Below are 63,883 nucleotides of genomic sequence, written 5' to 3' on the forward strand. Positions count from 1 at the left end.
CGAAGAGCCTGTTTCTATTTTGTACAGTTCTATGTTGTAGGTTTTAATGGCAAAATTGATCCTGGGCTGCTGGTGCTATAAAGTATTACGCTACCGTGCCACCATGTGGTGGAGACTGTCCTCTCCGCCAGGGGAAACTGTTGTACCACATGAAACTTGCCCTGTAATTATCAGCCTTCTCAGCTGGACGAACCCAGGATTACTGTCAGGATGAGGGGCCGTGAGGAGAGCTGGCCTCTGCTTCACAGTTCCAGGTACTGAGACACTGGACTTAACGAGGTTGCGATAACCCTGTGAAGGGCCAGTGTAAGAAGACAGGTTCATTCTCCTGCCTCATCACTGGTAGTGTGCTGACCAGACTGCACACAATATTCCAAGTGTGGCTAATCAGCTGCAAAATGACATTCCCAACCCTCATACTCAAATCCCCCGTCTGTGAAGGCAAGTAAGCCAGTCACCTTATTCACATCCCTATCCGTGTCACCATTTCAAACCTCTACCTCCAATCACCTGCCAGTTGCTCAAAGCACCTTCAATCCCACATGACCCGTGTGACCTGTTTACCGTACTGCATCTAGTCAAATGCTTTGCTAAGGTCCATATAAACCAAGTATCTTGTCTCGTTGCCATCAAATCAGTTTCTTAGCAACCTCCTCAAGAAGGCAGAATTTCCCGTGCACAAAGCCACCTTACTGCCCCTATGGTTCACCTCCTCTGGTGCCCCTCCTTCTTCCCTTTCTCCCATGGTCCACTCTCGTCTCCTAACAGATTCTTTCACCTCCAGCTCTGTACCTTTTCCACCTCACCCACCTGGCTTCACCTATCACCCTCTAGCTCTCCCCCTTCACCTCCCCCCACCTTTTTATTCGGGCACTTCCCCCTTCCTTTCCACCTGAGAAAGGGTCTCACCCTGAAATGTTGACCATTTATTCTCCTCTGTAGACGCTGCCTGACCTGCTGGGTTCCTCAAGCTTTTTGTGTGTCCCTGCCTTTAAACCGATTATTGATCTTTAAATATTTTTCCCTACCAAGGCTCAGCATCCTACGATTTCCTGGCTTAACCCCACTGCCCTTCCTGAACATAGGAACAACATTCTCTTCCCTCCAATCTTCGAGTACCTCACCCCATGGCTAAAAGTGACATAAAATCTCTTCAGAGACCCCGCATTTGCCTCCCTTGCTTCCCATGGGATCTATTTCAGCAGGCCTTGAGGATTTGTCACCTTAATGTACATCAATATTTTCAATTCTCCCTCTTTGCTGATATTAAGAAGCCCAGAGACCTCAGCCTTCACTCTGCCTTGTGCAGCTGGATCCTGGACTTCCTGTCAGATCACTGGCAGGTGGTAAGAGTGGACTCCCTCACCTCAAACCCTCTGACCCTCAACACAGGTGCCCCTGTGTCGCCACCCACAGCTCCAATCTGCTAATTAAATTTGCTGATGACACTACATTGATTGGCCTAATCTCAAATAATAATGAGGCAGCCTACAGAGAAGAAGTCATCACCCTGTGATGACCTCTCCCTCAATGTTGCAAAAACAAAGGAGCTGGCTGTGGATTACAGGGGGAATGGAGATGGGGTAGCCCCTTTTGACATCAATGGATCTGGGGTAGAGAAGGTGAACAGCTTTAAGTTCCTCAACATACACATCACCGAGGATCTCACGTGGTCTGTACATATCGTCTGTGTGGTGAAAAAGGCACAATAGCGCCTCGTTCACCTCAGACGATTGAGGAAATTTGGTATGAGCCCCCAGATCCTAAGGACTTTCTACAGGGGCACAATTGTGAGCATCCAGATTAGCTGTATCACTGCCTGGTATGGGAACTGTACTTCCCTCAATCACAGGACTCTGCAGAGAGTGGTGTGGACAGCCCAGCACATCTGAAGATATGAACTTCCCACTATTTAGGACAGTTACAAAGACTGGTGTGTAAAAAGGGCCCGAAGGATCACTGGGGACCTGAGTCACCCCAACCACAAACTGTTCCAGCTGCTACCAGCCAGGAAACGGTACCACAGCATAAAAGCCAGGACCAACAGGCTCTGGGACAGCTTCTTCTACCAGGCCATCAGACTGATTAATTCACGCTGACACAATTGTATTTCTATGTTATATTGACTGTCCTGTTGTACATACTATTTATTACAAATTACTATAAATTGCATATTGCACATTTAGATGGAGACATAACGTAAAGATTTTTACTCCTCATGTATGTGAAGGATGTAAGTAATAAAGTCAATTCAATTCAATTCAGTGTACAGTACACAGGTTCCAGACCATCAGCAGACAACACCCCAGCTCTCCAAAGCATCCTAAATGGATGCATCCTAGTTTTGTTCGTTAATTCTTTGCCCAAGGCTGAAAGAAACTGCAGAATTGTGGGTACAGCTCAGAGCATAACAGAAACCAGCCTCTGTCTAAACTTCTCGCTGCTTCAGTAAAGCAGTCAGTATAATCAAAGATCCTACCTACCCCAGATATTCTCTCTTCTCCCCTCTTCCATTGGGCATGTACCAGCTGGCTGAAGGACAGCTTCTATCTTGCTGTTTTAAGACTATTGTCCCTACTGTATCTTCCTCCACTGCCACCCTGGCAGCCCATTCCATGAACCCATCACTCTCTGTTTAAAAAAAATACCTCTGACATCCCTCCTACACTTCCCTCAAAAATCCTTAAGATCATGCTCCCTTGTGTTACTCACTTCTGCCCTGGGAAAAAGCCACTGGCTGTTAACTCTATCCATGCCTCTTGTATGTCTCTACCAAAGGAGGTGTAGGTGCTGCTCCCCTCCACTAGCCTGCAGGTCACCCTTGGGAAAGGTGTAGCACCTGCTTAGCCCCCGATCAGGGTCACATGAAGCCATGGGAGCAGGTGGTGGATGGTCATATGAACAGCCGGTGCAAATCACAAGTCCTGGTTGTGTGACCACTGACGCCAGGCAGACAATCTCTGAAGAATATTGATAATGGCTGGGGTCACTCATCTTGTAAAGACACTGCCCAGAAGTCAATGGCAAACCACTTCCGTTGAAAAATTTGCCAAGAACAATCATGATCATGAGACCATGATCACCCAGGTCATCGTCACGGCACATAATGGTGATGTTATATGACATGGTGCATAATGATGATGATGACACTTATATAGTTTCCTCTTTACTTTGTTTTTCTGACAGACACACACAAGCTTTGTACTCTCAGAATTTCACTTTTGAAGGCCTCCCACTTACCAAGTACACTTTTGTCAGAAGACAGCCTTTCCCAATCCACACTTGACAGATCCTTTCTGATACCATCAAAATTGTGCTTTCTCCAATTTAGAATCTCAACCCATGGACCAGACCTTTTTTTTTGCAAAACAACCTATCTTTTTGCATCCTCCCTCACTCCAAAGAGAACAACCCTCACTTTCTCAACCTTTCCTCATGAGACATGCTCTGTAATCCAGGCAGCATCCTGGTGAATCTCTGTACCTTCTCTAAAGCTTCCACATCCTTCTGATAATGAAGCCATCAGAACTGAGCACAATATTCCAAGCATGGTCTCACCAAGGTTTCATAAAGCTGTAATTGAGCTCTTGAACTCAATTATCCACTCACTTGGTAAGTCTCTTATACCTGACTTCCTTCTTTGTCCTGAATAACCCCTCGGTTTTCTGTGTTATACAAGGTTCCCTACTCCTAACCTCTTTACCTCTTACCTGTACAGGGACATGCTGATGCGAGCTCACACTGTTTTACTTTGTTAAGCACGAGAGGAAGTGGTTTTAGCGGGTTCTTTGCACAGAAGGGGTTGATCTCTGCCGCTTGCTGCCAGAGAAGGTGGTGGATTCAAATTGCAAAGTTCAAAGTAAAATTTATTATAGAGTACGTACAACCCTGAGATTATTTTTCTGCGGGCATACTCAGCTAATCTGTAGAACAGTAACTGTCTTCTGCCCACAACCTTGGGCACCCTGACTAATTGAGAACCTGTCAACCTCCACTTTAAATGCACATTATGACTTAGCTTCCACAGCCATCTGTGGCAATGAATTCCATGGATTCACCATCCTCTGCGTGGTGAACTACGTGTGCCTGTCTGGACACGCCCCCTGCTGACTGCTCCTGTGGCTCCTCCCACAGACCCCTGTATAAAGGCGATCTTAGCCTGGGCCAGGCCTCTCAGTCTCCAGGATGTAGTATGGTGGTCACTCACTGCTTGTTCCTTCTTCCAGTCAATAAAAGCTGATATCTCGCCTTTACATCTCAGAGTGAGTTATTGATGGTGCATCACTCTGGCTAAAGAAATTCCTCCTCATTTTTGTTTGAAAAGGATGTCCTGTAGTGGTGTACTACACGCAGCGCTAAAATTACGACATGGAGTTGGTAACTGTAGTCGAAGGAAAAAAACTTTATTCGAAATCCTCAGCCTCACTTTTAAGCCTCCCTCAACCTGCCCCTCCCCCCCCCCCCCATGGCGCAGAGGCTCCAAAGCTCTGTGCTCGCAAACCCCCATGGGCTATCTAATTGTGAGCCGGTTCGGATGTGCCAGGAAATGGGTCGCCACATAACCCCCCCCCCCCCCAGAACCGGCGATACACCCCCAATGTCCACAGTCTGGGCCGGAACCTGCTTGAGAGGTTGGCCTCTGCGCCGAGGTGCCGGAAACTCGGCCGGTTGTGCCAGGTCCACATGGGCCGGTTTGAGGCGGTCCACCGTGAAAACCTCCTCTTTCCCCCCAACGTCTAGCACGAACGTGGACCCGTTGTTCCGGAGCACCATAAACGGCCCCTCGTATGGCCGCTGCAGTGTCCTTCCGATGTCAATCCATCCCAATAAATAAACCTCTCATTCTCCTAAGCTCCAGAAAGTACAGGTCTAGTGTGTTTAAGCTCACCTCATAGGACAACCATACTTGCTTCCACTCCTCCTATTGCATCTCTGCACTCAGCGGCCACTTTGTTAAATACCTCCTGTTCCTAATAAAGTGGCCACTTTGCATTTTTGTATGTTCATGGTCTTCTGCTGCTGTAACCCACCCACTTCAAGGTTCAATATGTTGTGCATTCAGAGATTCTCTTCTTCACACCACTGTTGTAATCAAGGTTATTTGAATTACTGCTACCTTCCTGACAGCCTGAACCAGTCTGACCATTCCCCTCTGACCTCTCTCATTCACAAGGCACTTTTGCCCACAGAACTGCTGCTCACTGGATTTATTTTTTGTTTTTCACTCTATTTCCTGAGGAGACTGAGGTCCTTTAACATCTACTGGACGATGCTGAGGATGTTCTATGAGGCTGTGGTGGCCAGTGCTATCATGTTTGCTGTTGTGTGCTGGGGCAGCAGGCTGAGGGTAGCAGACACCAACAGAATCAACAAACTCATTCCTAAGGCCAGTGATGTTGTGGGGGTGGAACTGGACTCTCTGATAGTGGTATCTGAAAAGAGGATGCTGTCCAAGTTGCATGCTATCTTGGACAATGACTCCCATCCACTCCATAATGTACTGGTTAGGCACAGGAGTACATTCAGCCAGAGACTCATTCCACTGAGATGTAACACTGAGCATCATAGGAAGTCATTCCTGCCTGTGGCCATCAAACTTTACAACTCCTCCCTCGGAGTGTCAGACACCCTGAGCCAATAAGCTGGTCCTGGACTTATTTCCACTTGGCATGATTAACTTATTATTATTTAATTATTTATGGTTTTATATTGCTATATTTCTTTACTATTCTTGGTTGGTGCGGCTGTAATGAAACCCAATTTCCCCTCAGGATCAATAAAGTATGTCTGTCTGTCTGTCTGTCATTCTCCGTAAACTCTAGAGATTGCTATGTGTGAAAATCCCAGGAGATCATCAGTTTCTGAGATACTCAATCCACCCCATCTGGCACCAACAATCATTTAATGGACAAAGTCATTTAGATCACATTTCTTCCCCATTCTGATGTTTGGTCTGAACAGCAACTGAACCTTTTGACCATGTCTGCATGCTTCTATACATTGAGTTGTTGCCACACGATTGGCTGATCAGATATTTGCATGAACAAGCAGGTGTACTTAATAAAATGCAAACTGAGTGTATTTAGTCTAAACAGGAAGACTAGATCTGAATGTAATATTACCAGTGTGTTCTTACCAGAACTCTGTACAAACAGGAGAAACATATTGTATTCAAATCCTTTTGCAATCAAGCTCAACATATCATATTCTTTAATTTCCTGATTGCTTGCACTTAACATCAATGGAATTGAACTTCACTTCCATCAGTCCCACTCCCATCAGGGAGGAGACTATGTAGCATCCACATCAGGACCACCAGATTCAGAGAAAGTTACTTTCCCCAAGCAGTAAGGATGATCAACACCTCCACCCACTAACCCACGCCTTCCATACCACTAACCACCTCAACACCTCCACCCACCAACTCACTACTTCATCATTTCCTGTCACCTTTTGTACAGATACTCCTGTGCCGAGCATCACTTTATGGACAGACACCTGGAATGAGGCCTCCATCCTTCAGGGTTGACCATGGATATTGTGTCCTAGCTGTCCAGGTACCCAAGTCAGGGCAGTATGATATGGAGGGCAAGCTGATGCCCATGTAATAAGTTCCCCATCTCCACGCAGCTGATGAATTCAAAGGAATGGCAGAGACTGATACAGTTTGGCACCAACAGCACTGCAGGAGTTGCCTGTCAGTGTCAAGCTCAATGTAGGACTGCCTTAGAGACATACAAATAATTTATGTATCTCAATTATCTATGCATTTATATTTGTTGTGTTTTTAGTGTGCTGCATTGGATCTGGAGTAACAATTGTTCTCCTTTACACTCGTGTACTGGAAGTGACATTAAACTATCTTGAATCTTGAAGTACTGTAGAGTCTGTCTCACACATTGTTGTGTCCCTGGGGCCGAGTTTAAATGTTTTGTTTAATGATCTTGATGGAGCAATAAATATTGGCTGCAACATCATGAAGAACTCCCCTGTAAATTAAAAAATTGTCTTGGGATCTTTTCAATCCATCGGAGAGGGCAGGTTTAATTTTCCAACCAAAATGTGTTGGAGTCAGCTCGAACTGGTTTACGTGCTCACGATTCAGGAGTGCATCTTGAGTCCATAAACGTCTGACCAGAGGCAGGAGTGATGTCAGCTGATTCATCCATCCAGCCTCCTCTTTGAGTTTCTACCATCAGGCAGGAGATTCTGAAGCATAAAAACAACAGTCAGGTTGGGAAAAGGTTTCTTCCCCCAGGCCATTAGGCTTCTGAACTTCCTGCCGCAGTGGTTAATCTGTTCTGTACCCTACAATGTTTAATGCCTGCACATTTCTTTGTTTATTTATGCGTAATCCTTCTGTAGGTTTTATCCTTACTTCCCTAAATTATTGTGAGTTGCATGTACTGCAGTGCTTTACACCGTAGTCTAGAACAGTCATGGTCAAGACCATGATCACCCATATCAAACGTCACAGCACATGATGATGAATGAATAAATTATAATTTGCAGTAATTTTTTAATACCTAGCACTGTACTGCTGCTACAAGACAACAAATTTCTTGATGCATCAGTGATGATGAACCTGATTCAGTATCTAACTTTTGGCCAATCGTCACAAATCCCATTTTCCCACATTAGGGCCACCTCCTTCTATGCCTTGTCTATTTAAACGTCTGTCTAAAATCCTCCTAAACCCAGTGACTATTTTTGGCTGCAGCAATTCGGCATCACATCTAAGACTTTGACAAACTTCTATAGATGTGTGATGGAGAGTATATTGACTGGCTGCATTCCGTAATGCAGGACGTAATGCTGAGGCTTTGTAAGGCACTGGTGAGGCCTACGAGGGAACGTGCAATCTTGGATCTGGTCCTGAGCAATGAGGCAGGTAAAATTAGCAATTGTAGTCAGGGATCCTCTTGGAAAAAGTGATCACAGTGTGACTGAGTTCCTGATACAAATGGAGGGTGCAATAGTTCAATCTAAAACCAGTGTATTATGCCTAAACAATGGAGACTACAATGGGATGAGGGATGATTTGGTCAGTGTAAACTGGGAACACAGGCTGTATGGTGGAACAGTTGAGGAACCCTGGAAGATTTTCAAAGAGATTTTCACAGTGCTCAGCAACAGTATATTCCAGTTAAAAGCAAGGACAGTGAGGGTGGGGAGAGCCAGCCTTGGATAACGAAGGAAATTAAAGAAAGCAAACTACAAAGTCACCAGGAGTAGTGGGAAGCTGGAAGATTGGAAATTTTTTGAAAAGCAATGAAGAACTACAAAGCAAGCAATAAAAGAAGGAAAGATAAATAATGAAAATAAACTAGCACAAAATAAAAAATTGATAATGAAAGTTTTTATAATTATCTAAAGTAAAAAAGGGTGGTTAAAGTGAATGTAGGTCCCTTGGAGGATGAGAAGGAGGAATTCATGCTAGGTAATGAGGAAATGGCAGAGGCTTTGAATGACTATCTTGTGTCAGCCTTCATGGTGGAGGACACATCTAACATGCCAAGAAGAGATGATGTGGATGTGATGGGAGGTGAGGACCTCAATACAATAGCTATCACTAAAGAGGTGAAAGCTTGATGGCCTAAAAATAGACAAGTTCCCTGGTCCTGATGGAATGTATCCCAGGGTACTGAAAGAAATGGCAGGAGTTATAGTAGAGGCTTTGGTGATAATTTACCAAAATTCTCCAGCAGATTGGAGGAAGGTGAATGTCATGCCACTGTTCAAAAAAGGATGTAGGCAAAAGGCAGGTAACTATAAACCAGTTAGTTTAACATCTGTAGTTGGGGAAATGCTTGAAGCCACCATTAAAGAAGAAATAGCAAGGCATCTGGAAAGAAATGGATCCACCAGGCACACACAGCAAGGATTCAGCAAAGGCAGGTCCTGTTTGACAAACTTACTGGAGTTCTTTGAGGATAGAATGAATGCAGTGGATAGAGGGGAACAGATGGACATTATTTACTTCGGTTTCCAGAAGGTGTTCGATAAGGTACTACATAAAAGACTTGTCCATAAGATAAGGATGTATAGAGTTGGGGGTAATGTATTAGCTTGGATAGAGGATTGATTAACTAATAAAAAGCGGAGTATTGGGATACATGGGTGTTTCTCTGGTTGGCAATCAGTGGTGATTGGTGTGCTGCGGGTTCAGTGCTGGGCCTGCAACTGTTCACGATATACATTAACGATCTGGAAGAAGGGACCGAGTGTAGTGTATCTAAGTTTGCTGATGACACTAAATTGAGTGGAGAAGCAATTTGTGCAGAAGATATGGAGACTACAGAGAGATATAGATAGTTCAAGTGAGTGGGCAAGGGTCTGGCAGATGGAGTACAATGTTGGTAAATGTAAGGTCATCCACTTTGGAAAGAAAAATGAAAGAGCAGATTATTAAATGGTAAAATATTACAGCATGCTGCTGTGCAGAGGGACTTGGGAGTGTTTCTGCATGAATCACAGAAGTTTGATTTGCAGGTGCAGCAGGCCGTCAGGAAGGGAAATGGAATGCTGGCCTTCATTGCTAGAGGGATTGAATTCAAGAGCAGGGAGGTTATGCTGCAACTGTACAGGGCTCTGGTGAGGCCACACCTGGAGTACTGTGTGCAGTTCTGGTCTCCTTACTCAAGGAAGGATATACTGGCTTTGGAGGCGGTGCAGAGGAGGTTCACCAGGTTGAATCCAGAGATGAGGGGGTGAGACTATGAGGAGAGATTGAGTCACCTGGGACTGTACTCTCTGGAATTCAGAAGAATGAGAGGAGATCTGATTGAAACATATAAAAGTATGAAAGGGATAGATAAGATAGAGGCAAGAAAGTTGTTTCCACTGGTAGGTGAGAATAGAACTAGGGGACATAGCCTCAAGATTCAGGGGAGTAGATTTGGGATGGAGATGAGGAGGAACTGCTTTTCCCAGGGAGTGGTGAATCTGTGGAATTCTCTGCCCAATGAAGCAGTGGAGGCTGCTTCAGTAAATATAGTTAAGACAAGGTTGGATAGATTTTTGCATAGTAGGGGAATTAAGGGTTACGGAGAAAAGGCAGGTAAGTGGAGATGAGTCTATGGCTAGATCAGCCATGATCTTAATGAATGGCGGAGCAGGCTCAATGAGCCAGATGGCTTACTCCTGTTCCTTTTTCTTATGTTCTCACTTGGAGTACTGTGAGCAGTTTTGCGCCCCTTATCTAAGAAAATTAAGTATCTTCACCCACCAGAGATAAGTCTCTACTAAAGGAGGTGTAAGGCACAACCTCTCTGCTAGCCTGCAGGTCACCCTGGGCAAGGTGTGGCACCTGTTTAGCCCCCTGATCAGGGTCACGTGAAGCCATGGGAGCAGGTGGTGGAGATCACAAGTTCTGGTTATGTGACCACTGACACCAGGCAGACAATCTCTGAAGAGCAAAGACGAGAAGATCTGCAAATGCTGGAGACCCAAAGCAATGCCCACAAAACCAGCAGGCCAGGTAGAGTAAACAGTCAACATTTCAGATTGAGACCCTTCATTAGGAATCTCTGAAGAGCTGGGGTCACCTATATTGTACGGACAGTACTGAAAAGAAGTGGCAGACCACTTGTGTAGAAAAATTTGCCAAGAACAATCCATGGTCATGGATAGAGAAGATGGAAGACCATAAATACCCACATCATTCGATGTGGCTCACAATAGAGACAGAGAAAAGTACAGCACAGAAACAGGCCCTTCCACACTCACACAAACACACTCACTCACACATACACAAAACACACTCACACATACACAAACACACTCACACATGCACAAACACACTCACACATGCACAAACACACTCACACATACACAAAACACACTCACACATACACAAACACACTCACACATACGCATAGCACACACACATACACAAACACATTCACACCATAAGCACATTCACACATACATTATGAACACATTGTTCACATACACCCCAGTTTATTGCCTGGGGTGTATGTGAAGAATATACAAATATTGCCACAAAACTTGCATTTTTTGGCATATTTAACACTTACTCAAATATACACAACATGCTGACAATGGTATTAATAAATTCAGACACAAATGCTGAAACTTATATTCAGATACACACCCCAGTAATTTACACAGTATTGTGGAAATTTTTTGTATTGTATTGTACTGCTGCCACACAAAAAAACATTTCATGACACAAACCTGATTCTGATCTGGGTCACTATTGTGCATTGAGGGTGGGAAGGGGAATCATGGTTGGGAAAAGGGGAAGGGAGAGTGAAGTTGAGTGAAAAGCACCAGAGAGACATGATAGAAATGATCAATAAACCAATAGTTTGGAATCAAATAACCTTGCCTGGTGTCTTAGGGCTGGGTGTGTCTGGATCCAGGTCACCCCTCTCCTGCTCCTGGGCTCCATCTGTACCACCTATCCCACACCCCTCCCGCAGCACTCCACCATCACCATAATTTTAAAGGAGTTTGGAGGGAAGTTTGGTGGGGGGGGTGTCAGACGTAGGTGGGTGGGTGAACACCCTGCCAGGGGTGGCAGTAGAGGTAGATACATCTGGGACGTTTAAACAGACAGAAAAACCATCAAGAGGATCACTGGGATCTTCCTCCAAAATTTGTGACATTTACCGGAGTGTTGTAGATGAGGGCCTGAGGCATTGCTGAGGATCCCTACCACCCATCCCACGATCTCTTTGACCCACTACCATTGGGAAAGAGGTACAGGAGCATGAGGACTAGGACTACAAACTGGGTAACAGCTTCTTCCCTCAGTGCACCCAGCATCACTGAGGTCTCGTCACTAGGACAGCCAGTTGTTTATTGTTTACCTGTGCTACACACTACGTGCATTTTTGAATTATGTTTTATTAAGTTATTTGTGGCAATATTTTGTTTCCTATGCTGTGTGTGAGATATGTTGTGTGAGTGCACTGTGGTCCAGAGGTACACTGTCTCGTTTGGTTGTTTATATGTACAGTCTGATAACAATAAACTTGAACTTTAGAGACTCTTTAGACAGGCACATGGATTATAGAAGAATGGAGGGCTATGCAGGAGGGAAGGGTTTGACTGATCTTAGAGTAGTTTAAAAGGTCAGCACAACATTGTGGGCCGAAGAGCCTGTACAGTGCTGTGGTGTTCTGTGTTCATTAATAACACAGTAGATGCACTAATCTCTTTCAGCCCTTTGATCAAAATACATAAAACTATCCAGAATTGCTAAATTACAGAATTAGCTTCTACCCAACTATGGAACAAATTCCATCGTTCTCCTCCACAGCTTCACCCCCTCACAGGGAGAAAAGTGCACTGTAATCTTGGTTTCCTGCAGGGAGTTTCCTTCCCTTACTGATCCAAAACAATGCACAGCAAGTGCAACATTCCAGCAGGAGGCAACGCCCTCTCACTCCATCTGCTGCATAGTTTCTAAACTCAGAACATGGAACAGTACATATGCTGTTCGGCCCACAATGCTGTGCTGACCCTTGAACCTACTCCTAAATCGATCTAACCTTCCCTCAACTTTCCTACTCAGAGTTTCTTTAATATCCCAAATGTATCTGCCTCTACCACATACCAACCACTCTCCATGTATAAAACCTCTGACATCCCCCTATACTTCCCTCCAATCACCTTAAAATTATGCCCCCTTGTATTAGCCCAGGGAAATGGCACTGACTGTCCACTCTGCCTGTGCCTCTTATCATCCTACACACCTCCATCAATTCCCCTCTCATCCTTCTTCAGTCTAGAAAGAAAAGCAATAGCCTGCTCACCTATCTTCATAAGACATGCTCTCTAATCCAGGCAGCATCCTGGTGAATCTCCTCTGCACCCTCTCTAATCCAGGCAGCATCCTGGTGAATCTCCTTTGCACCCTCTCTAATCCAGACAGCATCCTGGTGAATCTCCTCTGCACCCTCTCTAATCCAGGCAGCATCCTGGTGAATCTCCTTTGCACCCTCTCTAATCCAGACAGCATCCTGGTGAATCTCCTCTGCACCCTCTCTAATCCAGGCAGCATCCTGGTGAATCTCCTCTGCACCCTCTCTAATCCAGGCAGCATCCTGGTAAATCTCCTCTGCACCCTCTCTAATCCAGGCAGCATCCTGGTGAATCTCCTTTGCACCCTCTCTAATCCAGACAGCATCCTGGTGAATCTCCTCTGCACCCTCTCGAATCCAGGCAGCATCCTGGTGAATCTCCTCTGCACCCTCTCTAATCCAGGCAGCATCCTGGTGAATCTCCTCTGCACCCTCTCGAATCCAGGCAGCTTCCTGGTGAATCTCCTCTGCACCCTCTCTAATCCAGGCAGCATCCTGGTGAATCTCCTCTGCACCCTCTCGAATCCAGGCAGCATCCTGGTGAATCTCCTCTGCACCCTCTCGAATCCAGGCAGCATCCTGGTGAATCTCCTCTGCACCCTCTCGAATCCAGGCAGCATCCTGGTGAATCTCCTCTGCACCCTCTCTAATCCAGGCAGCATCCTGGTGAATCTCCTCTGCACCCTCTCTAATCCAGGCAGCATCCTGGTGAATCTGCTCTGCACCCTCTCTAATCCAAGCAGCATCCTGGTGAATCTCCTCTGCACCCTCTCTAATCCAGACAGCATCCTAGTGAATCTCCTCTGCACCCTCTCTAATCCAGGCAGCATCCTGGTGAATCTCCTCTGCACCCTCTCGAATCCAGGCAGCATCCTGGTGAATCTCCTCTGCACCCTCTCTAATCCAGGCAGCTTCCTGGTGAATCTGCTCTGCACCCTCTCTAATCCAGGCAGCATCCTGGTGAATCTCCTCTGCACCCTCTCTAATCCAGACAGCATCCTGGTGAATCTCCTCTGCACCCTCTCTAATCCAGGCAGCATCCTGGTGAATCTCCTCTGCACCCTGTCTAATCCAGGCAGCATCCTGGTGAATCTCCTCTGCACCCTCTCTATAGCTTCCATCCTCATCCTTCCTGAGGCATCCAGAACTGAACACAAACTTTACAGGGATTTCCACACTGTTGAGAAGGTTTTTGAGGAGACCTCCAAAGTCCACCAAATTTGATCAAAGCTCCAATAAAACACAGAATGTATTTGCTTAGGGAACTTTCAGCTGAGATTCTGAGAGTCCCAGGAGCTTGAGTTTTGAGTATACCAAGATCAAGTGGGTCACTGATTTCCACCTATTTATATTACTAATTGCCCATTTTATCTCTGCACTGTCATTCCACATCTGTTTAAAGCTTTTCTACACCTGGTTCAAGACCTTTTCTGTCCATATATTCCAGCGTTGAGTGAAGACCCAATGAAATGCTCTTGTTGTGGATTTGTTGTGCCAGTAGGCAAACTGGAGTCTCTTATGCAGGAGATGACATGTTTCATCACCAACCTCTCAAAACCCTTTACCACAGTGGATATAAGTGCTACTGGATGAGGTAGGTTACAATGGTCTTCTGAGACTCCAGTGTAATTGAAGCCTGCTTGAAGCATGTGACTACCTCAGACTGCCGAAGCAAGATGTATGTATTTGTTATACATAAAGACTGACAGACAACCAATATGTGGAAGAAAACAAATAGTGCACATGAGAAAGATACTACTGAGAATATAACCATATAACAATCACAGCACGGAAACAGGCCATCTTGGCCCTCCTAGTCCATGCCGAACCCTTAATCTCACCTAGTCCCACCTACCTGCACTCAGCCCATAACCCTCCACTCCTTTCCTGTCCATATACCTATCCAATTTTACCTTAAATGACACAACTGAACTGGCCTCTACTACTTCTACAGGAAGCTCATTCCACACAGCTATCACTCTTTGAGTAAAGAAATACCCCCTCGTGTTTCCCTTAAACTTCTGCCCCCTAACTCTCAAATCATGTCCTCTAGTTTGAATCTCCCCTACTCTCAATGGAAACAGCCTGTTCACGTCAACTCTATCTATCCCTCTCAAAATTTTAAATACCTCGATCAAATCCCCCCTCAACCTTCTATGCTCCAATGAATAGAGACCTAACTTGTTCAACCTTTCTCTGTAACTTAATTGCTGAAACCCAGGTAACATCCTAGTAAATCGTCTCTGCACTCTCTCTAATTTATTGATATCTTTCCTATAATTCGGTGACCAGAACTGCACACAATATTCCAAATTTGGCCTTACCAATGCCTTGTACAACTTTAGCATTACATCCCAACTTCTGTACTCAATGCTTTGATTTATAAAGGCCAGCGTTCCAAAAGCCCTCTTCACCACCCTATCTACATGAGACTCCACTTTCAGGGAACTATGCACAGTTATTCCTAGATCTCTCTGTTCCTCTGCATTCCTCAATGCCCTACCATTTACTCTGTATGTTCTATTTGGATTATTCCTGCCAAAATGTAGAACCTCACACTTCTCAGCATTAAACTCCATCTGCCATCTGCCCATTCTTCTAACTGGCATAAATCTCCCTGCAAGCTTTGAAAATCCACCTCATTATCCACAACACCTCCTACCTTAGTATCATCAGCATACTTACTAATCCAATTTACCACCCCATCATCCAGATCATTTATGTATATTACAAACAACATTGGGCCCAAAACAGATCCCTGAGGCACCCCGCTAGTCACCGGCCTCCATCCCGATAAACAATTATCCATCACTACTCTCTGGCATCTCCCATCTAGCCACTGTTGAATCCATTTTATTACTCCAGCATTAATACCTAACGACTGAACCTTCTTAACTAACCTTCCATGTGGAACTTTGTCAAAGACTTTGCTGAAGTCCATATAGACTACATCCACTGCCTTACCCTCGTCAACATTCCTCGTAACTTCTTCAAAAAATTCAATAAGGTTTGTCAAACATGACCTTCCACGCACAAATCCATGCTGGCTACTTCTAATCAGATCCCGTCTATCCAGATAATTATAAATACTATCTCTAAGAATACTTTCCATTAATTTACCCACCACTGATGTCAAACTGACAGGTCTATAATTGCTAGGCTTCCTTCTAAAACCCTTTTTAAACAATGGAACCACATGAGCAATACGCCAATCCTCCGGCACAATCCCCGTTTCTAATGACATATTAAAGATCTCCGTCAGAGCGCCTGCTATTTCTACACAAACTTCCCTCAAGGTCCTGGGGAATATCCTGTCAGGACCCGGAGATTTATCCACTTTAAAATGTCTTAAAAGCGCCAGTACCTCCACCTCTTTAATTGTCATAGGTTCCATAACTTCCTTACTTGTTTCCCACACCTTAGACAATTCAATATCCTTCTCCTTAGTGAATACCGAAGAGAAGAAATCATTCAAAATCTCTCCCATCTCCTTCGGTTCCACACATAGCTGACCACTCTGATTCTCTAAGGGGCCAATTTTATCCCTCACTATCCTCTTGCTTTTAATATAACTGTAGAAACCTTTCAGATTTACTTTCACCTTATTTGCCAAACCAACCTCGTATCTTCTTTTAGCTTTTCTAATCTCTTTCTTAAGATTCCTTTTACATTCTTTATATTCCTCGAGCAATTCCTTTACTCCATGCTGCCTATATCTATTGTAGACATCCCTCTTTTTCTGAACCAAATTTCTAATATCCCTTGAAAACCATGGTGCTCTCAAACCTTTAACCTTTCCTTTCACCCTAACAGGAACATAAAGATTCTGTACCCTCATAATTTCACCCTTAAATGACCTCCATTTCTCTATTACATCCTTCCCATAAAACAACTTGACTCAATCCACTCTCTCTAAATCCCTTCGCATCCCCTCAAAGTTAGCCTTTCTCCAATCAAAAATCTCAACTCTAGGTCCAGTCCTGTCCTTCTCCATAATTATATTGAAGCTAATGCTATTGTGATCACTGGACCCGAAGTGCTCCCCAACACATACATCTGTCAGCTGACCTATCACATTCCCTAACAGGAGATCCAACACTGCCCCATCTCTAGTCGGTACTTCTATGTATTGTTGCAAAAAACTATCCTGCACACATTTCACAAACTCTAAACCATCCAGCCCTTTTACAGAATGAGCTTCCCAGTCTACGTGTGGAAAATTAAAATCTCCCACAATCACCACCTTGTGTTTACTACAAATATCTGCTATCTCCTTACACATTTGCTCTTCCAACTCACACGCCCCATTAGGTGTCCTATAATACACTCCTATCAGTGTTACTACACCTTTCCCATTCCTCAACTCCACCCAAATAGTCTCCCTAGAGGAGCTCTCTAATCTATCCTTCCAAAGCACCGCCATAAGATTTTCTCGGACAAGCAATGCAACACCTCCTCCTTTGGCCCCTCCTACTCTATCACACCTGAAGCAACTAAATCCAGGAATATTTAGTTGCCAATCACACCCTTCCTGCAACCATGTTTCACTAATAGCTACAACATCATAATTCCAGGTATCAATCCACGCTTTAAGCTCATCCACCTTTCTTACAATGCTCCTAGCATTAAAATAGATACATTTAAGATACTCTCCATCTCCTCCTCTCTTTCCATCCCTAACAATGCATTCAAATTTATTATCCTTTTCTTTCTTCTCCCCTACATCTTCGGGCTGAGCGCATCCCTTCTCCATCACCTGCCTTTCCTCCCTCACACATTGTCTATTTACTTGCTCCACTGGTGAACTAACCTCCTCTCCCATAGTCTCCTCAAATCGTCTCCCGCCCCCCCCATCTTACTAGTTTAAAGTCCGCCCTGTAGCCCTAGCAAACCTCCCCGCTAGGATATTGGTCCCCCCACGATTCAAGTGTAACCCGTCCTTCTTGAACAGGTCACTCCTGCCCCAGAAGAGGTCCCAATGATCCAGAAACTTGAATCCCTGCCCCCTGCTCCAATCCCACAGCCACACATTCATCCTCCACCTAATTCTATTCCTACTCTCACTGTCGCGTGGCACAGGCAGTAATATGAATGGTAAAAAGTCCTTGAAAGTGAGCCTGTAGGTTGTGGAATCAGTTCAGAGTTGAGGTGAGTAAAGTTATCCACACTGGTTCAGGAGCCTGATGGTTGTAGGGTAATCACTATTCCTAAACCTGGTGGAATGGGACCTAAGGATTCTAAGAATCAACCCTGGAAATATCCCCTGCCTTCTTGGAACACCAGGATTGCACAGCGAACCTTATAATCGCCACCCTTCTACTGCATCATGATTGCTGTGAACTGTTCACAGCCCTCTCCTGCTTCACTCTTATCTGCGACTTTCACCAACACTCAATCTTTGAACTACACACACAAATTACTGGAGGAGCTCAGCCATTGTTGGCGGTATCTACATGGTGATGAGAGGGTGTACAGGAACAAGGTATGCCAACTAGTTGAGTGGTGTAGCAGCAACAACCTTGCACTCAATGTCAGTAAGACCAAAGAATTGATTGTGGACTTCAGAAATGGTAAAGATGAGGGTAGCCCTCCACAGCAGTCCTCATAAATGGATCGGAACTGGAAAAAGTGCATGATTTCAAGTTCCTCTGAGGACCCAACATATTGATGCAGCTATAAAGAAAGCAAGACAGCAGCTACAGTAGATTTCATTAGGAATTTGAGGAGATTTAGTATGTCATCAAAAACACACACAAATTTTTGTTGTAAAATCAGTCAGCTCCATCATGGACACTAGCCTCCATAGTATCTATGACATCTTCAAGGAGCGATGCCTCAGAAAGGTGGTGTATATCATTAAGGACCCCCAGGGCATGCCCCCTTCTCACTGTTACCGTCAGGTAGGAGGTACAGAAGCCTGAAGGCACACACTCAGTGATTCAGGAACAGCTTCTTCCTCTCTGCCATCTGATTTCTGAATGGACAATGAACCCATGGACACTATCTCACCACTCTGTTAGTTCTGATTTTTCGGCACTACAGGTATTTATTTAACTATTACGTATATACTTACTATAATTAATTTTTTCCCTACTATCATTGAACTGGTGCCACAAAGTTGACTAATTTCACGGCATATGCTGGTTATACTAAACCTGATTCTGATTCAGGTCAGGCAGCATCTATGGAGGGGGGGATAAGCAGTTGATACTTCAGGTCAGAACCCTTGGATTCCTCTTCTCCTCACCTGCCCTTCTGGTGCCCCTCCTTCTTCTCTTTGTCCCATGGTCCACTGACCCTTTCTGTCAGAATCCTACATTTTCAGCTGTTTTACCTCTTCCACCCACCCTCTCAGCTCCTTACTTCAAACCCCCTCCTCCACCCTCACGCGGTTTCACTATCGTCTGCCAACTTGTACTCCTTCTCCTCCCACCTTCCTGTGTTTGGCCTAGAGGCTTTTAAACCTCTCCTATCCATGTACGTCTCTGCATGGGTTTTAAACGCTGCTGATGTGCTCACCTCAACCACCATTTCTGGCAAGTACGCTCCACTATTTGCTGCCATGAAGCTGCCTCTGATGTCCCCTTTAAATTGCACACCCTTCCCTGTGTAAAAAGACGATGTGCTTTCACCTTGTCAATGTCACTTATGATATTACATACAGGTATATAAATCTCAATCTCTTGTGTTCCAGGGAATGAAGTCCTAGTCTATGCAACCCCTCCTTGCGATTCCGACCGCAAAGTCCAGGCGACATCTTGGTAAATGATTCCTGACAACAACACACACAAAATGCTGGTGGAACACAGCAGGCCAGGCAGCATCTATAGGGAGAAGCGCTGTCGACGTTTCGGGCTGAGACCCTGAATGATTCCTGAACTCTTTTCTAGTTTAATGACCCAAAATGTACACAGTACTCACACTGCGACCTAATGTCCCAGCTCCACTCCTGGACTCCCCGACTGATCAACACCAGCGTGATAAGTACCTTGTTCACCGTCCTGTCTACCTGTGACTCTGCTCCTCCTTCCATTGCAAGCTCCCAGGTCCTATCATTAACTGTGTGACTCCTCTGCTGAGCCTGTCAGTTTCATCTTCATGCACCCATACTGAGCCTTCGAGCTATCCTCCTTCCCCTACCTTTTTATTCTGGCATCTTCCCCCTTCCTTTCCAGTCCTGAAGAAGGGTCTTGGCCTGAAACATAAACCTTTCATTTCCATGGATGCTGCCTGACCTGCTGAGTTTTGTATGTGTTACTGTGTACTAAGTCCTGCCTGACATCACAAACATTAATTAATAGTTTCTATTTTACAGCTGATGATGAGGCCACAGTAAGTTTTCTGTTTCATGTTATAAACCATGAGTTTGTACACTTGTGTCAGCTCCTTCCTGAGTAATCTGCCGTTTCTCGAGAGTGTATCAGAGGAAGTTAGTAAACAAATTTACTAACCTTACTAAATTTACACAAAGGAAGGTAGTAAACAAATTTAGTGCATGGAAACTGAGGGGTGGATTGAGAATCAGACAATAGAAACCAAAGAGCATCAGAATCAGAACCAGCTTTATTATTACTGACATACAATACTGAGCACCCTAGATTTTTTAAATATGGTTTCAGATGATATGGGCTCCACAGAAGCCCCGTGAGAAGACAGGGATCTTTGGAATTCTGGTCTAGGGGCCAGTGGAGATCCAGTCACCGAGTTCTGGACAACTGAGGAAGCAAGGGATGCCGGGGTAGGCATAGGCTTGTACAATGGGGTAGTAAAGTTGAGAGGCCCAGAGGCTTAATCCTGCCCTGGTCTGTGCTTTGCCAGTACAATCCATACAATAATATCATCACAACCCCGATTGTAGACTGCCCTCCAAACACACTGATCTTCACCGGATGGTCAGGAGGAACTTTGTGGGCTTCATAAGAGATGTTGATCTTAGACAGAATTGGAGACCAGAAATCCAACAAAACAAACATTTTCTACGGTCATCAGCTGGTGATTCAAGCCTTTACCCCCTCTCCCCCTTTTTTGACTGTGAACTTGAGTCCTAGTAATTCAGACATGTTGACCACTTTGATGCTCAGGGGAAGCCTGAATATCATCAAATGGAGATTCTGTGAATAATTGTGGATGTCATTACATTGCGATGACATCTTGTCCTGCAAAATGAATGAAATCTCACCAGCCTGTGCGTAATGACAAAACAAAACATAAAACAAGTGCCAAGTCTTGAAGGCAGAGCTATGCCAATACCAAAGCCTGCCGAATCCAGTGCCCAGCAGCTGCATCCTCTGTAACCTGGCCTATCCAGTGCCCACATCCCTGTAACCCTTCCAATCCAGTGCCCACATACTCTGTAACCTTTCCCCATCCAGTGCCCAGCAATTGCAGTCCCTGTAACCCTTTCCAATCCAGTGCCCAGAGCCGGTATTCTCTGTAACCTGCCCCATCCAGTGACTGCACACTCTGTGGCCCTTTCCCATCCCGTGACCACATCCCCGTAACCTTTCCCCATCCAGTGACCACACATTCTGTGACCCTTCCCCATCCAGTGACCACACATTCTGTGACCCTTCCCCATCCAGTAACCACACATTCTGTGACCCTTCCCCATCCAGTGACCACACATTCTGTGACCCTTCCCCATCCAGTGACCACACATTCTGTGACCCTTCCCCATCCAGTGACCACACATTCTGTGACCCTTCCCCATCCAGTGACCACACATTCTGTGACCCTTCCCCACCCAGTGCCCAGCCTTTGCAACCCTCTCCCATCCAGTGCCTAGTGGTGGCACATAGTGTAACCTTCCCCATCCAGACCTGCAGTTGCATTCTCCACGAACCCCCTCCATCCAGTGCCCACATACTCTGTAACCTGACCCATCCAGTGCCCAGCGCCTGCAGCCCCATCCAGTGTTCAGTGCTGGCATACTCTGTTTAAAAAAAAACAAAAGAAAAGAAAAAGAAAAACCCATCCCACCAGTGCCTAGCGCCTGCATTCTCTGTAACCTTCCCCATCCAAGCCCTACAGTTGAATTCTCCGCAACCACCCCATCCAGTGTCCAAATTCCCTGCAACCTTCCCATCCAGTGACAAAGTGACCACAGTCTCTGTAACCTTCCCCATCCAGTGCCCCAGCATCTGCATGCTCGGTGACCTTCTCCAGCCAGTGCCCAGCGGCTGCATGCACAGAAACTTTCCCATCCAGTGCCCAGAGGTGTCAGACTCTGTAACCTCCCCCAGCCAGTGACCCCCCCACAGTTGCATTCTCTGCAGCCCTCCCCATCCGGTCCCCACCCAAGCTGCATTCTCTGTAAGCCTCCCCATCCAGTGCCCAGAAATGGCACTCTTTGTAACTCTCCCCATCCAGTCCCCCACCTTCCGCAGCTGCATTCTCTGTAACCTTCCCCATCCAGCCCCCCCCACCTTCCGCAGCTGCATTCTCTGTAACCGTCCCCATCCAGTGCCGGCATCCTCTGTAACCTTCCCCATCCAGTGCCGGCATCCTCTGTAACCTTCCCCATCCAGTGCCAGCATGCTCTGTAACCTGTCCCATCCAGTGCCTGCATCCTCTGTAACCTTTCCCACCCAGTGTCGGCATCCTCTGTAACCTTTCCCACCCAGTGTCGGCATGCTCTGTAACCTGTCCCATCTAGTGCCGACATGCTCTGTAACCTTTCCCACCCAGTGTCGGCATTCTCTGTAACCTTTCCCATCTAGTGCCGACATGCTCTGTAACCTTTCCCACCCAGTGTCGGCATTCTCTGTAACCTTTCCCATCTAGTGCCGACATGCTCTGTAACCTGTCCCACCCAGTGTCGGCATTCTCTGTTATCTTTCCCATCTAGTGCCGACATGCTCTGTAACCTGTCCCACCCAGTGTCGGCATTCTCTGTTATCTTTCCCATCTAGTGCCGACATGCTCTGTAACCTGTCCCACCCAGTGCCGGCATGCTCTGTAACCTGTCCCACCCAGTGCCGGCATGCTCTGTAACCTGTCCCACCCAGTGCCGGCATGCTCTGAAACCTGTCCCACCCAGTGTCAGCATTCTCTGTAACCTTCCCCACCCAGTGTCGGCATTCTCTGTAACCTGTCCCACCCAGTGTCGGCATTCTCTGTAACCTGTCCTACCCAGTGCCGGCATGCTCTGTAACCTGTCCCACCCAGTGCCGGCATGCTCTGTAACCTGTCCCACCCAGTGTCGGCATTCTCTGTAACCTGTCCTACCCAGTGCCGGCATGCTCTGTAACCTTCCCCACCCAGTGTCGGCATTCTCTGTAACCTGTCCCACCCAGTGTCGGCATTCTCTGTAACCTGTCCTACCCAGTGCCGGCATGCTCTGTAACCTGTCCCACCCAGTGCCGGCATGCTCTGTAACCTGTCCCACCCAGTGTCGGCATTCTCTGTAACCTTCCCCACCCAGTGTCGGCATTCTCTGAAACCTGTCCCACCCAGTGTCGGCATTCTCTGTAACCTTCCCCACCCAGTGTCGGCATTCTCTGTAACCTGTCCTACCCAGTGCCGGCATGCTCTGAAACCTGTCCCACCCAGTGCCGGCATTCTCTGTAACCTTCCCCACCCAGTGTCGGCATGCTCTGTAACCTGTCCCACCCAGTGTCGGCATGCTCTGTAACCTGTCCCACCCAGTGCCGGCATGCTCTGTAACCTGTCCCACCCAGTGCCGGCATGCTCTGTAACCTTTCCCATCCATGCCCAGCAGTTGTATTCTCTGCAACTTTCCCCATCTCTGGCGATCTCCCTACTAATTGACAGCGCCACCCGCAGCCAGCACAGGAGCCATGGAGAGAGGGGACGCGGGCAGGCAGCCTGGCAGGAAAATAAACATGACATCAACACATGAAATGTTTGAAGCTATTCCTGCAGATATTACTACTACTAATTTGTAGATGATGGAGGTGGAAAGGCTGGCGGGTAGGCCGTAGATAAGGATGGCGACGAGTTGCTGCGGACACTCTCCCCATCCGCTGCGCCGGTGGTAGAGTCCCCGGGCGCGGTCACGTGAGCGCCCGCGCCGCCATTTTGTCGGAGTCGGTATTTAGGGCGCAGCCGGAACGGAGCTAGCGAGTGCGAGAGCGGCGTCCATACCGCAGGGAGCCTTCGCAGCGACTCGGTCGGCAGCCACCAGCCCGCTTTGTGCCCTCCTCCTGTAGCAGGTCGTACTTAGGCCTCCCTACGCCCGCTGCGAAAGCCGCTGACAAGATGTCCACTCCTGAATCCCCCGAGTACTCTCCCTTCTTCGGCGTGATCGGCGCCTCGGCCGCCATGGTGTTCAGTGGTGAGTCAAGGAGGGTGAGGGTACATGGTGTTCAGTGGTGAGTCAGGGAGGGTGAGGGTACATGGTGTTCAGTGGTGAGTCAGGGAGGGTGAGGGTGGGGGTACCTGGTGCTGAGAAGTGTCGGAGGGTGAGGGTGGGGGTACCTGGTGCTGAGAAGTGTCGGAGGGTGAGGGTGGGGGTACATGGTGTTCAGTGGTGAGTCAGGGAGGGTGAGGGTGGGGGTACCTGGTGCTGAGAAGTGTCGGGGGGTGAGGGTACATGGTGTTCAGTGGTGAGTCAGGGAGGGTGAGGGTATATATGTGCTCAGTCCTGAGTGAGTGTGAGGGTATATGGTATTCAAGGGGTCGGGATGGGGGCAGGTGTAACCTGGACCAGTGTGCTTTGTGGGGGGGGGGGTAACTGGTGGTGAGTGGCGTTGGGGAGGGTAAGGCTGGGCTGGGAGAGCGTGTGGGGATGAATACCGAGGGGTTTTGGGTGGAGGTTACTGAGAAGGGAATGGGGGGGGGGGGAAGACCTGGACCAGGGGGTGAGTGAGGAGCAGACATGGTACTCGGTGGTGGTGGGGGGTAACCTGAGGGTGGACGGCGGTAGTAGTGTTTTTTGGGGCATGTTCCGCGGTGTTCGGTGGTTTGGCACCCCGGGTACGCCTGGTTTGATATTGGTGAGGACACCCCCAGCTCTAGGGGTTCAAATGGGGTAAAATGTTTCCGCACTCCGATCCGTCTTGTCGGCGTCTCCGTGGACATGTTACCCGTTCCTTCAGCTCCCGGCGCCGGGCCTGCGGCGAACTCTCGCTCGGCCGCCAGACGACGGCGGACGGTTCGGCACTTTCCGTGACCGGCAACGGGGCGCTCGGGTGTTTCCGCCGGGTATCTCGGTGCTGCAGAGCGGAGGCGGGGAACGCTCGGCAATTTCCGGAGCGGCTGTCCCAAGACGGTCATATGACTCGGTGCGTATGAGCGTTCTCGCTTACGTGGACTGCAACATTTTACTTTCTGATTCGAAAATATCCCTGCATTTTCAAAGATTAATTCTGTCCCTCTGCCATCGCAGAATGAAAGGGTCACGTGTCTGACTTGATGACATTGACATTGTAATTTTATTGGGATGTTGAAATCAGAATCTTTAAAGCGTGGCTATTTTCCAGCAGAGATCATTTGTCCTGTTGCTGGTAACTGCAGAAGAGCTGTGACTGGCATGTAATTTAGGAGCTCGTTACCTTTTGAATAAATCCCTTTTCGTTGAAAATGGATTTGTATTGTATTGGCATAGTGTGGAGAGTGGCCAATCCTGTTTAAAGGTTGGTTTGTTATGCCAAATATTAGGATTCAAAGTAAGGTCTTAAAGCCCTTTTACCACCGCCTAGTCCTCCCATTTCAATTCTTCAGGGTGGTCTCATTGAAAGTTGTGATTAACACCTACCTGACCTGTGTTCCTCCAACATTTTGAAGAATTTGCTTATGATTTATCTGCATTTTTAACAAGCGAGGTAGCCATTTTGGGTTTGCCTAGCTGACTTCAAGAATCACATCAGTGATGAGGAAATTTGTAATTTTTTTTTCAATGAACTTTACAAGATTAATCCCTGTGCAAGATTAAGGAAAAGATGGGTCCATCTTAGCCTTTTACTAAGCCTTTTAGTCCATCTTACTCTTAGCCTTTTGAGCAGTCATTATTCCCACAATTAACTTTAACCTTTGAACATGGGCTACTGTTAATTATGTTAGCCATAGCTCAGAATGCATGCATCCCAGTCCAAAATGTTGACTGTTTATTCATTTGCATAGATGTTGCTGGGTTCCTCTAGAATTTTGTTGCTTTAGATTTCCAGCATCTGCAGAATGTGTTTATGGAAGGCTTAAGATGTGAGGGCAACAACTGATGGTTTGGTTTGTAACAGAACAGGACAGTAACTGGTTATGTTGTCTATGATTGGACTTGTGCTGTTAACATAGTCTTTAACTGCAGTGATCTGCCTCCAGTTGGTTAATAGTACTTGATAGTTCAGCATCAGTCTACTTTACTTATGTAGCCATTGGTGGTTGTGTCTTTGGAGTGGGTATTTAACTAGGTTTGTTCCTAAAATGACATTCCTTGAATTGAGATAGCCCTGGTCAATATTTGTATCAGTTGGCTTTGAGTAAATTGTCTAGTCACAATGTGGAGTTTGATTTGTGTTCCATGTGACCACACAGTAATGTCCTAAGGATTGCACATCAGGGCTAACAAAAGCTTAAGTGTAGATTCTTCATTGAAGGAAAGGGGGGGGGAGGGCTTTGGGGCTTCATTGTTTCTATCATTCATTCTATAGGGTTTCTTTTGTGGATGTCATGAATGGTATGAATTTCAGGCTGTATACTTTTAAAATGATCTTAAAATAAACCTATGATTCTTAAACAACTTTGATGCAGCTGCTGTTAGCAGCTTCTCTGGTTCATTTTGCACTGGCCTTGATTGTAGTATCTGGCTTGTGACTTGACAAAACACTTTATTTGTTTAACTGCTCTAGTGTTTTGTGCACTAATTGGGTATTACGTGATCTTGCTGCATCTGATATCCTGAGGGGAATTTTCATTTCAGAAGTGGTAGTGTCATATGCTAGATGATGTTGCATCACATTCTTTAGGAACCTTGATCATGGGTTGAAAAAGTTGAGTTTTTAATTCTCTAGCCATGGTCTTCCAAGTACTCAGTTTACCAGTGGCAATGAGCAAGTTATGTTTTGGAGAAAATTTATTTTACAGCTTAAATGTGAGCCTTTGCCAAAATCAAATTCTGCTTTTCTATTCTGACCATGCAGTTTCCTCAGTGGTTATTAGTATGGTGCTTTCCATCTAGATGTACAAACATTAGTTAGCAGTAGGTGACTTTAATGTAGCTGCCACTTAAGCTTGTGCTCTGATTATAACCTTGCCTGTTTTCCTGTAGAGTACTCATAACTTGTCATCCCTAATCATCAGGAACTCCACCTTAATTATCTATGGAGGGAAATAAAATCTCACTGTGTATAACCCTGAGATTCACTTACTTGCAGGCATTCACAGTGAATAGAAAACAGAATTAATGAAAGACTGCATGAGATGGGCAAACAATTTGCAGAAGACTGAACTTTGTGAAAACAAATATGTATATTGACGATGTGATGAGTTCTTGAAAGTGAGTCTAAGGACAGGTTGGGGGAGCAGTTCAGTGTTGGTGAGTGGAATTTTTTTTCCCTGAAGAAATCAGCTGAAAATGCTTTGGAGGGGTGGTGAGGTTGTTAGTTTGGAATGCTGCCTTCAAAGTATTTGCACTCGAGTGTAGAATAGCTTACAGTTTAATTATTGTGGCTACCTTCTCATTAATGTAATTTGCTGAAAGGAAGCCTGTTTGGTAAAGTTGAATGATTTGCCAGATTGACATTCTGATCTCAATTTATCATTAACCTAGTCATCTCCTGTTGTGGTGGAAGGCATTGAATCCTTAGTGGATTACAGGCAAATAAGCAGACTGGTCCCCCTAACCTTGACATTGATCTAAAGAATTTTGTACTGTTGTGTTACAAAGTAGCTTAAGATTGAATCAACTATCCAGTCTTGTCCTGAGTTGTTTAAACAAGCTCTTTCCAATGGCTAAAGTTGTCTTTGGTTGAGACTTGTTAAAGCAGGTTTAGAATGGAACATCCCACCAAATGCGGCTGAAGTATAATCAAGTATTCCATAAAGACCAGTGTGACTTGTTAATGTCTAAATTTTTAACTTATTTGTTGCACAACTAAAGACTCCCTCCCTTGAAAGTGAAACATTTTGTTATAGGGAAGTAACTGAATGAATACTGGTTAAACTGGTTCAGTTTAGATTCTTGTGTTGTCATTTGCCTCGTGTCTCATTTTGCTCCCTTTGAGAACGTTTTCCTTAAATACTATATTCATTTTTAACTTGCTGAACATACTTTAAATAATCTAGTGAATTTAACAATTGTGGAGACTCCCTAAAATTACTAAACCAGCTAGCTTTGTATTTCAAGTACTAAAACACAGAAATGGGCCCTTTGGCCCCTCTAGTCAATGCTGAACTGTTCTGAGTCCCATAGGCCTGTGCTAACTTCAACTGTTGCACCCAGGTGGAAGGTCTAGAGCACCTCAGTGGAAATGAATGTTGAGATTAAAACTTGCCTTTGTTACTTTTGATTGAAGTATGAGGAATACCAGAGAGTGGGCATGACTAAATGCTAGTTGTCCATGCAGGGGTGACAACAGTTGTGGATCCACAAGACTGGAATGAGAGCAAAGCCTTGTGTTGAGAACTAGTTATCATGGAGAGTGCAATAAGCAAGAGTAAAAATAACAGATGGTGTTGTAATCATGAAGTATGATGAAATAATGGAATCTTGGTGATGTATCCACTATATCCTTAAAGTAGCAGGTCAGTTCATAATCAGTCCTGAGTTTTTAAACTAAAATTGAAAGCTGTAAACTCAAATGAGAATCTGAAGATGCCAGAAATCTAAAGCACTGTGCACAAAATGCTGGAGGAACTTGTCCGGTCAGGCAGCATCTATAGAAAAGAGTAAACGCTGGATCAGGCAGATTCTTCATTGGGATTGGAAAGGAAGGGGAGAAGTCAGAATAAGTTGTAAACTTGGCTAGCTCCATGGGAAGTAACCTCCCCAGCACTGGGGATACCCTCAGAAGAGAGCTTCCATCATTAAGAACCCCATCATCCAGGACATGCCCTCTTCTCATTCCCACCATTGAGGAAGGAGGTAGTCTGAAAATGCACATTTCGAGAACAGTTCCTCTACAATCAGATTTCTAAATGAACACTAGCTCAGTTTAAAATTTTTGCATTAATTTAATTTTGTATATGCTTGTAATTTATAGGTTATTTTGTAATGTACTACTGCCACAATAACAAATTTCATGATGTGCCAATAAATCTGATTCTAACTTTATTCAGTATATTAAAAGAATAAGCCAGGCAATGTCTTTTCATTCGTACATTGTACTTACAGCCCTCGCTCTACAATAGCATAGGCTGCCTACAGCAACTCTGGAGTCGTCTGTACTGGCTTAGTCTTTCTAGTTGCTTATTGAAGATCCTTGAGGTTGTTGGAACGTCTGTAGCTCTGGGTTTTGATGAGATGTGGTTGCTAGCCCCATGCCCAATCCTTTTACAGCCAGGTGGAGTTTTACATGTATGGTGTTAAATTGCATTTTTTTTAAAAGCATTTGCCATTACTGCTTGCCCTGGGATGCTACACTATTCCAGTAATTGAAGGATCTCCTTACCAATCTGGCCCCTCCCTATCCAGAAGCTGAGTCATTCAAAGCAGAAGTGTTGGGTTGTGCTCATTGGTTGAGTATTGAACCACATTACAAGAAACGATGGCTTGTATTTGAGAATGTGCAAAGGAGATGGTCGAGGATTGGAATATTGAGGTAGAGGTTTAGTTTTGAACTGGTGGGTATACATTACAATACATGTACAAAAATAGTGAGGTAGTGTTCAAGGTCTCCATCTCATTCTTGATTATTTTATTTTTGTGCTTTTTGCACATTGGTTGTTTGTACTGTGTGATCTTTTGATTTTATTTGAATTTGCTGTATTGGCATGCAAGAAAACAAATCTCAGGTTATATGTGGTGCCATGCATGTAATTTGATGATTTTGAACTTTTGAAAGAACTCATTCATTCTGGGTAATATAAATAGTTTGGGAACAAGAGGGTGTGTTTGGGTAATTAGTAGGATTGGAGAGGTTGTGCCAGTGTTTCAAAGTTTGCATAGTTGTAACAAATTTGAACAGTTCAGGATGTGTACTTGGAACAGTTGTTACCTGCAGGGCTACAGACCAAGTAATTGAAGATGCCTGGCCTGCTGAGTTCCTCAGCATTTTGTTGTGATTTGTTGCTGTAACAATTTGAATTACCCCTTGTTTCCACTTTTAAGTTTGAGTGAACATGAACTGTTTGATCCAGATCAGTAGCACCATTTGAGGGGGTGTGCTACACACCCCGTCACTATGAGCCTATTTCCCAGTTGATTTGTGGTCTGCACCTTGTATCAATGACTTCATACTTCAGACATTTGAATGGGCCTCCCAATTCTTGGTGAAGATTAGTTTTTGTATCATAGATACATCAAAAAATACTGAAAAGTAGTGTTTGTGTCATTGACTAACAGTCTGAAGATGTGCTGGGGACAGCCCATAAAAACCGTTAACATGGGAGTAGAACTAGGCCATTTGGCCCATCAATCTGCTGTGCCCTTCAATCATGGCTGATCCTTCTCCTCTCCCCCCCCCCCCCCCCACAGCCCCACTCCCTGGTCTTCTCCCCAAAACCTTTTCAATCAAGAACCTATCAATCTCTGCCTTAAATACATCCATCAACCTGGCCTCCACAGCTGCCTGTGGTAACAAATTTCACAAATTCACCAACCTCTGGGTAAAGAAATATTACATCTGTTTTAAATGGATTCCCCTCTATCCTGAGGCTGTGCCCTCTTGTCCTAGACTCCCCCACCACGGGAAACCTCCTTTCCATATCTACTGTCTAGGCCTTTCAACATTCAAAGGGTTTCAATGAGATTCCCCCTAGTCCTTCTAAATTCCAGTGAGTACAGACCCAGTGCTAACAAATATTCCTTGTATGATAACTTTCATTTCTGGAATCATCCTTGCGATCCTCATCAGAACCCCCTCCAATGCCAGCAGATCTTTTCTTGGAGGAGGAGCCCAGAACTGCTCACAATACTCCAGGTGAGGCCTCATCATTGCATCCCTACTTGTCACCACACTTCTGGTGCCAACATAGCATGCCCACAATTTACCAGCTCTAACTATCTTTGGTGTGTGGGAGGAAGCCCATGTGGTCACAGGGAGAATGTGCAAACTCCTTACAGACAGCAGCAGGAATTGAACCATGCAGCTTGCCTTGCCCCAGTTTTCCTCTCCTGGCACTTGAAGGTTTTGAACTTTTGGTAATGTTAAAACTTGATTATTTGCTTTTCTGTAAAGTGGTTACATTTTAAATGGTGTATTTAAGTTCATTGTTTATGTAATCTACTTGTCCTGAAATCTTTACCTCTTATAGTCATCTGTAGATGGAGGTGATAATTGAATTTGCTGCTCAAATGCTCTGCCATTGTATCTTGAGTTAATGAGCTAATAGAATTTGCAGAATTGCACAAAGTATGAAATTGGTTAACAAATCTCACCAAGCAGAACAGTAGAATTTTTAGAAAGCTGGTCACTTTCCAGATGTTACAAAATGTAAAGGCACAGAACCAGAGGCCTCAGTTTAAGAATAAGGGGTAGGCCATTTAGAATGGAGCTCAGGAAAAAAATTTTCACCCAGAGTTGTGGATCTATGGAATGCTCTTCCTTAGAAGGCAGTGGAGGCCAATTCTCTGGATGTTATCAAGAAAGAGGTGGAGCTCTTAAAAGATAGCGGAGTCGAGCGATATGGGGAGAAGACAGGCACAGGGTACTGATTGTGGATGATCAGCTGTGATCACATTGAATGGTGGTGCTGGCTCAGAGCTGAATGGCCTACTCTTGTACCTATTGTCTATTGGAACAATAGACTGCTAGTTTTCTTGGTAATGTGGGTTGACCTTCAACCATCTACAAAGTGTTTGATAAATGGATTTTTAGTTTGGCAAGCAGCATACCACAGTTTTGACTGACAAAGCTTTCAGCTATTGTAGCCAAACTTGCTCTGAAAGATCTGATGGAGCAGCTTGAGGAAACAAAGGAATACAGATGGGGTAAATGGAGATCAAAGAATTGGGATTATTTTGGAAGAAATTAAAGCCAAATGTAGAATAGTCTTTTGTGAGTGTAGGGAGAGTGGAAGGTAAAGTGATAGAGAAGCGGTGCCACCGGAGTGCAGGTCTTTGGGCCATATCTCAAGCACTGGCTGCTTTCTCAGTTTGCTGTGGATATGTGGAAAAGCTTCAGATGTTGGATTAGTTTTGGGCTACATTTAAGTTTGGGTGAGTGAGCTAGTTATTAGCTGGGACTAGGTGAGGAAAAATAGTTTGGCACAAATTAAATGGGTTATGGGGAAATGACATTTTTTCCATTGAGCTGTGAAAGGTTTTTCAAGAAGGGTTGTATTGAGTCCTATTTCGGGTGATGGTCAACCAGTTAACAAGTCTCGAGTTGGGCTTTAAATTGTCCTGATGTGGTCACTTGGAATTTAACGTTCTGTGGTAATACTGAATGCTGGATTCTTAACAGGTTAGTGTCTCTGGAGAGGGTGTTTTGAAAACTTCCTGATGAAGTCTCAACTTAATGTCAACTGTTTATTTCATTTCCATTGACGTTGCCAGACCTGAGTTTCTCCAGCATTTAGTATTGCTCTGGAACCCCAGCGTCGGCAGAATATTGTTTGATATTTCTCCTGTGGGATGTGGTGTCCTTGCTGTTGCAGTCAGGAATCGGAATGGACTTCTCTCTATTTTAGAGATGTAGCTTGGGACAGGCCTCCTTATCACAGGGCAATTTACAATGACTGATAAACCTACTAACTGGAATGTCTTTGGACTGGGAGGAAGCCAGAGCACCCGGAGAAAACCCAAGAGTTCAGAAGAAGAACAGAAACTCTCTACAGACAGTATTAGAGATGAACTCTGATACCCTGAGCTGTAATGGTGTTCAAAGTCCATTTATGATCGAAGTACAGTCAGCTCTCCATATCTGTGGATTCAACCAACTGTGGATCAGAAATATTCAAAAAATTCCAGAAAGTTCCAAAAAGCAAAATTAGAATTTGCCGTGTGTCGAGCACTATGCTGAATCCACAAGAATGAAGTGATGTGTAGGCATCCCCTGCTGTAGCCTCCCACCATTTTACAGATCCTCAGTCTCTTTCCAGCACTCATTGTTTGAGCATTGTTCACCTTGCATTTTGTTTACTACTTGTGAGCGAGAGGAAGGAGCTTTGGGCTAATAAGGGATGGCTGGCTAGCTGTGTAAAGCGCTACAGCCTCAGGAACTTAAAGATTATGAGAGATTGGCATTGGCTGCCATTAGCTTTTTTTTTTGCATCTTTCATGAAATTGGTTTGAGGGGATCACTAACAATTTGAGTGCTCTTAACCTTAAATTGCTGAATTGTAATTGGGGTGGTATGGTAGCATAGTGGTTTGCACAATGCTTTACAGTACTGGTGACCCAGGTTCAATTTCCACCACTGTTCATAAGGAGTTATTCCCCATGACTGTGGTTTTCCTCTAGGTGCTCTGGTTTCCTCCACAGATCAAAGACCTACAGGCTGGTATGTTAATTGGTCATTGTAAATTGCCCTGTTAGACTATGGTTAAATCAGGCACTGTTCAAAGGGCCTGTTCTATGCTGTATGTCAAATACTGTACTGGGGTTTGACAGATTTGGCACTAGCAACATCTTGTAAAAAGGTTACTAATTACAGTAATGCTTTGTGACCAGTTGTCTCAGGATAAAATGAAACATTGAATGTCTGAGCTGAATTTGACACCAAGCATCTATGTCTACATAGATTCATTTGCTCCCATCTCATTGACCAGTACTTTTGGGAACATCTGGTGGCTTGTCTATTGGGAAATCTGTCTTCTAATGTAATGCAACATTGAAGTTCCTACTTCAGTGTTGCATCATGGCCCAAGTCATGAGACTCTACTGGAATTGTATGGGTAGAGGAAGTGGTCCTGGAGTCTCAGTATTGACCACACTGACATTTTACAACTTGACAACATTGTCCTCAAGTGGTTTGGGTCCATTCTGCAATTATTCAGAAATATGATGGCAGAGGGAAGCTGTTCCTGAATCATTCAGTGTGCCCTCAAGCTCCTCAATCTATTTTAGCCAATTTCAATCATGATACAGCCCCTCACACCACGATCAACAGGTTGGCGACCACTATCGACTGGTCGATCTTTGAGACTTCCCTGGGAAAAAAAATCAAAAATAAATACACAAATACTGTTGAGAGATTGTTTCCGGGTTGCGGGGTTTTAGTTCCGTTCTTTCTGTCCAGTGCGCATGCGTGTAGCTCCCTGCACTACACAGTGTAATTCAACACGTACAAACAAGCCAGATGAACTCAGCAGGTCAGGCAGCATCCATTGAAATGAGCAGTCAACCTGCTGACTGCTGAGTTCATACAGCTTGTTTGTACGTGTTGATCTGACCACAGCATCTGCAGTGTACTTTGTGTTTACACTGTGTAATTCAGTGGTCCCCAACCACTGGGCCGTGAGGAAACAATGAGCCAGCTGCACTTTTCCTCGTTCCCTGTCTTGCCCACTGTTGAACCCACGCGAGGTCATTAGTCACCTAAATGCAGTGATACTCATGTGCCAGGGATCACTGGTTCGCCTCGTTCTGCTGGCAAGAACCATCGATGCTGCTGGCCTGGAGCACTGCCGGCGGGAAGTGCCATTGCTACTGGCCTGGAGCGTGGACAGATGGGTGCTGCCTCTAAACCTGTTTAGCACACTGAATGTTCGTGGTGAACCCAGTGTTAAAATATTTGCAGACAACCTAATTTGGGCTCAGGGTTCCGTAGGTATCAAAGCAGCTACTGCGCTGTGATCTACTGAAACAAAGTTTTGTTGACCGGTAGACCCTACAAGGGGGGCCTGTCACACTCCTCACTTGGTAGCTCTCTCTGGACTGGAACCGCCGTGGCTCCAGCACAGGCACTTCCTGCCCTGACCTTGTCCTCTCACCCCACCCATGACCAGCCGCACCTGACCAGGGCGTCTGGCGGCGGGCGGGTGGAGGCTGTCTAATGAGGCAATGAAGCCCTCAAAACTACTTCAGTACCCTGAGTCAAAGCACCCTGCATTTAAAGACAACTTCGCTGAGTTTTTCTGAGTGGAAAAAACATAGGCAAGCGGGACAAAAGCTGAGTGCTGAGAGCTGCTAAAACTACATTGTGGAATAGATTGGGCATAAGGAACCTGCTTCAAGTATCGCTATTTTCCAGTTGTGTTTAACACCACTCCCCCACTGGTTGGCCAGTTGGCAAGAATATTGTCAATATTAAACTGGTCTGTGGTGCAAAAAAGGGTGGGTACCCCTGATGTTTATATATTATTTCTACTTATGGGTTGTGGGGTTTTACTTGTGGTCGCTTCTGCCCCGGTGCATATGCGTGTAACTAATTGATATGGGGGTCGATCTCACCTTTGACTATGGCGAGATAGGGGACCTTGGGCTTAAAGGTTGGTGACCACTAATTTAGTTGATGTTGTGTTGCTGGTAGTTTAAATTTAGCACGTGGAGACCTCAAGCTCTGTATACTGTCTGGGTCACCATGGACTTGGGGTCAGTACTACGGTAAAGAGGTTCCAGGCACACTACGTATATGCCACTGTCTTGACCTGTCAGTTTGAATGCTCAAATTAGATAAGTATTTATAACTGTAACTTGAGTTTACTGAATGCTTCAAGTCTGTCTTGTCCTGTAAATAGTTAACTGACTTACTGGTAGTGAGTGTCGCTTGTCCTCACTCACCAAACCCACGAACCTGATTTCACACATCAGCTGGAAATTGTTGGGTTTGGCAAAACCCCAAGATCAAGGGATCCCTTGTGTCCTTAGACTCTGTTAATGGTAGGAGTCCATGGCATAAAGGTTGGGGGCCCTGCTGTAGAGTGAGACAACATCTTCATTACAGTACTGAAGTTCTGTATTCCTGGATTAGTCATGTTTAGTCAAGTTGTTCCATACAAGATGACAAACTAGAATCTTTTTTACAAAATGACAAAATGCCTTGCTCTAGTTGGTCTGTATTTACATCACTGCTATTGTAAACATTCAAAACTCGCCCCCAACTGCTGGGTTCTCACAGGGACTCCCAGCTTGTGTAATTTCTTACTCCAACTATGGATCAGTAGAGGAATTGGATCAAGTTTGTCATTCAACCATACACATACAGCCAAACAAAACATGTTCCTGAGGCCAAAGTGCAAAACACAGTACCACCAGTCACTTAGCACAAAGCACAATAACATAATTAGGGTAAAATGGTTACAAAAAACCAAGTTCCCTGAGTCTCATGGCCTGTAGATTAATGGTACATATGATGTCCTGGAGTCATGTTTCTGCAAACACAAGTATGCAGCATTTGCTCATCACTTGCTTGTTCAACTAGAAATGAATACAATCCAGTTTGTTTTTCACTGAGTGAACCCTGGGGGTATATACACCAACAGGTGGGCCAGCCCTCAACAGCATCCTGCTATGCCAATGCTTTCTCCCACACAGCCTCTGGCATGTCCTCCTTGGGCAGCTACGGCAGGTGACCCTGCGTAATGAGGCTCTGGTCTACACAACATGTTTTCCTCAACAGTCTGAGGAGGTGCTGGAGGCTGCCTACAAGTGTCACGGAGAACATACAGAAGTAGAATCATAATTACTGGTGCTGCAAAATTGTGCTAACCATTGTACAATACCACTACATTGAATTGGTTAGATGACTGTTGGCAACAAGACAGAACAGGCTTTCTCCAAGACTGAGGGCAAGGGGAGGGGTGGAATCCCCAGTAGTTGGGGTACTCCTAGCATAAGGTGGTTTGGGTTGGTGAAACATGACAGCACTTACTCATGGTGCTGTCCCAATCATCAATAACTTGCTGCTTGGTTTGTTCTGTGGAACATTTGCAGTTCTTAACAGGTAAGAAATGTTCACAAATACATCTAACAGCAACTGCATTCTTGTCACTTAATTGTATTACTGTTACTGAGGATTCCACTGGTATCTTGAGGTGGTTTTGGGGTGGCATAGCATTGACCAAGCCAACCACATTAATGATTAACAAACCAGGGCTTGTGCATATGTGCTTCAGAACAGCACAGGCAAACTTAAGGCTGATTTATAGTTGTGTGTATGGGCTACACTGTAGCCCTGATTTTCACTTCTGTGTCGCTCTACGCCGTAGCGAGCATGTGCATTGGTGTGTGCCAAAACACTAGTTGGCAGTGGGGTTTCTATGCCATTGAGTTTCTGTGAGACATGGACGAGGCAATGCATTTCAAACATTTTCACATGTCGGCAGATAGAGTTGGAGATTTGGTTCATCTGTTTCGCATCGGTGTACAGACATGGTAAAGAAGAAGCAACCGGAAATGTGTAAGAGGAAATGAGATGCTGCCAAGCGGACCAATCACAGTTGTTGCGGTCTGTGTTGTCGCGATGCACGAGTTACTTTTTTTGGGGAGGTGCACGTCACCCTACTGTGTTAGCTATGGCGTAGGGTGTGTGGTACCTACAGCGTCGATACAATGCACAAGTATAAATCAGCCTTTAAAAGTTGACACAGATCCAGCATGTCATCTAAAGCTTTCAATTTCTATTGATGTGGTGGAGAGTATATTGACTGGTTGTATCATGCCTGGTATAGAGCCCTCAAATACAAAAACAGTGAATACAGGCCAGCCCAACCCAGCATGGGTAAAGTCCTCCACACCATTGAGCACATCTAAGAAGAGCTGTTGCAGGAAAGCAGCATCCATCATCCAGGTTATTCTCTCATCCTGTATGGCCATCAGGAAGAAGGTACAGGAGCCTTGGGTTCAGGGACAGTATTACCCTCGCCATCTGGCTCCTGAACCAGAAGTGTTAACTTCAATCTCAACACTGACCTGATTCCATAACCTATAGGCTCACTTTTAAGGTCTTGACAACTGTGTTCCCTATTGAATTTAATTTTTAAATTTTTGTATTTAAAATTTGTCTTTTGCACATTGTCATGTGCAGTTTTTCATTGTCTATTTTTCTGTTGTGAATGCCTGCAAGAAAATTAATCTTGGTTGCATGGTGATAGTTATACTTTGATAGTTCTTTAAAAAAAATTGACTGAACTTTGAAGCAGGTAATGGGAAATGCTAATTGCACCATCTAGGGCCAGGAGTTCCCAACCTGGGGTCCATGTACCACTTGTTTAATGGTATTGGTCCATAGCATAAAAAAAAGTTGGGAACCCCTGGTTTAGGAAATATGAGCTTCATTAGCCACCTATCTAATTCAGCTGTTTCCATTGCAGCCTAACAAAGCTTTGTACAGACGCATTGTGACTTCCAAGTTTTATTCAAGTCCCTGACTGGAAAAGACAAGCATACTGGTTTTTTTAATCAGACCTACTGGTTGTCAGGAGCTTTGGACTTGGATCCCAACGTCCATCTGTACAATGTCTCCCAAGGGTTCAGACATTCACTGTATTTACTCCTGCATTTGACTTCAATAAATACGTCCTCTTGCACATCTGGGTTAAACTATCTACTATTTCTCTGCCCAGATATGGTAGTGTAGCAATTAGCACAATGCTATTACAGCTTGGCGTCAATTGTCATCCGTAAGCAGTTTGTACTTTCCTGTGGAATGTGTTGGTTTTCTCCAGGTGCTGTTTCCTCCTGCAGTCCAAGGAACTATTGGTTTGTAGATTAATTGGTCGTGTAAGTTGTCCTCTGATCAGGCTCATTGAACAGCCCTTCCAGCCCAACACTACTTCATAGTCCTAATGCAAGCAGGCTCTTTGGCCCATCTAGTCCATGCTGAAACTATTTAAACTGCCTTCTCCCATCGACCTACATTGGGACCATAGCCCCACATATCCCTACTATTCATGTACCTATCCAAACATCTCTAGCTACTGAGCTTACATGGACACTGCTGCAATCTCAAACTTTTCTCCTTTACCCTTAAGCCATGACCTTCAGTTGTAGTCCCACATAACCTCTGGGAAAATGCTTGTTTACCCTATCTATGCCCCTCGTAACTTGTATACCTCTATCAAATCTCCTCAATTTTCTACATTCTAAATAGTGCAGTCCTAACCTAGTCAATCTTTCCATGTGACACAGGTCCTCCAGTCCTGGCAATATCCTTGTAAACTTTTTTCTGTACTCTTTCAACCTTATTTACATCTTTCCTAAAGGTAGGTGACCAAAGCTGCAACAATACTTCAAGTTGTGTCTCACCAACATCTTGTATAACTTCAATATAACATCCCATCTCCTGAACTTTCTTTGATTGAAGGCCAAAGTAAGTTGTTGTGCAAAACAGTGAGGCAGTGTTCATGGAACCTTTAGAAATCTGGTGGAGGGGCAGAAGTGTCTTCAGGCTCCTGTACATCCTCGATGGTAGCCACAAGCTGATGCCTCCCCTGAGTGATGCATGTCCTTGATGGTGGATGCCGCCTTCTATAGGCATTGTCTTTTGAAGGTGTCCTCAATCCTGGGGAAGCAGTTGCCTATGATGGTTGGCTGATTTTGACACTCTGCAACTTTTTCCAATCCTGTGTAGTTTGATCCTCCTTACCAGATGGTGATGCAACAGATAGAATGCTGTCCACAATATATCTGTAGAAATTTGCTGCAGTCTCTGACATGGCAAATCTTAAGCTCTTAATGAAATAGTTGATGTACCTTTTGTAATGGCATCAGATGCAACAGGTCAAAATGGAGATATCCTTTCTTCAAAGGAATTAGTTGAGAAAAATGCATTATTTCCATTGAACTGTATAGGATTTTTCAGAAGTTTCTCATCGAGTCCTATTGCAGATGGTGTGCTGTTAAAATGGAATAGTGATTTTGTAGTAATGAAGATCAGTCCTTCTGTCACAGATCACTACCATCTGTCACCTTCCTATGGAAGGTGATGATTTGCAGATTTGGTACACTTTGAATTGCATAGACTAAGATTTTCTCAAGCTGCTGTTTCCAGTTATCCTCTGTTCTGGCTTGCTACCTAATGTTGGTCCATTGCATCCAACAACAGGAGACCTGTATAAGAGCACTTAAAGTGGAAAAGCCTTTGTATAAGTGAAGTTCCATTCTCACTACCTCAAGTCTGGGTCCAATGATGTGCAGTCGTCGCAAACGGTGGTCTGCTCTGCTTGCATTGGATGACCATGTCTACTTCTGTCTTGTCATACCCCTCACTCTCCAGTGTTGCAGAGCCACCTTCCTGGCCACTGAAGCTGACTCGTATGTATGTCCCTGTCTCACCAGCTACTCCCACCTGGACTAGCCTGCATGTTGATGCAGTGTACTGGGTGAGCTGCTTTTGCATGCAAACAGCTATTTGGGGCCACAGAGCTGAGTATGCAGAGGGATCTAAAAGTGAGCCCTTCACTTTAGGTGCTACCCCCTCCCAGGGCATGCCATACAACCCACTACCAAAGCTACCTAGAAGTTTTTGACTAATGCACCAGTGTCTTTTTATCTATAAGTCATGAAATCAAGCACCTTGTACAACTGGGATTAAACTTGGTGTGAACCAGTGTTTGATATTGTTTTTTTTCTGTTTAGCCCTAGGAGCGGCTTATGGGACGGCTAAGAGTGGTACAGGAATTGCAGCCATGTCTGTCATGAGGCCTGAGCTAATCATGAAATCCATCATTCCAGTCGTCATGGCAGGTATCATTGCTATCTATGGACTGGTGGTGGCAGTACTAATTGCCAACTCACTCACAGAAAAGATAACGTTATTTAAGTAAGTATCTTGGTCAGATATCTACTGTCTTGTATTAAATGAAGTTGGCTTCAGAGCATCAAAATGAACAGGTGTGGTGGGTAAAATCTATTCGTATTGACCCATGCACAGGATCTTTTAATAAGGTATACAGTATTCAGTAATCCTTGCTTTGTGCTAATCACAAAGTTAAGTTTTTAAATTCCGTTTTTGTAGGCAGTCTTCCAAAAGGTCAATCTGGTTTACAGCCCTGATTGTCTTTAAGTATTTGTGGTTTTACCATATTAGCTACTCCCATGTCGAAAGGAATGGAGGATGATTACAGACCTGTTAATGGGCATTGAGAACTGGGTCATCAATTTTAAAAGCCATTGGCTAAATGCATGCAAAAGGACAAAGGAACAAACAGTTTGAATTGGGGGATGTGGTGTGGACCTAGGATATTAGTCACAAATTAGATAAGAACAGTGATTGCCAGAAATTGAGCACATTGATGGCCATAGCTAGTGGAATGTCAGACCTTGATCAGATTTGATGGTTGATCTGTTGTGGGCCTGCCGAGGTGGGTTGTCTTTGTTACATGATTTATCAAGTTGATCCTGGATGAAAGAGAAAGAGCATTACTGTGACGGGAGTAGAGTAGATTAATCATAAGACCATAAGGTATAGGATCAGAAGCAGTCTATTTGGCCTATCAAGTCTGCTCCACCATTCAAGCATGGGGTGATCCAATTCTTCCAGTCATCCTCACTCCCCTGCTTTTGCCCCATACCCTTTGATGCCCTAGCTAATCAAGAACCTTAAATACACCCAGTGACTTGGCCTCTCCCCATCCACTCGTGGCAACAAATTCCACAGATTACTGACTAAAGTAATTTTTCAATATCTCAATTCAAAAAGAACGTCCTTTAATCCTGAAGTTGTGTCCTCTTGTCCTAGAATCCCCTACCGTGGGAAATAACTTTGCCATATCTAATCTGTTCAGGCCTTCCTATGAGATTTTTCCCCTCCCACCCCCATTCTCCTGAACTCCAGGGAATACAGTCCAAGAGCAGCCAGATGTTCCTTACATGGTAACCCTTTCATTCCTGGAATCATTCTCATGAACCCTCTCCAATGTCAGTATCCTTACTAAAGTAAGGAGCCCGAAACTGCACACAATACTGTGGTCACACGAGTGCCTTATAGAGCCTCAACATTACATCCCTGCTCTTATATTCTACACTTCTAGAGATGAATGCTAACATTGCATTCACCTTCAAAACCGACTCAACCTGAAAGTTAACCTTTAGGGTATCTTGCATAAGGACTCCTAAGTCCCTTTGCATCTCTGCATTTTGAATTCTCTCCCCATCTAAATAAGTCTATTTATTCTTCCACCAAAGTGCAAGACCATACACTTCCCAACATTGTATTTAATTTGCCACTTTGCCCATTCCCCTAAACTATCCAAGTCTCTCTGCAGGCTCTCTGTTTCCTCAATACTACCCGCTCCTCCACCTATCTTTGTATCATTGGCAAATTTAGCAACAAATCCATTAATACTGTAGCCCAAATCATATTGACATGCATTGTTTTTAAAAAGAAAAGCAGTCCTAGTCATGGAGCAAGTTGAAAGGTCAGCACATTTTGGGCTGACATGCTTGCACAGTTGTGTTCTGTGGTAGGGAACTAGAGTTTGTAGATTTTGGGTGAGACTCAGAGTTGGGGCATGCTTTCCCCACAGTGGTCAGTATGGAGTGAACTTCCAGAGGAAGTGAGGACAAAAGCTGGGTATGTAGGAAGTCTGTATACAGGTGAAGGATTGACTCAGGTGGTCACCTCAGTGGCAAAGTTGAGTTGGGCCAAAGGGCCTGTTTGTGCTGTACGAGTGTGTGGTAGCTAGTCACTTGAATATATCTGCTTTGCCAGTGCTTTGTAGCTTAGTGACTAGTAAGTGCTAACATAGATTAGGTAACAAAGACTAGGTGTTAATACCAAGTCCTTAGCAGTGATGGGTTAAATTGTTGCAGTTGAGACCTATATTTTGCAAGAAACCATTGGGCTGCAGTTGTCATGCCATATAGTTTGGTTTTGGCTTTAGTTTGGGTTTCCCTGTGACTTGGGCATCTGGACAGTTTCCAAAGAACTTCAGTGTCGGAGCATTCGGGCTCTGGCTAGATTACTGAAGTTGTTCTAAGTAGCAAGAAAAAGGTAATAATGGGGGTTGGAAGGAAAGGGCAGACGTACTGAATGGGTACTTTGCGTTTGTCTTCACTGTGGAAGACGCTAGCTGTGCCAGAGGTTGGAATGTCGGGGAGCAGAAGTGGGTGCCCCTATTACAAAGGGACAAAGTGCTAGGCAAGCTCAAAGGTCTTGATGGATAAGTCACCTGGGCCAGATGGACTACATCCCAGAATCCTGAGAGGTTGTTGAAGAGATAACAGATTCATTGGTTATGATCTTTCAAGAAATACTTGATTCTGGCATGGTCCCGGAATACTGGAAGATTGCAAATATCATCCCCTTTTTAAGGGGGGAGGGGAGGCGGCAAAAAGGGAAATCATCGGCCAGTTAGCCTAACATCAGTGATTGGGAAAGTGTTGGAGTCTAAGGATAAGGTTTGAGGTACTAGGAGACAAAATGATAAAATAAATCGAAGTCAGCATGGTTTCTGTAAAGGGAAATCTTGCCTGACAGATGTTGGACATCTTTATGGAAGTAATAAGCAGGGTTAGCAAAGGGGTAATGGATGTCATTTACTTGGATTTTTGGAAGGCATTTGATAAGGTGCCACACATGAAGTTGCTTAATAAGATGAAATACTATGGCATTACAGGAGAGATACTGGCATGGATAGAGGAATGGCTGACAGGCAGGAGGCAGTAAAGGGAATAAAGGGGACTTCTCTGGTTGGCTGCCAGTGACTAGTGGTATTAGGACTGCTACTTTTCAGATTCAATGATTTGGTTAATGGACTTGATGGCTTTGTGCCAAAGTTTGCAGATAATACAGAAATGGGTGTAGGGGTAGGTAGTGCTGAGGGAGCAATGTGAATACAGCAGGACTTGAACAAATTGGAGGAATGTGCAAAAAAAGTGGCAGATGGAATAGTGCTGGGAAATGTGTGATATTGCATTTTGGTAAAAGGAGTGATCATGAAGATTATCTAAATGAGGAGAAGGTGCAGAGGGACTTGGGATTCCTTGTGCAAGACTCCCAGACAGGCTGAGTGGTAAAGAAGGCAAATGCAATGTTGGCATTTACTTCAAGAGAATAGAATATAGAAGCAAGGAAATAATGCTGAGCCTTTAAGACATGTCTGGCCACACTTGGGAATATTGTCAAGATTTTTGGACCCTTTATCTCAAAGGATGTGTTCTCATTGGAGAGAGTCCAGAGGAGGCTTACCAGGATGATTCCAGGAATCAAGGAGTGTTTGGCAGCTTTGGCCGTATACTCCATTCATTAGAATGCAGGGGATCTCATTGAAAGCTACCAAAGGTTGAAGGGTCTAGATGGAGTGGCTATGGAGAGGATGCTTCCTATGGTGGGGGTTTCTGGAACTAGAGGGCGCAGCTTCAAAATTGAGGGTGACCTTTTAGAACAGAGGTAAGGAGGATTTTTTTTTAGCCAGAGTTGTAAATCTATGGAATGTTCTGCCATAGACTATGGTGGAGGCCAAGTCTGTGTATATTTAAGGTGGAAGTTGATAGTTTCCTGATGGTCAGGGCATCAAAAGATTTGACGAAGGCAGGTGTATGGGGTTGAATGGGATCTGGGATCAGCCATGATGGAATGGCAGAGTGAACTTGATGAGCTGAATGCCCTAATTCGCCTGTCTTGTGGTCTAAAACAAGTGGATTGTCAGATTTTTTTCCCCGCAGGGTTGAAATGGTTAATGAGGGGGCATAACTTTAAGATGATTGGAGGAAAGTGTGGGGGTGGGATATCAGAGGTAAGTTTTGTGTGTGGAACTTGCTGCCAGAATGGTGGTAGAGGCAGATACATTAGGGACATTTAAAAGACTCTTGGGTATGCACATGAGAGAAAAATGAGTTATGTGGGAGCGAAGAGTCAGATTGATCTTGCAGTAGGTTAAAGGGTTGGCTGAAGGTCCTGTGCTGTACAGTTCCGTACACATGGCCAATGATCAATCACTAAATTACAAAACAACTTGAATTGTTTCCTCTAGTTAAAAGGATCATTTGTTCACTGGTTGCCCTGATATCCTGGAGAAATTTATATAGTGGAATCTGGTTAATTGGGTCTTGGGTTAATCTGGGCAGTTGCTTATTCATTCCTGTTTATCCAATTTGCTGATGTGCTGCTGTTCTTTTGACAGTAAATGGGCAAAATCAGCATGGACACCTAGTGTAGATAATGGACTGCCTTCATACAATGCTGTCAATTATTGATTGCATCCTCCAAATCTTCATTTTCGTTGTAATTTTCAAGGTGATTGTCCATACCTTTTAAATCCTTGGTGACTCCTACCTAACTTGTGGTTTCATTTTTCAGTCCTAGCTGATTCTGACATCTCCAAGCTTGAATACTTGAAACTGCAGTAAGCAAACAATTCTGAATTGTCTTGCTGCTTGTATCTCTTCAACTATCAGTGACAAAAAAAATCACTGCTTTTTAAACATGTGCAAATGACAGTATTTTAAAAACTGTTCTAAGCAGTGGGCACATGTGACACTAGTTGGGAACAGTTTAGCAACTAGTTTAGCAACAGCCTCCTGCCCCTATTAAGCAGCATAGTATCCCAATAAGCAAAGGAAATTCCAACTATTTACTGTTTTTGTTCTTTGAGTTGTCCCAAATAAGCAGCTGCCTCAACTGGGGGCCCAATTAACTGGAATCCACTATATAAATATTGCTGGGATACTGGGGCAACCAGTGAATAGACAAAGGATCTTTTAACTATATGGAGGAAGCTATTTTAAATTTGTAATTTAGTGATTGGATGAATCAGCCTAAAGGTGCATTTGCTCATTACAACGTGGAACCAGCTTCTTGATGGCGTTGCTTTTAGTGAAATAACTGTTGGTACCTGGACAAGTTATTTGACTAGTCCAGGCATGGGCAAACTACGGCCCGTGGGCCATATGCAGCCCGTTAAGCATTTTAATCCGGCCCGCAGAACTTGATGAAATTATATTAATAAACCTTGTTAACATTTTTTCCCGCAATTCTGGCGTTTTCCCAATAGATGACACACTCTATATATATTGACCTTTGTTGAGGTGCAGCGTATTACTCCACATTTGCGCTTTACTTTGTGACCTTGTGGCAACCCATTTCCTGGCACATCCGAACCGGCTCACAATTAGCCAGCGTTCCGACTAAGGGAGATAGCCTGCGGGGATTTGCGAGCACAGAGCTCCGCATACTGGCGTGCTCTCACAGTTTTGGCACAGGGGACAATTGAATAAGAAGGAGCAGGACATGTAGACCTGCATCTCCTACCGTTTTTGAAATAAAGACAGTCAGGAGGAGAGTGATGATGATAATATCTTGAAGGATAACAGAATTTTCAGTGCTTTAAAATAATAACTGTTACTATTTAAAAAAAGCTGCATTTTATTCATTTAATTTTCAGTGTTTTAAAAGTCATTTCAATAAATAGCTAAATACCATGGGACTTCAAAGACAGATATTTTGTTGTAATGCATTTGTTCATTTTCAATTGAAATTAAAGCACATGTTTTCTACATATCCCATGATATTTTATTTTCTCTTATGAGGTGTATTACCAAAACTCTCCGTCCATCTGCTCCTGGTCCGGCCCCCCTGTCAAATTTTAGAACCCTTTGTGGCCCTCGAGTCAAAAAGTTTGCCCACCCCTGGACTAGTCAGTACTCCTGTGCTCCACAGTGGGAGGGGTGCCACATTGAAGTGTTTTGTGATTTGTTGCCATTGTCCTATGAAATATTGCAGTGCTGCCTTGTCATGTGAGCATTCAGCTGTTGTACTGGCACTTCTAATTGGATCTGAGATTTTTGATTTAACATGAAGGTCATGGCCAAAGAATTGGAACTTGAGTGTTTGCCCTATGGGACAAATGAGATTGCGGACTCTTCTACTTTGTATTATTGGAGGAAAGTGTTAAAGAGCAATATACTAATCTGTTAATTGGCCATCTTGGAGTTCAGGAGCTTCATTACATGTGCTTGTGCTGTTTTCTTTAAATGTTTGTTGAAATTCTTCAGCCGTCTTATTAAACCTCTGGTGAAGTTACTTTAAAATTGCAGTACTGTAATTGAGTTAGTACCAGGCACAAGGGATGGATATCCAGGAATGAGATAGCTAATGGAATCTGAGTCACTGTAGAATAAAGTGCAGGAAGATTTTACAGCATAACATGTTATAAAATTTGGTGTGGATCCAAAATCTCCATGGCATTGGAAAGCATGGAGTATGGGGCGTAGAGGTGATTGGTATAGCTATTTAGTGCTGAGATGCAGGGGGCTGACTAACCAACATGGTAAAGCCATGCTGCCTTGTATGTTCCCACACCAGAGATCATTTTCTGTGGCCAGGTTTGCCAGTCTGGGGAGAAAATTGGTTCTAGTTCTTCAGTCTACATGGACTTGGTAATGGGCTTGTAGCCTAGACAAAGTACAGAACTGATCAGGCACACTTTTCACTGGCCTGGCAAGCCCAACTGTTCCTTGACTGGTTTGTTATGGGGTGGGGGGGGGGGGGGGGGAGAGGATGAGCATGGTCATCAGTGAAGCTCATTGCTACTAGAAATTACTTTTCTCATAGGAGAATGGAGGAGAGGGAGGTATTGGGGTGTCAAAGGTTGTGGGGAGAGGCAAAGAATGGGGTTGAGGGGCAATACATTAGCTATTGGAATGGCAGTTAGACTTGATGGGCCATGGCCTAATCTGTTCTTGTCCTCTTGACTGAATGACCAGGAAAACTAACATGCTCTGTAAAGAACCAGTAAGCAGAATATCTTTGGTTTTGTGGCTCTTACCAACATTTGATAAGAGTAGGGGACTCTAGTATTCCTAATTCTGAATTGGTTGACTTGGAGGGAATCTAGTTGGTATCGGGTGTAGATATTCTGCTGGATATTTCCACATGATCATCTGGGTACATGTGACAGTATACATTATAGAACTCAAGCCTTGCTTCTGAGCTTGGATGTGATCTCTGCTCTGTTCTAGTTTGTGTAAGCACAAAATAAATCCATAATTGGAGTTCTTGCAAGATCAATCGTTTGAATTCTGTGCTATTTTCCAGATGTGCTTGTTTCATTAAACTAGTAAATTCTTCACTGAATAAGTTAAACTTGCTGTCTGATGTGCTTAGTTGAATTTGCTGGAGTAAACATTCATATTCTCATAGCTGCATAGCACAAGGTCTAATTCCACATCCTCTTAAATCCACCATTTGAAAACATTTTGCACAATCCTTTAGAATGTTTTGAGTATGTTGTCTGTAGATTATTAACCTGATTTGGTACAGCAGTAATTGATCTCCATGGCCTTAAACTTGCCCCATTCTCTCATGGGCTTCATTCCAAATGTAAATGTGCACTGTTCCCTACTGCAGTGAGATTTTTCTGCCTTTTTGGCCTATTGAATTTGAATACGAAAGCTTTTAAAATGCAAGTGGCATGCCTTAGTCACACCACTTGGGTTAGAGTCCAGGGCAATCCAAAACTACATTAATGTGAAAAGGTGTTCAGTTACTGTGACAAATCATAAACAGGATCTACAGATGCTAGAAATCCAGATGAACAATGCTGGAGGAAGTTGGGTCAGGTGGCATCTATGGAGGAGGGAGGGTAAACCTTTGATTTCAAGTTGAAGCCCTACATTAAGACTGAAATGAAGGGGGAAGAAGCTAAAGGTGAAGGCAGGGCGGTAGAAGTACAAGCTGGCAGGTGTTGGGCAAGGCCAGTTTGTGGGGGAAGGTTAGTGGGTAGGGGAGGGGAATGGAGGGGAAAACACCTGAAGGAATCTGAGTGTATTGCAGGAGATGATCACCTGCCAGCTTGTACTCTCTTCCCCTCCCCCACACCTTATTCTGGCTTCTGCCTCCTTCCTTTCCAGTCTGGAAGGGTCTCTGCCCAGAATATCAACTGAGTATCAATTCCCCCTCCATAGAGGATGCCAGACTCCCAACCAATGAAAGCTTTAACCATTTTCTGTTTGTATTCCAGGAGCTTCCTTCAGCTGGGTGCTGGTTTGAGCGTGGGTCTGAGTGGTCTTGCTGCTGGCTTTGCTATTGGCATAGTGGGTGATGCTGGAGTGCGAGGGACGGCGCAGCAGCCCAGGTTATTTGTTGGAATGATCCTCATCCTGATCTTTGCTGAAGTGTTGGGTCTGTATGGCCTGATTGTTGCTTTGATCCTCTCCACCAAATAAAGCCCTGCAATATAAATTCAGCTCCATTCTTATGGTCTTAACTCCAGAATGTGTACAGTTGTCTCAATTTGGTAGTCAAATCTCTTGTAAATGCACAATTGTTAGTGACTTGTCTGTGTGTGTATTTAGGTATTTGGTTTTAAGAGCTGGGTGTAGTGGCTCCTGAACACGTGTGCAATTTCCAATCCATATTACTGTTGAGGAGTGCTTGGATTCAATTAGAATTGTAAGTTTCATTTCACTGGATTTTTATTTAAGATTTAAAATATTCATCCATTAATGAAGCAAGTTCTCTGGAGTCCCCATGATATAGTAGATTGTTGCACTGTCAGTAATCGTGTTTGCTCAGATCTCCTTGGATGTAATAATTGGTAAAGATTAGATCTGATCATAATCCTTTTGTGTGCTGGTATTGGAGTGAGTTCTACTTGTGTTTTTAACATCCTGAGGCACATGTCAATGTTTCCAGTGGTAGAATGTATGCCTACTCATAAGGTGTGCACCCAAATTTGGGTTTCACATTTCTGATGTTTCCAAATAATAAAAAAAATTTCCTCAACTATGTGGAAGTTGTCTGCCATTTTATTTAAAGTTGGTTTTGATTTAACAATGTGGAGTTGCAGATCCTTGGAATGTAGAGTGCTGGATTTGCCCACCTTTATTTGCTATTTACAGTTGTATTTGAAGTGGTTGCATCATTGTCAGGTATGGAGGGGCCACTGCACAGGATTGGGGTGGGGGAAGAGGTGGCTGGGAAAGCCATAAGAAGTTCTAAAGTCAGCCATCCCCATGGGCACAAGCCTCCCGACCATTGAGGGCATTGTCAATGTCCTTCATCCATTAAGGAATCAAACTCCCACGATGTACCAACTTCTCAATTCCTCCAAGGAAGAGGTTTAGGAGCCTGAAGATGCACACATTGCCTCACTATTTTGCACTGATTAACTAAATTGTATTGTAATGTACTGATGCTGTCAAGCACTGAATTTAATGTGCCTGTGATATTAAACCTGATTGTGAATTGGGGGCAGCACCAGCAATCTGGGTTCAGTTCCAGTGCCTCTGACCACCTGCATTTTCTTCCAAAGGGTGTGATTGGACAGTGTGGGCTATTGTGCAGAAAGTCTGAACCTGTTAAAACAAACAACTCTCTTTACAATGTGTGGCATTAGCCATATTGTACACAATGGTGAAGTGGCCTGTCTGTATCACAAGTGCTTTTTTTTTCCCTGTGGCCTGAAGCTGCCTCCTGCATGACTGCTGGTTACCATAAACGCAGATTTTCCAACTGTACATGTGGAACTGCCAAACAAGATGATGTTCCTTTGGTAATATTACTTAGTGCTGGTGTATACCTTGGTCCAGAGTATATCGAAGATTGACATTTGGCATAGAGTGTATTTATGACAAGTTAAAACAACAGTATAATGCTACTGGCACTTCATGTGATATCTGATGGTGGTATGGAATTCAGTAGTCTTGCTGCCTGGGTAGTAGAATCTGTTTTCCATCCTCATAGTCCTCGTCCTAACGCTACAGTACTGCCTGCCTGATGGTGGGGGTCAGATAATGGGAGGGATCATTGACAATGTTGAATGCCCTGTGTAGGCAGTGTTCCTGATAGAGATCCTCCCTTAGTCTCCAGGATGTGGAGATGCTGCTTTGGTTTTTGACTAGAGGTGGTGTTGAGGGCACAGGTGAGATTGTCCATTACATACCCTTCCAGAATCTAAAAATTGAAACCCAACTTCCTTCATAGCTGATTAATGGTCCTGCTTTAGTTAGACACTGAAGCAAGAGCTGGTTGGTGGAGAATTAAAGGGTGTGGCAGTCAGTGAACCAATCCAGTCGAATGTCCTGTTTATTTCACCAGCATCCCTGTGTAGCAAGTCCTAAGAACTGACTCCTCCAGTTTGGCACAACAGGAGGAATTTCTGCTTGGAAGCTTGTGTGCTTCCCATTCTACCACCCAATAGCATCTGTTACCTTCCCTGCCCCTGGACTGTAGAACAAATGTGGATTACTTCCTGCCTGCTGGGCAGCAATGAAGGTCCTCTTTGTTCAGGGCCAGTAGGTTCCTTCATTTTCACTACTGTCAGCCTTGCAAGCCCAGGTGGAGACTCGGGAATACCTCAGATGTAGGATTCTTCATTGCTGTTTCTGTAACAATTTTGTTTGTCCAGTTAGGGTTATGAACCCCTGAACATGGAGGACTAGTAGACCACTTTACCCTTTGACATGGGTGACACTACCAAGAGAATACAAAGCCCTGACTCCAGCCAACCGTACTCAGATCAGTGAGGCTTTCCCCTTGGAGGAATGTGGATTACATTTCTCTCAAATCCAAAACTGAACTTTTCCAGTAGTCTGATATCTGGCTTCATCTATTGAACCAATTATTTCAGACAATGCCAACTAGTAACCATAAACACATTTCTGCAGATGCTTGGAAGTTCAGTGTAATAAACATGCAAGAAGATCTCAGCTGCTCTATATCATTAGGAGTTTGAGGAGAACTGGTGTGTCACCAACAACTCACAAATTTCTACAGCTGTACCGTGGAGAGCATTCTAACTGGCTGCATCACTGTCTGGTCTGGAGGATCCTGCTGCATAGGATTGCAAGAGTTAAAGTTGTAAACTCAGCCAGCTTGATTATGGGCACTTGCCTCCCCAGCATCATACACCTTCAACAGGTGATGCTTCAAAGACAGCATCCATTGTACAGGGCATACCCTCTTCCCACTATTACCATGAAAGAAAAGGTACAGGAGCCTGAAGAGAGACATTAAACATTTCAGAAATAGCTTCCTCTCTGCAATTAGAATTCTGAATGGACAGTAAACATATGAGCACTACCTCACTACTTAATTTTCATTTTTGTATATACTTGTAAGACACTATCCAGAAGAAGGCAATGGCAAACCACTTGTGTTTCTTTTTTTTAAAAAATTGCCAAGAATAATCATGGTCTTGGTTAATGGAAATGGCAACAGCAGTGTGTGTGTGTGTGTGTGTGTGTGTGTGTGGGGGGGGGGGGGGCTCTTCCCCACAAGTGGAGAGTCCACAGATGATCTATACCATATGACACTACACATTGTTAGTTGTTTTTATTATGTATTGCACTAGACTGCTGCTGCGAAAAAATAGCATATTTCTCCGCTTATGCCAGTGACATTAATCCTGACTCTGATTCTAGTCCAGGTCAGGCAGCATCTGTGGAGAGAAGTAAAAGATCTGACATTTTGGGCTGAAATGTCAGCACTTTGTTCCTCCACATACAGACGTGCTGAGTGTGATACTCTGACTAGTAACTACTGACCATTATACCTTGCCAGTTGAAATCCAATTTCAACGTTGTTTCCATTTGCCCTACTTCCATCTACTTGGCTTCAGAATGTTGAAACACTAGACGAAGAGGCCAGTGGGATTTGTTTGTGCCTGGTTGGCCAATCTTCAATCATATGCAGACCTTGGAGTGTGGCCTTGGAGTGTGCCACATTCAAGATGTTCAAAGTAAATTTATTAAAATACATGTCACTGTACACAACCCTAAAGGTTTGTTTTCTTGTGGCATTCATAGTAAATACAAAGAATTAATGAAAGAACATACCTAATAGGCTGTGCAAAAGATGGCAAATACAAAAGAAATAATAAATAAATGTACAAACAAACATGCAATAAATATAGAGAACATGAGATGAAGAATCCCAGAAAGTGAGTCCATAGTTTGTGGAAACAGTTCAGTGATGGGGTGTGTGAAGTTACCCCCTCTGGTTCAGGAGGGGTAAAAACTGGTGTGGGTTCTGATGGCAACAGTGAGAAGAGCGTGTGGCCTGGGTGGTGCCGCTTTCCTGTGACACTTCTGTGTACCATATTGCACCATACCAGCGATCAATCCTTGCCTTTAAATGTCAGGACAATTAGAGGATTATTGTGGAAGAAACTGAATCATTGAATAATGAACAATCCAGTCAGTGGAGAGAATGTGAGGAAATGGAAGGTTGTGGACATTGGGGGCATGAAGGGCCCGTTCCTGTGCGGTACTGTTCTGTGTTCTAATTGTTTACTGGAATGATTTCTGCTGCAAAGTTTCCCAGGTGTCCATCTTGTATGTCAAGTTCTTGATGAAGGCTGAATTGGGGAGAAAAAGAACACCAACTTTTTCTGTGTATGGAAGAAAAGATTAGATTAAAAGGCAGACTGACCTATGGACTTGCTGAGCACTCTACTGCTAATTAGGTAGATCAGCATCCTGGGGTGAGGTCGAGTTGCAAGCCCGGACCTGAGAATCTGGGAGAAAGGACTGGAGGCCTGTCTGACTGTGGGTGTGGGAGGGAGGGGAAAGGGGCTTGCTTTTCTGTTATCAACAGAGTACATTTGTTATCAAAGTATATATAATATATATATATATATATATATATACAACCTTGAGATTTGTCTCCTTACAGGTAGCTACAAAACAAAGAATCCCAATGTGCAGAAATGAAACAAATAGTGTCAACAATGAAAGTAAGCAAGGGGCAGAATTTCTGAAAGTCACGAGGCCAGCCTTCACTGCAGCTAATCCAGGAGCCCGCTACTTGCAGACCACAGCCTCAGCGACGAGTAAACCTTGCGGAGTAGAAAGCAAAACACCAGCCCGTTGCTCACCTATGGCACCAACACCCTGACCTTTACAGTCTGGCCCGGCACTTAAATCAGCCAAACCTCGGGTTGTTTCTTGCTCCTGGATGCGGGCTCTGCACTTTGATACACTCCTGGGCCTGGGCTTTGATCCAGCCCGTACCCAACCTTGCAAAATCCTTTTGTCGCTGCTGACTGGTGGGTCATTATGGGTATTCTATGTTGCACCATAATGCTCCCAGCACATCCTTAGCTGGGTTGATTGTTAACTCAAACAGCACATTTCACTACCTACAGACTGGAAATCCAAGCAACACCCACAAAGTGCTGGAGGAACTCAGCAGGCCAGGCAGCATCTATGGAAAAGAGTAAACAGTCGACATTTCAGGCCAAAACCCTTCGGCAGGACTGGGGGAAAAAAAGATGAGAATTCAGTGTTAGAAGGTGGGGAGGGAGGAAGAAGTAGAAGGTAGTAGGTGATAGGTGAAATTAGGAGAGGGGGGGTGAAGTGAAGAGCTGGGAAGTCAATTGGTGAAAGAGATACAGGGCTGTTAGGTATTGCATTGTACTGCTGCAGCAAAAACAATTTGCTGATGATATTAATCCTGATTTTGAATCTGAATGGATTCATGTTTCCATACCAAAAGGATAATCATCACATCAGAACCTGTGGTGATCCCATCATCTGCCCTGTTCAGCTTTCGCCACAATCACTCAGCACTTCTCAGTGAGGTGGGATACCATTCATTTGAAATACCCAGATCACCTTTTGTTCTCTGCTGTCTTCCCTGGTTTGTGTGGTAATCACACCCAGTCTCTCAGTTCAGGTTTTTTTATCCAGTATCCAGAAGTGGCTCATGATTCAAGTGTATTTCTAACAACTACACTGAAACACAGTGTTTTGTCAATGACCCTCAGTCTGAGGACGCACAGGGAGCACCCTTTAAGTGTTGTCACGCTTCCACGCCCATAACTTACTGAATCTAACCACCACAGCTCAGGACTGTGGGAGGAAACGAGAGCATCCTGAGGAAACCCATGCGGTCACGAGGAGAATGTATAAACTCCTTACAGATCATGGCAAATCCCTGCCACGGAGGGATTCCTTTGCAAAATCTCCCCTTACAGTAACCCTCAGCTGCTGCTGTCACCTAAAGTGTTGGATTACTCAGTCAGATTTTAACTTTACACTCATCCGATTATATCATCTCCACTGCTCTTTGAAAATAATCCCTAAAATCAAAATTGAACCCAAGTCATCCTTGTAACATTGTTTGGATGGGTCTGGGAAGAGTTTATTGCACAGGTGTGGGCATCATTGCTTGAGTCACCGGTTAACTTAATGTCAAGGAAACTAGTTGTTCTGAGAACACAAGATTCAAGCCTATTTGTCATGTGTACTCAAAGGTCTTGAGGTGGATAAGTCACCTGAATGGACTACATCCCAGCGTCCTGAGAGAGGTTGCTGAAGAGACAATGGATGCATTGGGCATGATCTTTCAAGGGTTACTTGATTCTGGGATGTTCCCAGAGGACTGGAAGATTGCAAATGTCACTCCACTCTTTAAGAAGGGAGAAAGGCAGAAGAAAGAGGATGATTCTGGAAATGAAGGGGTTAACATATGAGGAGCATTTGGCAGCTTTGGGCCTGTACTCACTGGAATTTAGAAGAATGCAGGGGAATCTCATTGAAACCTACTGAATGTTGAAAGGACTGGATAGGGTGGGTGTGGAGCGGATGTTTCCTATGGTGGGGGTATCCAAAACTAGAGGGCACAGCTTCAAAATTGAGGGGCAACTTTTTAGAAAGGTGGTAAAGAGGAATTTTCTTAGCCAGAGAGTAGTGAATCTGTGGAATGTTCTGCCACAGACAGCGGTGGAGGCCAAGTCTGTGGGTATATTTAAGGTGGAAGTTGATCGTTTCCTTATCGGTCAGGGCACCAAAGGATATGGCGAGAAGGCAGATGTATGGGGTTCAGTGGGATCTGGAATCAACCATGATGGAAAGATGGAGCAGACTTGATGGGCTGAATGGCCTAATTCTGCTCCTATATCTTAGGTAATATTGTAACATGTAACGTGGCATTTGTGTTAATGACCACCACTCACAGGGATGTGCCGGGGGTGGAGCAGCTGACAAGTGTTGCTATACATTCTGGTGTTAACAGACCATGTCCACGAAACCCATCACAACACAACATTACTCCATTAGATACACAAACTCTCTTCCTACTGAATACAGTAGTTATATCCCCATTAACAAGTTCTTGTTACAAGCAACATTTCAAGGTGGTAGGGGAGTTGGTGGCTTTTAAGAAAATTCATAAACACAAAATACACTGCAGATGCTGTGGTCAAATCAACTCGTACAAAAGCTGGATGAACTCAGCAGGTCGGGCAGCATCTGTTGAAACGAGCGGTCAACGTTTTGGGCCGAGACCCCTCGTCAGGACCTTTGCTGACTGCTCGTTTCAACGGGTTTCCTCCAGCTTGTTTGTACCTGTTGATAAGAAAATTCATACTTTGTAAACAATATTTTCTTAAATGGTAGATGACAATCTCTAATTACCAAGATGTGTGTGTCAGGTTATTTTAGCTTGCAGGTAAACGCGGGGCGTTCCGGAGATTGGAGTTCAGTTCTGGTGATGTCTGTAAGGAGTCTATATGCCCTCCCCATGGAACGTCTGGGTTTCCCTGGAAGCTCCAGTTTCCTCCCACATTCTGAAGCGGCACCAGTTAGTAGGTGCTTGTCCCATGATTGGATTAGGTTTGATCGGGTTTGTTGGAGGTGGCCTAAAGAGCTGCAAGGGTCTACTCCAAGCCATATTGATAAATAATGACACAACATCTGACCCTGCTGTGCTTCTGTCCCTTCCTTCAAACACCTGGACAACCTTTCATTACCTCTGGACTTGGTCACATAGTGTAATGTCCTCATTCGGCATATCTGCTTTCCTATTGTACATCTGGTTTCCTGTTGCACGTCTGTGTTATCTATTGCACACCTGGTTTCCTCAGGGTGCTCTGGTTTCCTCCCACAGTCCAAGAACCTACCAGTCGTAGGTTAATTGGTCATCGTAAATGTTCCTGTGATCAGGCTAGATAGAGCCTGTTCCACACTGCATCTTAACAAATAAGTAAATAACGTCCAATTTCTGTGGATTTACCGTGGATATGCAGAGGCCAGCACAGGGTCGGAAAAAGCAGCAGAAAGTTGTAAACTCAGCCAACACTAGCCTCCGCAGCCTCGAGGACACCTTCAAAAGACAGTGCCTCTAAAATGACATCATATAAACCATATAACAATCACAGCATGGAAACAGGCCATCTCGGCCCTCCTAGTCCATGCCGAACTCTTAATCTCACCTAGTCCCACCTACCCGCACTCAGCCCATAACCCTCCACTCCTTTCCTGTCCATATACCTATCCAATTTTACCTTAAACGACACAACTGAACTGGCCTCTACTACTTCTACAGGAAGCACATTCCACACAGCTATCACTCTCTGAGTAAAGAAATACCCCCTCGTGTTTCCCTTAAACCTCTGCCGCCTAACTCTCAAATCATGTCCTCTCGTTTGAATCTCCCCTACTCTCAATGGAAACAGCCTAATCACGTCAACTCTATCTATCCCTCTCAAAATTTTAAATACCTCGATCAAATCCCCCCCCCTCAACCTTCTACGCTCTAATGAATAGAGACCTAACTTGTTCAACCTTTCTCTGTAACTTAAGTGCTGAAACCCAGGTAACATCCTAGTAAATCGTCTCTGCACTCTCTCTAATTTATTGATATCTTTCCTATAATTCGGTGACCAGAACTGCACACAATACTCCAAATTTGGCCTTACCAATGCCTTGTACAATTTTAACATTACATCCCAACTTCTGTACTCAATGCTTTGATTTATAAAGGCCAGTGTTCCAAAAGCCTTCTTCACCACCCTATCTACATGAGACTCCACTTTCAGGGAACTGTGCATCCATCATTAACGATCCCCACCACCCAGGACATGCTCTCTTCTCACTGTTACCATCGGGAAGGAGGCACAGAAGCCTGAAGACACACACTCAACAATTCAGGAACAGCTTCTTCCCCTCCGCCATTAGATTTCTAAATGCACAATAAACCCATGAACAATACCACACTATTTTTCCCTCTTTTTGAACTACTTATTTAATTTGATTTTTTATATATATATTGTAATTTATAGTTCTTTTGATTATAAATTGCAATGTACTGCTGCCAGCGAGGTTAAAACTGATTCTGGTTCTGATTCTCTGTGGTGCTTCTTTGTGATTTGATTAGCTGAGCTCAGACCTTCAGGATCCTCCCAACCCTGGCCTTGCCTGGTATCTAAGTGAGAATCCTTTGTCTTAGCTGAACACTAAGTGGTTTGAGCTCTTTAGTGAGTTTTGTTGCAGCAAGCAGGTATAAAGATTAAAAATTAGCACAAGTATATTGAAACGGGTCATTTGTGTCAACGACTAACTCAGTCTGAGGATCTGCTGGGAGATGCCCACAAGTGTTGCCCTGCTTCCAGTGCCAACACAACAACCCAAACCAATACATCTTTAGATTGTGGGGGGATACCAGAACATCTTCAGGAAACCCATATGGTCACAAACTCCTTATGGGTAGCAGCAAATCCCTGCCACTGAGGGGTTCCTCTGCAAAATCTCCCCTTACAGTGACTCAGTTGCTGCTGTCACCTAGTGTTGGACTATTCAGTCAGATTTAACTTTATACTTATCCAATTATATCATCCCCACTGCTCTTTGAAAATAATCCCTAAAATCAAAACTGAACCCAAGTCATCCAACAGCAGTACCGTCGTTTGGACGGGTCTGGGAAGAGTTTATTGCCCTGTTGCTTTGAGTCACTGGCTAATTTAATGTGACTAGTGATGGACAAAGAAACTAGATGTTCCAAGAACTCAAGACTCTCATTCACAAGATTCAAGATCCAAGTTTACTTATCACGTCTACATTGAAATGCATTGTTTGCATTAGCAACCAACACAATCTAACAGTGAGCTGGGAGCACGCCGCAAGTTTGCTACACGTTCCGGCACCAACACAGCATGTCCACAATGTTCAGCAGAACAACAAAAACAACATTAAAGCAAACCACTTTCTCTCCCTGCCCATCACACACACACTCGCAGACATCAAGCCTCCACCCCTGGATGTGCCGACTTCGGTCTTCGACATTCATGCTTTCTGCTTCCTTACTTACACATGATCTGATACGCCGCTGCTGTTAGGGCAGCAATGAAGGTCCTCCATCTCTGTCTGCCCTGTTCGTGGTACACACATTCCAGAAACCAATTTTGGTCTTGGTCTTTGCTTCCTTTGTCGTGCCAGTATATTTGGTTTTCACCACAGTGAATCATGCAAATCCCAGGTGGAGACTCAGGAATACTGTCACACTCAGATGTAGAAGAATTCTTCATTACTGTTTCCATAACAGTTTTGTTTGACCGGTCAGGGTTGTTAGCCTGAACTGGAGGACCACTCGTAGTCTGGCTCTGCCTGTTTGACTTGGGTGACCCTACCAAGAGCCAAAGCATAAAGCCCTGACTCCAGTCAGCATAACTCTCCTGGTCTGGACAGGAAGAGAAAGAGGAATAACAGACATAAAAAATTTACACAAGTCAGATAAAACTTAAGGATACCTACCTTACTATAACTACAAGCCTGATCCTGATTTAAAGTCAGAGTCCCATAGATTATATTACAACTGATCCACTATCACAGACAGAACCATAACTGTCTGGACATAATGTTACAGGATAGAGCAGCAAGAATAACTAACTTAATAGATATAGCCATTCCAAACACACACAACATACAGAAATCAATGTAAAAAACACCAGAAATATGCTGAATTAAGAGGAAATTGAAGGACTCTGAAGCCTGAACAGCGTATACATTGTCCTGAGTGTAATATCTACAACTGGTATCATCCCAAAGGCACTACACAATAAAATAGCATTAAACAATTAGGCTACACAACAATATTAATGTAAATCTTCAGAAAGCCACAATACTAAACACCACTAGAATAGTCTGAAAGTTCTTAGCAATTGAGAAATGAGTGCGCTTGGCTATGCCCGTACCTCAGTTTTTACCAGCTCGAGCTGCAAAAAAATAAAAATTCAACAACTCAGGTCCTCAAGTCCCAGCAACATCCTTGTAAATTTTCTCCATGCTCTTTCAATCTTCTCCAGCATCTGCAGATTTTCTCGTTTGTCTTTCAATCTTATTGATACCTTTCCTGTAGGTGGGTGACCAAAATTGCACATAATACCCCAAATTAGGCTTGACTAACTTAAATAACTTCAACATAACACCCCATTTTCTGATTGATTTATGAAGGCCAATATTCCAAAAGCTTTCTTTACCAGCCTCTCTACCTGTGACTCCACTTTCAAGGAATGATAAATCTGCATTCACAGATCCCTCTGTTCTACCACACTCCTCAGTGCCCTATCGTTCACTGTGTAAGACTGTGGTTTCTCCTCCCAGTTGTCTGCATTAACTAGTTCATCAGTGATGTGGTGAACCTCATCACTGCACTTTAAGTTTTCGAATCACTGGTTTGTGGTTTCTCTAATCACTAAAGCCATCACCTTTTATGTATTTATCAGATAAATAGAAAGGAGCCTTCATTAATACAGACATCCTCTTTGCCTTAAAAGTTAGAACCAAAAAATACTTCCTAATTGTCTGGTCAATCATATATTAATCTCCACATAAAACCACAAAAGTGAGGTACCTGAATTAAAAATGAGGTAATTTTTATGCTGCAGTTAAGCTGAAAATCTCTTATCCATTTTCCTTGATGTTCATTTTTAAAATTTCAGATAAGCTCTCACTTTCTGCTCTAGTAACTTTTATTAAATCTGTTATCTCTCTTAATTGTCCTCCATACTCTCGACATGGTCACCATGGCATTGGATTAAATGGGAAAACTATTCCTTAACCATAACTTCCCTTTGTTCCATAAGAGGGTCCAGAAGAGGTTCTGGGAATGAAAGGATTAACATGAGGAGCGTTTGATTGCTCTGGGCCTGTACTCACTGGAGTTTAGAATGAGTGAGGGATTTCATTGAAGCCTCTCAAATGCTGAAATGCCCAGATAGCATGGATGTGATGAGGATGTTTTCTTTCATTTCATTTTAAAATCTTTTAATTATTATTGAAGATTAACAAAGAAAAAGATACATCAATACATTAAGGAATTAAATTAGTAAATAACTGATTAACAAAGCTAAGCAATATATCAACAATAATAAGAAAAAATAAAGTGTTAAGGATTTTTTTTGGAAGAAAAAGAAGAGAAAAAAAGAACCCCTACTAACTGAAAAACCCCCCATTGGGAGCACAACCCTGGAGCTATACATCATACAAACTTCCATTAAAAAAAATAAGTCTGTCAACTCAAATCCACTTAAAGAAAAATCGGAAGGAGATGTTTTCTACAGTAAAGGAGTCTAGAACTAGAGGGCAGAGCCTCAGAGTTGAGGGACAAATATTTAGAACAGAGATGAAGAGGAATTTCTTTAGCTTCAGTAGTGAACCTATGGAATTCATTGCCACAGACGGCTGTGGAGGCCAAATCACTGGATATATTTAAAGCAGAGTTCTTGACTAGTCAGGACACTGAGGACTACAGGAAGAAGGCAGAAGAACGGGATTGAGAACGATAATAAATCGACCATGATGGAATGGCAGCAGATGCGATGGGCTGAATGGCCTAATTCTGCTCCTATGGCTTATGGTCTATAATTCAACAAATGGCTGTGACACAAAAGCTTCAGAATCAGGTTTATTATCACTTATGTGTGTTGTGAAATTTGTTGTTTTGTGGCAGCAGTAGAGTGCAATACATTAGTGAAATGTATATATAATAAGGAGAGAACAAAGTAGTAAGGTAGTGTCACGGGTGCACTGCCTCTTCAGAAATTCAATGGTGGAAGGTAAGAATCTGTTCCTAAGATGTGTGGGTCTTCAGGCTCTTGTATCTCCTGTGCTGGTAGCAATGAGAAAAGGGCGGGCCCTGGGTGATAGGGGTCCTTAATGATGGAAGCCGTCTTACTGAGGCATCACCTTTTGAAGGTGTCCTGGATGCTGGGGAGGCTAGAACCCATGATGGAGCTGAGTTTACAACTTTCTGCAGCGACCCCTCCATACCAGACAGCGATACAACCAGTCGGAGTACTCTCCTCGCTACATGGAGAATCTTGCTCTCCATCTGATATCAGCTACCTTACCTTCTCTTCTGAAAGAACATAAGACAGGAGCAGAATTAGATCCCTCATTCTTCCAAACTGCAGTGAGTACAGGCCCAGAGCCAGATGCTCCTAAAATGTTAACCCTTTTATTCCCAGGATGATTCTCATGAACCTCTGGACACTCCAATACCAGCACGTCTTTCCTTAGATAAGGGGCCCCAAATTGCTCACAATACTCCAAGAATGGATTGACCAATGGTTTATAAAGCCTCAGCATTACATTCTTGCTGTTATATTCTAGTCCTCTTGAAATGAATGCTAAAATTTTATTTGCCTTCCTTACCACCAACTCAACCTGCAAGTTAACTTCTGAAGAATCCTGCACGAGGATTCCCAAGTCCCTTTACCCCACTAATTTTCTTTAATTTTCATCCCATTTAGAAAATAGTCTATGCTTTTATTCCTTCTACCAAAGTGCATGACCATACACTTCCCGACACTGTTTTCTATCTGCCACTTCTTTGCCCATTCTGCTAATCTATCTAAGTCCTTGTGCAAACACCCTGCTTCCTCAACACTACCTGCCCCTCCACCTATCATCTGCAAACTTGGCCACAAAGCCATCAATTCCATCATCTGAATAGTTTACATACAAAGAGAAAAGAAGCGGTTCCAACACAGACCCCTGTGGAACACCACTGGTCACTGGCAGGCAGAGACAGAAAAGTCCCTGTCCCTGCTACCAGGTGGCCCCTGGACTGCTCTCTGCTATTCCATCACCATCTGTGATATATTTCAGCCCTGCTCCAGTAAGGCACCTGTCCATGCGAAGAAGCAGGTGCAGACACCGAGGAGGGAGATGCAGGAGACTACAGACGCTGGAATCTGAAGCAACAAATATTCTGCTGGAGGAGCTCTATGTCTATATCTATGTGAAGACTGGAATTGCTAACGACTTGGGTCAAGATGCTGCTCAGCCTACTGCGTTCCTCCAGCAGATTGTTGCCATATAGACAGATTAGACAGTTGTTCCCAAAGTCTGCTTTGCCCTGTCTGTGTGCTGAGAACTGATTGCACTTATGTCTGTCTTACTCCGCATTTGAAGGCCTGCAACCTGGACAGGTGACAAAGGTTAAAATGGACATTGATAGGTTCTTGATTAATAAGGGCATCGCACTGGCGTAACAGCAGGATGCTATTACAGCTCAGACTGTTGGAATTTAGACTTTAAGTCCAGCATCCTCATTAAGAAAGTTTATACGTTCTTCCTGTGTGTATGTGGGTTTCCTCTGGGTGCTTCGGTTTCCTCCCACGGTCCAGGTTAGGAGGATAATTGGTCATTGTAAATTGCAGGCTAGGGTTAAATTGGTGGGTTGCGGGATAGCACAACTTGAAGGGTCTGTTCCATGTTGTAGCTCTAAATAAAATAAAGGTTACAGTGAAAAGGCAGAGAATGGGGGTCAGAGGGAAAATAAATCAGCCACAGTGGAATGGTGAATCAGACTCGATGGGCTGAATGGCCCAATAGTTGGATGTGGGGCTACCCCAGGTCGCGGGGTTCCCGGGACTTGATGCCCAGGCAAGTAGGAGGCGCGGGTAGATATGAGGCCCAGTCAGTCGGCGAGCCCGGAGCCTGGGGTCTGGGGCCAAAGTCCAAACGTTGGTCGGAAGTCTGGAAGCCGAATCTCGGCGGTCTGGAAATGGAGCCGGAGGACAGTCTGTGTGGGAGGGACGGAGGGAGGACATTGTGCGAACGCCATGTTGGCGCCGGAATGACATCCTGAGGTCGTTAACGCAAAGGCCACGGTTCACTGTACTCGTAAAGAAATCGGAATCGCCATTCGGGAAGGCAGGCAGGGTGAAGTGTGAGCCGGTTGTCGAGGGGAGGCTCCTCGTCAGGCCGGTTACCTGAGAAGCCTCCACTCCGCGGCCGCCTCGGTGAGACCTGATACTGCGGATAGGGAGAGAGCTGGTGTTGTTATCGCCTCAGTAATTAGAGAACGTGGTTCAAACCTTTCTGATTGGACGTCCTACTGTCTGAAGAGACAGACATTGGCATCATCAATGTTATAATTAGC

At 44.3% G+C, this 63,883-nt stretch overlaps 2 protein-coding genes across 9 annotated transcripts; one reads left to right on the forward strand and one right to left on the reverse strand.

Moving 5' to 3' along the window:
- Window positions 1-20,400: 20,400 nt before the first annotated feature.
- Window positions 20,401-23,726, reverse strand: LOC132399020 (uncharacterized). Of its 8 annotated transcripts, none has more exons than XM_059978897.1 (2): window positions 23,116-23,726; window positions 20,401-23,083 (listed from the first exon to the last, which is right to left on the reverse strand). In XM_059978897.1, the coding sequence occupies exon 2, from the start codon at window positions 22,546-22,548 to the stop codon at window positions 20,932-20,934; it is 1,617 nt and encodes a 538-aa protein (XP_059834880.1). In that variant the 5' UTR covers window positions 22,549-23,083; window positions 23,116-23,726; the 3' UTR covers window positions 20,401-20,931. The 8 variants fall into 5 exon arrangements, with proteins under 8 accessions (XP_059834883.1, XP_059834880.1, XP_059834886.1 ...); XM_059978896.1 differs by having other exon boundaries at window positions 20,401-23,051; window positions 23,084-23,726; XM_059978898.1 differs by having other exon boundaries at window positions 20,401-22,827; window positions 22,892-23,726.
- Window positions 23,727-23,912: 186 nt separating this feature from the next.
- Window positions 23,913-49,501, forward strand: atp6v0cb (ATPase H+ transporting V0 subunit cb). The gene is made up of 3 exons (XM_059978904.1): window positions 23,913-24,129; window positions 40,411-40,594; window positions 48,735-49,501. Exons 1-3 carry the CDS (start codon window positions 24,054-24,056, stop codon window positions 48,937-48,939), a joined length of 465 nt encoding a protein of 154 aa, XP_059834887.1. The 5' UTR covers window positions 23,913-24,053; the 3' UTR covers window positions 48,940-49,501.
- Window positions 49,502-63,883: the final 14,382 nt, after the last annotated feature.

This window comes from Hypanus sabinus, chromosome 9 (assembly GCF_030144855.1).
Source record: "Hypanus sabinus isolate sHypSab1 chromosome 9, sHypSab1.hap1, whole genome shotgun sequence".
NCBI classification, from domain to species: Eukaryota; Metazoa; Chordata; class Chondrichthyes; order Myliobatiformes; family Dasyatidae; genus Hypanus; species Hypanus sabinus.

Bases quoted from the DNA above. Each gene is read 5' to 3' on its own strand.
- LOC132399020 (XM_059978900.1), bottom strand. From the start codon at position 22,548: ATGGGAAAGGTTACAGAGAATGCCGACACTGGGTGGGAAAGGTTACAG.
- atp6v0cb (XM_059978904.1), top strand. From the start codon at position 24,054: ATGTCCACTCCTGAATCCCCCGAGTACTCTCCCTTCTTCGGCGTGATC. The intron at 24,130-40,410 runs GTGAGTCAAGGA...TTTTCTGTTTAG, and splicing joins GGCCGCCATGGTGTTCAGTG to CCCTAGGAGCGGCTTATGGG. The intron at 40,595-48,734 runs GTAAGTATCTTG...TTTGTATTCCAG, and splicing joins GAAAAGATAACGTTATTTAA to GAGCTTCCTTCAGCTGGGTG.